Source organism: Populus euphratica, unplaced genomic scaffold, assembly GCF_000495115.2.
Source record: "Populus euphratica unplaced genomic scaffold, PopEup_1.0 scaffold825.1, whole genome shotgun sequence".
NCBI classification, from domain to species: Eukaryota; Viridiplantae; Streptophyta; class Magnoliopsida; order Malpighiales; family Salicaceae; genus Populus; species Populus euphratica.
This window is the reverse complement of record NW_011500688.1, coordinates 12,383-77,239: the sequence shown is the minus strand read 5'-3', so window position 1 is coordinate 77,239 and position 64,857 is coordinate 12,383. Positions and strand designations below refer to the sequence as shown.

The window sequence follows — 64,857 nt, the reverse complement described above, 5'->3', positions numbered from 1 at the left end:
ACGATCTTGTCATGTTATTTATTACTTTGACACTCTTACACTTAGGAGAAAACATCAATTTTTTGATCATGTCAACCTTCATTAGAGGTATTTCTTAGTGTTTGCTCAAGTAAGCTACTAAAGCGAGCCATGCTTGTTTCAGAGACTTTAACTCTTCTTGAAAATAGACATCACGCTAAGCACACTCTTCACCTTTCATATTTCTTGCTCAAAGTCGTGTGTTGTAGACTCTTTAGGGACTTATACTTTAACATGGTATATATACATGTTATTTACAATAAAATAAGGTATGCATTTTAATCTATATGATGAACTCACTCTTCAAGGGGTGACATATGATCGTACGTCCTGCATGATAAAACAAGAATCTTGATTCTTACCCAAACTTTACAATGAAAGTCTTCTAAGTGACGAGCATTATGTCACCCACAAGTCTTAAATTCAAGATGCTTCAAAAATGGTTTGCCCTAATGTAAATAAAGATAGCACATACAACTTAAGGACAAGTTTTATTCATTATGTGAACATGAGTAGGTTTTCTACCTGGTCTCAAATGGGTATCATATCTGCCTAGTGATGATCTTTATAAAGACAGTATAAGGGCATTGCAAGAAATGGTTAAGGCATGTTTATCTACCATTACTAAGCAGGCACTCAGATATGAGTTGGATGTTTCACGCATATAAACCTTGATAAATGATCATAGGGCAGATCGCTAGTTATCCACCTAACTTAAAAGTTTGTGTGCTTTTCACAAATCAAAACATGTGATGCATAAGGCAATTCTATACAATGAAAAAATATGTATATAAATTAAAGCACGTAAGAAATAAATAAAGGAAATGCATATTAAAAATACATACCAACCACAACAATAACATAAAAGTCAAACAAAACAAAGCTCAGTCCAAAAGGTTCCTAGTGGAGTCGCTATTATGTCGCACCTGTGTGGTGTCACAGCGATCGTCCACTCTCAAGGAAATAATATGGAGTGTATGGTGTAACTGGAAAAATATGGAGAGATAATGAATTTTTTTCTCTTATTAGTAGAAAATTAAAATGGAAGTCGTCATCTAGTATTCTAGTTACTTAGAACCCTAACTAGTCTCAGAGATCAGGTACGAAAACTAGTTACGTAAAAGGAATGTATTAACAACCCAAATACACCCTACCTAAGATAGGATATATTGTTTTAATGTCTGATAAAATCTCAGTTTTGGTTGTGATTTCTAATTGTTGGTCTGTCTAAGGTTCAAGAAAAGCCCTCATTGATAAGCAGGTTCTTGTCTTAACGAGGTAGAACCTAACCGTTCTAGCGCCCAAAAAAATTAATATCTAGAATACGTATTATGTGTAATATCGTATCCTGGATACTAAAAAACAAATAAAATAAATTTTTTGTGGTTTTTGCAATTTTGACCAATGTTCTCTTGACTTTAATGAACTGATTATTAAAGCCAAAATACATGTTAAAACATTATTTTTTAATGTATGAAAAAACATAATATGATTTTTTTCACTTTGAGACACTTGGATGTATACACAAAAATATTTTTTTTTCAATTTTTTTTGTTTTTTTTTGGAAACTGAGTGTTTTAATATCAGATTTTATATTTTTATGACATAAAAATATTGCACGATACTAATCAAAATGACATAAAAATTACGCTGGAAAATTGTAAAATCCTGAAAAAATATTTATGAATTTTTCTTTAAAAAAACTAGGTCGGACCTGGCCCACCCTTTTTGGGTTGGGCTAGATCCAGCCCATCTACTATAGGTTGGGCTGCTGTCCTAGCCTAGGCCTAAATGGCTGGTTACTGTGCATCAGCACAGTAACCAGCCCATGCTACATTTTGCAGCAAAACGTGAATTATTCATGTTTTGCATGCTGATGCAGGCGGGGCTAAGTAAAAAGGAAGTAAACGGGACAACAGGGAGTTACCTGATGTGGCGTCAAGGTGGTGCTGCTCATGATAATGATGCTGGATGTGGCTGGGGGCATGGTGGCCAACGATGCTTCTTTTCTCTTCTGTTCTTTTTTTTTTTTGTCTTTTTTCTGCCTCTGTTTTTCTCTTCTTTTTTCATTCGGTCAGACCATTCTCCTCCTCCTTCTTTTTTTTTTTTTTCAATTCTCTCCCTTCTTCCCTCCTTTTTTTTTGTTCAACCCTCTCTTCCCTTGTTTTTATAGGTAAAAAAAAAGGGGAGAGAGACCAGGGCAGTGTATTGTATTGTCACCCCTCCAACATGTGTAAAGTGTTTTCTGGGCAGGTGGGGTTGGTCGGTGTTTTTTTAAGAAAGAGTCAGCATCTTTTTAAAGAGAGAGATGGCGGTGACATAGGAAAAAAAATCTTCTTCTTCCCCTACTTCGCATATCTTGAGGAAAAAGAAGACCTATAGTGTCGTTCAAAACAACACCGTTTGGGTCTTTTTTTAACAGTGCAAAAACGGTGCTATTTTGGGCAAAACGCACCGTTTCATTTAAATGAAAATGGAACCAAACTTATATCAAAGTACAAATCAGTCCTCAATTTATGATTTGTTCAATCGAGTTCTCAAATTATAAATTTTAATTTTAAAAATCAATTCAATTGCATCCTCGTCAAATTCAATCATTAGCCCTGAAGTTGGCTGTATTTTTCAAAATTGGTCCTTGGTCTCAATTGCACCTCAATTGAGCAATAAACTTTTAATTTTTTCAATTAAGCCCCTGATTTAGTTTTAATTACAACCCCTATATTTACACGCCTTTTGTTAGTTTGGTCCTTGGTTTTGGATTTCTTCAATTAAGCCCCTAATTGACCATCAAAATTCAATATTTATGCAAGTAAGCCCCTGATTTGACCAAATTAAATCTTAGAAATTATAATTTAACCCTAGAACTTTAATTTCTTCCTATTAAAGCATAAATTGACTTCAAAATCATTTTTTCTTGCAATCAAACCCTTTATAAATTCAATTAAACCTTCAATAAAATTTAAATGAATCCATAAACATCTGACTTTGGACTTTTCTTCCTCAAATTGAATTTTCTTTGTCAACAAGGCTCTCATTAGTCAACAAAATACTATCAAATTTTAATCTTTGTATTTTTGAACCTCCTCAACTAATTTTTAACCATTTTTTAGCTTTTTGGTATTCTTTTTTCACTATTATATTTTCTGATAACATTTATTTATTTTTTGGATTTATTTATTTATTTTCTTTTTAATTTTTTTCTTTTTGTGCGGTGACCCAAAAATAGGTTATGACAATAGCAGTAACAGTCTTCATCAAGGTTTAAACCCATGCTTTATTTGGAATAAATATTGTGGTTCATGTTTAATATTTCATTTTAAACCTTCTGAGATGCTTTTGCTTCAAGTTATGCCTAGCTTTTGATATACATCACAATACCATGGTTTTAAATATTTTGTGTCTAGGTGAAACCTAATATATTTTCTCCATGTAGTTTGTGTTTTTGTTTTTCTTCCTTAGTATTCTTTGTTTAAACTTTCTAAATATTCAAGTCAATAAGTTTCTTATTTATAGAGATCAATTTAGACCTAACAAATGGTTTCTAACCCTAAAAAGAGTTCAAAATGCATTAATAAGCTTTCATCAAGTTGGTTACATTTTGATTAAACTTGATTTTTAAGGGTAAATATGATTAGTCTCCTAGTTTTAAGGATTAACATATACCTAACACATTATTTTCAACCTTAAAATGAGTTTGAAAATGCTTTGACAAGTTTCCAACAAGTTTCTATCAAGTATTCATCAAGTTGGTGATTTTTTAGTTCAATTTGTCTTTAATGATTAAGTCAAAAAGTACCCTAGTTTTAGAAATTGATACGGATCTAACACATGGTTTGTAACCCTAAAATGAATATCAAAATGCATTGATGAGTTTTCATCAAGTTTTTGTCTAATCAGTGATGTTTTGATTTAGTTTTAGCAACTAGGTCAATAAATTTACTTGTTTTAAGGATCAACTTGAGCTTGGCACAATGTTTTATTTTATTGAAAACTAAAAACAAATTAAAAAGGAAAAAAGTTGAGTTGTGAAACTATTGATTAAGGGTATAACATGAACTTAATGAACATCGACCAATGAAAAAAGACTTACCAATAATCTTTGAAATAATTTAGATAATTAATAGCAAGCATAAAACAAATTTATAAGAAAGGTAATCTTTTCTCCAAAAAAAATAATAATAATAAGGGTAATGTATATCTTCTCTTAAGCATAACCTACAACTATTATTAACAGCAGGACAAAACTAAAATAATGTATTCTCTTTCTAGTTTCCTTTTATAACATAATCTACAAATATTATTACTTTACTGTAATGATTTTTCTTTTGTTTAGATTTCTTAGAACTGACTTGCACTTAAATGAAGACAAGATTTTGCATTGCAGAAGCCTATTACACTCTCATAATTTCAAGGAATAAACGTTTTTATTTTTTTATTTTACAGATCATGAAAGTACAGGTTGGCTTGTCAAAACTTATGACAGTAAAGTAATGAACGCAGACAATATACTAAGAAACCCCATAAACTGTAGCCACTGACAATTATTAACCACATGATGAACTCTCTCGGTTTCTTAATTGGGTTATCTTTCTATTTCTTATCACAAGATAAGCTGGACTGACAAGCCTAAGCATTTAAAAGGGGAAAAAAATAAAAAACTGGGTTGCAAAAAAAGGGTTAGAATTGGATCAGCATGTTACTTAAAAGGAAGAAACTAGCAGCCTACATTCTCTACTTTCTGCAGATTATGAAAACTGGGTTTAGAAACGATTCTTTTAGAAGGAAAGCAACTATCTACTGACCATGCATGCATGTATATTGACTTGCCAACGTTCATAACTGGAACAGCAAAATCAGGTGGCTGTTCATGTAAATTCCTTGGAATTCCGGTGAAGAAACACATTAGCCCAAAAGCACATGCTCCTGTATTTCTGTTCTTACTTCTATTCCATGCAAAACCTAAGTGATAAACTTTAAGATTCTAACAAAACAAGCTGACTCATTACTCATTACTCAATGTTCACACAATTCATACATGTAGACTCATGAGTAATGACGTGTAGTGTAGTTTATTATGTGTTTAAAAATAAAAAATTATTTAAGAAAAGCCTAGAGTGCATTTAATTTTAAATCTACAAACATACAAAAATAAAATTCAATTCATGTCATATTAGTTCAATATGTTATGTAACCAATCAGTTGGTTATACGTGATATTATTATATTATTATAAATACGTATTTATTATTAATAAATATTTAATTTATTTTTAATATTCATATCATATTATATTAATTAATCTAATATTTGGCTTATAAATCTAGAGTAAAAATTAAATTTTATAGAACAAAAAAAAAGATTTTGCAAAGAAAATCATAAAGTTTATAGTTGATATTTTCTTAAATACTGAATATTTATTAAAGCCCTAGAGACTGATATATATTATGTTTTTTTATTTGTAAAATGATGTATTTGTTTTTATAAACTAAAATATAAGAAATATTTAAAACTAATATGTAGGTACTTGTCATAAAACATGTATACTGAATTGGCCTATATGAAAATTCCATATTGTAAGATCATTTATATCTATGAAAAAGCTCACTTGACAATTATGTAAGTGATTCTTAAACTTGAGATCACTAAGTTATCTTATATAAAGAATGTTATACTTGATTCTATTACATGTTATCTTAATCAAAGTAATGAAGGGACAGATATTTGATATAATATTGCATGCTTTAATTATAGTTATTGGCTTTATATGTTACTGTAAAATAATATTTTTAACACTTAGAAATATTGAATCAAATCTAATTTGATTATTTTCCAAACCAAAAAAAATTATTTAACATAAATTCCATGATTTTTTTTCAAAATTTAATAAAAAAATTAATCACATTAAAATTCTTATTAATATCCTAAGCTATTTATTAAACAAAGGTATAAGATAATGAATTTATTAAAAATAGATTTTAAAAATATTGAACATAAGTTCAATAAGAATTAAATATGTCTTTGATTTTCTCATAAAAAAATATATGCAAGTGATTGTTATTCATAAATAATAGAGGTAAGCTCTTATATAAATAACATTTCTAGTAGCCTGAAAATACTGTTTAAGAAAAAATTTAGATTAAGATTGACAGTGTATATAATGTCAAAGTAATTTAAAAAAGCTATCAACTAATCAATATCTTCTCTCTCCCACTCATAGTTATAAAATTTATTCTAAAAATCAACTTATGATAAAGTTAATTAATTTAAATTAATTTAATTTATTTTTTTTAATAAATATTATTTTTATGTTTGAATCCTAAATTAAAGTTCAATTTAAACCCAACCTCATTTTTAGGTAAAAAATTTTGTTATCCTTTATCAACCCATGTTCTAGTAGTAACCACCCTTCACTCCTTTTTCTCTTTCTTTTAGCTTGACTTGTTATTTCAAGTGGCAATGGATATAATTTCTAACAGATCTACTTCTTGTGCTCTTTAATTAGAACAATTATAAAATTATAAAATCTCAGCCCATATAATCTTGACTTTTTCTTCTTCGTTTCTCATGGTGACAATTGATTTTCACTATTAAATTTTTGTGCAACTTCTCCATACGACACCACCAAAGATTAGAGCCCTCCCACAAATTAAAATTTATGTTACCTAGCCTTGGTTTTCTTTCTCTCTCTTTATGTTTTTTTTTTTTAAGAATATATTTGTTATACAAGACGGGGAGGAGAAGGAGGAGGTAAAGCGATGCAACAAGAATTAGTTTTGTAGAGTTAATGGATAGCTAAAAATAAAAAATTAATATTTTAATTTTTCTTTGCTTGTTTTACACACTCCAAAGGGGAAGCCAAATAAAATGTTAAAATGCATTTTCTCTTCCACAAATGCTATTTCTACATATCTCTTTAAAGAGCCAAAACCAATAAAGTGGGACCACTAAAAAAATAAACCAATTAAATGTAGACATGTGGAAAAAAATAACATTAAATATATTAAGAAATAATAAAACACTTATTTTTTTCACTCCAATATAAATGGCTCTTCAAATGACTTTTTTCCATTGGAATAGATATGGTAAGATAAGCTATATTTATACTATTTAAAATGTTATTTTATTAATTTAGTTTTTCAAAATAGCATTTTGGATTGGAGATGTTTATGAAGTGAAAAAAAGATCAAATTGATAGTGATTTGATACTAAGGTATTTAGAAAAGGTACAAAAAATTATGAATACGAAAGCTTGGAGTTAATTTATAAGTTTAGAGATATCCAAATCAAGTTGAGAATCAGGTTTATTTTATTTTAAGTTGATTATGTCATGGTCAATCTGGATTTTATTTGGACCAATATAAATTATTATTTTTAACTCGAAATAATTTAAATTTCAAGAATTTACTAAATCTCGAGTTTATCCATCAAGTACATATAATCTAACTTGAAGATTTCTTTAAATTTTGAATATATATATATATATATATATATATATAACGTTCTTGAGAAACTTTGTTGCCTTGAATATAATCTAATGTTTATTTATGGTCATCTTGAATATAATCTAATGTTCATTTATGGTCATTTACTACCCACACTATGAATATATATTTTCAAAATTTAGAGTTATCTTAGAATTAGCCAATAACTCTAAATTATCATGACATAAGGAGATGATCAGGGGTAAGCAAAATAACGAAGAAATCAAATTAACAAAAAGAAAAAGTGATTAGAAAATATATATAAAAAAATGATTTTAAGAAGCTTAGGCCAATTACATTAAAGCCTAAAAAAAAGTTAAAAAATTCATGAATAAATTTGGATTTTTAAATAGGTAATCGAACTACTGAACTAATTATTTTAATAAAAAAATAAAAGTTTAGGCTCATTACATCAAAGCCTCAATTAAAAGTTTCATAGATAAATTTAATTTTTTAAAATAGAAAACCAAACTATACCAAATTATTATATAAGTTGTTTTTAAATAATTTAGTTGAATTTCTTATATAAATTGAAAGATACTCACATCTTAAAATATCAACAACTTAAGTAAACTAAACTTTCATTGGAGATTTTCAATTGATCAATTTTTCAGAATCACAAGTTTTTCCAAAATCATATATTTAAACAAAAATCAGATTTGCCTTCTATTATCATCCATACGTTTTCTTTTACCCTAATTATATCTCAATTTTCTGTCTTTTCTCGAATTCAATTAACAGCCACTAGTCTCTTGCACTTACTTACAAGATGACCAACTTACCCGCTCCCCATCTCTCAATGAAATGACCAACTGGGAGGTTAATTCTGTCATTCAAAATCGAGAAATAATATAGATATTATTTTTTTTTTAATTTCTGGTGTGTCTGTCTCCAGCCTCTATTTTCTTGCCCGAAACGGACATAAACACCCCCAAGATATTGTCTTAAGGAATCCCAAAATCATATTTCCGTCAATCTCCCTCCCATCTTTCTTCCGCAACTCATAGAAGTTCCCACCACCGGCAGCAGTCCACAAGCTATTATTAGATCACTTGCATACAGTCGCACAGCACAGAGTCATTTGCTGATCACAATGGCTTCGATCCAGTTCACACTGTCTCCTACTTCCTCCATCCGCTCCTCACCATCATTTGCCGGTTCTCCTGCAAACCCCATCACGCCCCAATACTCCTCTACCCCCACAAAGGATCTCTCCTCCTACTGCAAGCTATCGTCAAGGCAAAAGAACGTGATCAAGAGGAATGGCAGCAGAAACCTGGTTTCTACAGTGAGGTCGAGCTTGGACACGGCGGGTCCCACTTCCTCTGTTGGACAGGTCACTGAGGTCACCAAGGACACCTTCTGGCCCATCGTTAACTCAGCCGGGGATAAGACTGTCGTCCTCGACATGTACACCCAATGGTAATACGTATGTTATGTTGTTTTTCTTATCTTTTCTGTTCTTCGACTCTTCAATGGATTGGATAATAGTAGTATGTACTCCTACTGGTTGCCCATCTAGATGTTCATACAGATTATACTACTTCAAGAATTCAACTCTTTAGAGCTTGATTCTGAGAGTCAAGAACAGCTCGCCGTTTGACTGGTATGAAAATGAATCGAGTTTTAATTGGATATAGCATGTGTTTCAATGCAATTAAACATCGGAGTTTTACCCTCACCGTGCTCATTCATCCTTTCCCCGTTGACCTAGCTACATCTCATGGGACGTGGTGCTAGTCAAGCAATTCCACTAGCTATAAGAAAAACTATCGCGTGTTTCATACCATGATGGCATATTGATTGCATAATCTGATCGCATCTCTGGATTGATAATTGCTTAGGTGTGGCCCTTGCAAGTTAATAGCTCCAAAGTACAAGGAGTTATCCCAGAAGTATGATGATGTTGTGTTCTTAAAACTTGATTGCAACCAAGAAAACAAGGTAAGTAGTTGCCATACCTTATTGATCGAAGCTTAATCACATGCACACACGAGAAACACCACCTGGGAGACCACCCTCTGAATTTGAATTTGATAATTGTTGGCAGCCGTTGGCAAAAGAGCTTGGCATAAAGGTAGTACCGACCTTCAAGATTCTCAAGCAAGGCAAGATCGTAAAGGAAGTCACCGGGGCCAAATTCGATAATTTAGTTATTGCCATTGAGGGTGTCAGATCCGCCAGCTCTCTTTAATCTCTTTTCTATTATTCCCTCTCGTGTAAACCATTCTGCTTCGAAATAATTACTCTTCCTCTGTGTTTACTTACTTAATGGTTGTACGGGTGGACATGAAATGGTGTAAACCTACAGTGGAAAGAAACTGCCCGCGATGGATTTTCTTTTCTTTTCTTTACCTCTAACGGAGCCCATGCATCCAAGTACCAAGGGTATATTACATTTAACATGATTTGTTCGTTTCATATATTAAGTAGTGCAAACATTAGGTGGCGTGTTGTGCTGTAAGGATTTGAGGTGCGAAACGCGTTACCACACTCATTGTTGTGAATCGCATGGCATTAACTTGTGTTACGCTTGCCCTGCCTTTGCTGGGATGTAAATCCAGAGTATAGTTTTCTGATGGGCACGCCAACTGTCGTTCAAAGAGAAAAATAGCCTCAGCTTTATAGGTGAATAAAATGACTAGGGAGGTTGCAGAAACACTCTTCCATAAGAACAAGTTATCCGTATACTTTCTTTGTTTTTCGGAATATGTCATGTAGATTGCTTCGTGTGCATCTTCAAGAACAAGTAAACACCTATGGGATCTCATATTAGAAACCTCTTTATGGCCACTTCAATCTTTTGACATTATGGATTACAGAAGCACCAATATTCCCTCGTATTCTTCTTTCTTTTTACGACAACAAAAAGAATAAAGCCCTAAAACACACTAACTATGCATACAGACAAAAACAGCTCAATTTGGTGGCACAAGGAAATGATGGATAGAGAGGGGACTGATTATGGCGGAGGAACCCCTTTACCGGGCAGTGCTACTAGCTTGGAAAAAACATGTAACTCACTAATCATGTCCATTCGTGTCCACCAGCAATCATGAAGGAAAAGGTTCTCCCTTTTTACCAATTATAGCAGCTAGAAGCAAACATAGACTACCATTATAACAGCAGCACTTGTCATTCTTCGTGCATATCGGATGCATCACCAAACATAGAAGGGATAGGAAGCAAGAAAATCTACCTCAAAATTTATTTTTACACTTGGTTTAGGAGAGAATTGGCAAGTTGCACTGTACTCCATAGCTCACACTTTTACAATAGCATACAAAAAGGGCATAAATCTAACTTGCCAATTAAGAACAGGAACTGGCAAAAATCTTGAACTGTGGTAGAATTAAATGGATAAAAGAATTAAGAACAGGAATTCACACAATCAAGCACATCCATTCCCGGTCACGCTATGGCCCATCCAGAAAATACATCTCAAGCTATGGCCCATCCACTACTTGCGGTGCCTCCGCTTTTGTTCAGCCCTCTGCCTCTTGTCCTCATCCCATTCCCGGTCATACATTCTAAAAGCTGATTAAGGACTTGCAATATAAAACAACGATCTTCAAAGAAATAGTAAAGCATGCATTGTATTCGCATCACAAGCTAGCTTGACAGCAAAACTACAACATTGTAATACTGTATGCCTAATGCACATCATGCCCGCAAGCCAGTACACAACTAAACGCAAAATGCAAGGTGTACAGCATATTGTTGAAAAATTACCCCATCACAAATTACAATTTGTGGCGGACAGGCAACAGGGATTTAAACAATTTTACTGACTTCCAGATCCCTCAATTGAATATGCACATGCTGGCATGCATTATTAATTACTAAACAATGGATTTTAAGGATACGGATCAGCATCACGACGAGCCATCTTGCCAGCTACGTCTTTACCATGAATCCTCATGGAAGGTTCCTCCAAGTAACTTGATCGCTGAATCGTGCCCCCCTTCCGATCTCCCCTATCCCTACCATCATATGATTGTGACATGCCAATACCAAGGGGAGGAGGTGGTGGGGCAACAGGAGAATATTCACCAGCTTCCCCAGTTGGCAGATGATCTCTTTTAATTTTCCGTCTCTTAGCAGCTGCACCAGCATCCATTTCCTCCTTCAAGAGATGGGTTTTCTCCCTCTCTCTTTCTCTTTCCCTCTCTTCCACCTGCAAATTAGCAACTCAGAGATATAAGCAAAAACCTTTCTTCTTCTAAACACACAGAGACCAATAAGAGAATAACGGCATCTAGTTGTTCTAAAAAAATAAAAATAGACCATCATCTATTTCTCTTTAATAGTTTGAATAATATTCAAGGCTTATTTTTCTTGGATGATTTCATCTTTAAATGGTACAATATCCAAATTGACAATCGTAGTCCGTACAGTGTAAATCATTCCAGACTCAGACTCGCAAATTTATGATGTCAAAGCATTTGCACATAATGCATCAGTACAGCTGTATAAATACCCAGGGGGAGGGATGAATCAGAGTACAGCTGTATAAATACCCAGGGGGAGAATCCCTTGCTTGTCTAAGTCGGTAAGAGTTCCAATTCAAACCAACAAGCACCAAAATGCAAAACATGATCCATGCCAAGAAGCGATCAGATGAACTTGTAATTTATATGGTCTCTACTCAAACAAGGTAGAACATGTTAAGCAGAGTGTTGCCCTCTGCAAAAAGTGCTAAATATCCAGGACAAAGACATTATTCATGACAAAGATGACTGAAGCCATTGGGCTACAAAGAGAGTCAAACACCAAAAGCTACGGAGTCCAACAACGGGTATGTTATCAAGACCACAAGAAAGATCATACATCAACATGGCCCCAATGATAGAAATTCGCTTGACAAGCAAACTAAAACAATTATGAATTACAAGTGAAACCATGACATTAAAACAGCTCACTTTTATGCACTCATGCTCAGAGTCCATATGACCATAAAAGATAGCATTCTATCAATATGCCAAAACATGGAGGAACAAATACCATATGACAGCAACAGTTAAATTATGCAGGTGGCAAATAATCCAACCTCCCATCACAAAGGAAAGCAAGCGAATATAAGAAACTAAAGAAAACAGAAGCACAAATATCAGTTATACAGGTATATGTTGTCCTCTATTAAATGTCATTGCAATTCCTAGAAATGATAAATTAGATTCAACTGTTTCATACTCAGTCCAATCTTGCATGTATTAAGTGTTGAATGGTCACTTAATTAAGAATCAAAATGGAATCAACGAGTTAGAAGCTAATTCATACCTTAATTGACAACCCCTCTCGCTCTTCTCGCTTTCTCTCACGAACATCATCCTCTTTTCTTCGTTTTCCATCATCCTGTGAAACCAAGGAATTTTCTTCTGATCGTCTTCGTTCTTTCTCGTCATGCCTAGGAGAAAGCCTTTGGGAATGTCTGGTAGTTCCAAACCTTCGGTCAGCATCTTCATCTCGTCTACCAGAAGTAACTGACTGGGGAACCATGTGAGGAGGTAAAGGTGGTGGTGGAGGCAAGTTCTGCCCATGAAAACGATCATCACCCTGAGATTTTTCAGCAGATGTATCATTGTATCGTAACTTGCTTCTGTCATCTTTGGCTTTGTCAGCTAGTCTATCGAAACTCCTATCAGTACCCCTATCCATCCCTCTCTCATCCGAACGCTCTCTTCCATATCTTTCCATTGATTTGTCTCTGGATCTGTCAGCTAAACTATCATCCCCATGGGATTTATCAGGACGCTCTGATCTTTCCCGATGATCCCTATCATATCTATCATTACCTTTATCTTTTGACCTATCCAAAGGTTTATCCGTACTCCTATGCTTATTCTGTTCATCATTTCCCACTTTATCAAGTTCCGCAGATCGAGTATCTGTGGACCTCTCTCTCTCAGAGAATTTAACTTCACCCTCTAAATCTCTCAATTCACCATCCCCTTTTCGCCGTTTACTTGATCTGTCAGGTTCTTCAGCAGGACTCGTTCTTTTTTGCAACTTATCACTGGACTTTGAAGCAGCAATAGAGTTATCATGCCTAGGAGAATGAACAAGTTGAGGTGGCTTCTGCACATCAGCAACTTCAGTTGCTTCAGCTTTTGGAATAGATTTGTTAAGTCCACTATCTGATTTTGATTCAGCACCATAAGAATCAGATGCTCTTGTAGACAGAGTAGAGATTTTTCCAGATGTTGAAACTGCATTACCATTCAATGTGAGTGCAGAAGAAACATTAGCCGCAGCCCCTTGCCTGCCCTCTGATAAATGAACCTGGATGTCTTTGTCACTTGTGGATGAGGATGGAGTTCGGCCAACAGCTTTTCCAGATTTATGATCATCTTTTACATCATCTTGCTTTATTGTTTTGGAAACCAGCCGCTTTGTGGAAATTTTCATCTGTCAATAAAGATAAGGAAAAGGAAAATCAGCCAAAGGTAAATATAATATATCCTTTTAAGAATTCAACAAAATAATAAATATCTTGTGGGTCCCAAATTGTACAATCACTACCTCGTGTCTATTTCAACAGAAAAAAGGTATTGTTTCTTTCCCTTGACAAGAAAAAAAAAAAATCTCACTACTGCTGTTCAATAAGAATGTTTAACATTGCCTTCATTGACGCACTATATAAAATTGTCTACGTACCATATTGAACACAATCTAGACAATACCTCAGACTCCGCTAAGTGCTTTGGAGCAGTTCTGACAGTGCCATCCTCCAATGTTCTATTTGATGAATCATCCACCCCCTTTCGATTTTCTGCTGATCTTGATGCTCCTACATGAACAGTACCTGCAGAACCAGCTGACTGAGCATTTGACCCATTGGTTGATGAACCACCTTTGGATTTTGGATGCCCTTGATCAAATTTCGAATGGGAGGCATTGTCTGTTCTATCTGACCTCCCATCAGCATGTTTTGCTCTGGATATCTGCTCTCTGGTTGAATTCCCAGGATCTCCATGTTGGCTTCCAGTGAGAGGCGTTCTTCCCTCAGCAGGTTCACCTTGAGAAACATTAAGGGCAGAACTATTTTGTGCTGCAGCTACATTTCCAGATAAAGATTTTGATGCAGCAGATGGAGGCTTTATTTCAAGATATCCCATGCCAAATTCTTCATCTGTAATCCAAGAAGGCTGCAAACAACAAGAAATTTTTTAAATATGTAGGAAGGGAAGCTAAATGCACTAGTGAGTCCCACCAACCTTTCTAGCAGCCAAAGCTGCAGCGACACCTGTTGCCAAAACTTTGAGATCCTCCCTTTCATCACTTTTGATTCTAGTTACCTGTATAGAATGGGAGACAAAGGAAAAGAATTGAAGTTATGGTTCTGAAACCATAAAATTAAGATAAATAAAGGTCTCCTTTCCTGACGTCTCTTACTCGTTTTTCAAGGTTAATACCACTCCTTTTAGTTACTGGAAAAACACCGGAAATTTTTGTCAACAAAATAAGAGCATTTCGAATTTCCATGTACTCAGATGATTCCAGACACTGAATCAATAGCCGAGACATTCTCTGACTCCATTTCCAGTGTACCTATACCAAAAGAGCAGATAAAATGAATAAACAATTACCACTAATATAACCAATACCCAATTATGGTATAAAAGTAAACACATAATATCCAGTTTTAACAGATGATTCAATAAATCACAAATCTCTGTGCCTTAAATATCAGTAGTGACTGACCAAAAGGTTGAACTTGGCCAAAGGAAAATGATCAAGAAAAGACAAGAGAGTAAGAAAAGGCCAGCAAAGAAGGGAAAAGTAAGAGGCAACAATGGGTCAAGTGGAATAAAAACAAAAATGATCTTCAATGTAATATTATCAATGAAGAAAATATAAAAACTATAGTGACCATTCATAAAAAAAAATCTCAAAAAAATTAATTTATAGCTTAAACTTTTTCTGGTTCCCAAGAGGATTTGCAACCAGAATCGATATCATTTAGAAGACCTTAAGACTTCTAGATTTCAACTAATGCCCACATATTAGCACTAGTGGATACTTAAAGATGACTTCAGGATTTCCTGAGCATGACTAGTTTCAATATAGGGATCCTACATAAAAATTAGTCCCCAATTTAACACACGTCCAGATATGAACTTAAGAAAAGTAAGACCAGTAAGCTCAGTTTGAAAAGTACATTAAAGGCTGAATAATGCATTATGTAGATGAATAGAATTGAATGCAGAAAGGTAGATAAAGAATCAACACTTGAATGCAAAGTCATCCAGACAACAAAATATTCAGACAGAGATTTCAGTTTGTGAAAATGACAACCAGTAGAAAAAAATAAATATGACTTCCATCTCAAGAACTAACCTTGATGAATTGACCATATGTAACCCGTTGGCTGTTTGGAAATCTATAATACACAGCAAATCCAGGCATATTTCCACACTCATGTTCATATATAGATTCGTCACTCTGGTAGCAAAACATTCAATAAAAGAAAAGAAGAGCATTGAGCTAGGGTGCAGGCAAAAAGAAAAGCAAACAAATGGTTATTTCAATCAAACACAAGTGCTAAATTCAAACAAGCACACTCCCGTGTGCACTTGCATAAAATTTAATTTAGGAAAAGAATAATTTCCTTTACTTTATGAAACAAACTCCAATTAGTAAAAGCAAAAATAAATCTGAATAACAGAAAGGACCATGAAGTTGTCAATACCTTCCAGTAGTAAGCAATCTTTAACGTCTCGTACAAAAACCTTCCAAGTCTACCTGCTTCATATTCAGTACAGCAGCATATCATAGGTTGCAATGTTTTACATATCAGAACATCAACATGGTTTACTGTGTTGAAAAACGGAGTGCCAAGTGAATGAAGAGTATGTACAAACATGGCACAATAAACAGCATCTGGCATGCTGAAAGTACAACGGGGAAAAATACAACGCTGAAGGAACTCCATATTGATTTTCAAAGTATCAGGACAGGAAGTCAGCCATTTGTCCTTTTCACAAGAGAGTCGTCTACGAACAGACGAAACATTATCTTCATGTTTACGGAGCTCACTAGTCAAACGATCAAGAGATTCTTGAATCCTTTCCTTCTCTTTCTTCCTTTTAGTAATTGCTGAACTAGAATTATCAGAAAGCTCTTCCAGAGCTTTAAGAGCAGCATGCTGCTTGGCAATTTCAGACTCGTAACGGTTTCTAGGAACATAGAGATCATAAAGTGTGAGTCCCCAAAAAGTTGCATAGAGATCAGGTGAGAGACTATTCCAGGCTTTTGAAGGCAACATGGTTTTCACAGTCTCAAGAAGATCCGACCACCTACATACCATTGATATATGATTATTCTTTACTATAAAAGAAACTTTCTTCATAAAATCGTTGTTTCTTATCAGGTATTCCACACACAAGTTAGTGTATAAGAAAAAGAATCACAGGCCAAGAAATGCTACAGAATAAAACAAAGTAAAAGACAAGATTATTACGTTACAGACTTATGGGAAGAGCCAAGATCCAGAATCACTCTGCCAGAATATTCTATGGCTTCAGGCTCCAGGATTGCACTTGTATTAGTTATTGTTTTATTGTTTTCCAAGGGCCAGAAAACATCTAAACTGCCAGCGCACTTAAAAAGCCTCATGACTGGGCGATATATTAAAAATGCAACCTAAAATGCACAGAGAAATGAAGATTAAAGTTATGTACAAGCATAAGGATACCTGTTGTAAAAACTATAATACTGCACAGTAAACAACACTCTAAATGTAATTTATAAATGATCAAGCAGACATAATAGGATAAATCAATGACCAAAATACAGAAAAATTTGAGGCTTGAACAATACACACACACACACAGAGAAAGGAAGGAAAGACCTCAGGATCAAGGTGGTACAGGTGGACAAGATCATCAAGAGAGGGAATCAACTGAGCATATGCTGAGGGTGGTGTCACAGCACTACAGAGGAATTCCACATATTGAAGAAGGGTTCCATGACACCTATCGAACTGCTCACTGACCATTTTAATGTAGGGTGCATCCGCATTTATGACAACCCTGGAGGAAAAAAATATATGAACAGTCAACACTCCAACCAACATCAAGCACATCCCATGGAAAAGAGCATGTAAAAAGCTAAGACAGACAGCAAAAATTACTCAAGAATTTTAACATTACAACAGAAAAAGATTTAAATAAGAAAGAGGACCAAATCACGTAAACATTCATGAATAGATGCCAAAAGAAATAATTAGGGACATATACCATTTCAAATAGGCACACAAGAATATTCAGATGCATGTTGCACTTGGTGGAAAAGGATTTGTATAAAGAGGATAAAGTAAAAAATCATCCATTTTTAAAAAATAAACACCCTTCACAACCTACACCATTTCCATGTTTTCTTCCCATAAAATATCCTTGAGAAAAAAAAATCCATTATTTTAAGCAAATATATATATGAAATAAAGTTGTACTGCTTACACAGAACGATGTTGAGCAATAAGTAACAAAAGGGGGATCGCTGGCTTCGGTTCATCCTTAGGAAGCAACGAGTCTCGTAGCCTGTTAGCAGATTTGAACAGTGCCTGCACAGAGAATAAATTAGATATAGCTTGTAAGTTGCCCTGATGTGTTGGAAATTCAGTCTGGGAATATCTGGTGTAAAGTGAAAAGGAATATTGCAGAGTCAAAACTTCCATACTTAGCAATAACAATCTCACGCTCATGTTCAGCAACAATAGGAAATGTAAACTAAATCATAACCACAGTACACTACCTACAGGAATATGTAGCACGCTCATGTTCAGCAACAATAGGAAATGTAAACTAAATCATAACCACAGTACACTACCTACAGGAATATGTAGCAAGCAAGGGCAAACGAGGGAACCTTAGGATGCCTGGCTTAATCTAATAGCATATATTTGCTCTTTAAGCAAGTTTAGGCAACTGAAGAATCTGTCATGATTTTCAAGCATCAACAAATGGAATCCCCAAAGCCCAAATAAGAAAATCCTACATTTCCAAATGGAACTTGTATTTCAATAAGCTAGTTTCCGCAACGGCGTTGATGAAATCACCAAGTCATAAGAAACACTTTTAGCCCAACATCAGGGTATTTTGACATCACACAACCTTGAATGTGTAACATTAGAAGAAGCTTCAGAATCCTCAATCCCAAACTAGAGGGTTTGACTACAGGGATCAATATCATTCACTTTTGTTTGTCTATCACATAAATGTTTCCAGATAATATATAAGAATATAGAGGTAGTATCTAATGAAATACCATTTACTAAAGTATGATTTCCTTAGTTGATTTTAGTGCACAGAGAGAAGCTAGATCAGTGTCTTAATTAAAAAATAAATCTCAGTGAAAAGGAAAAAGCAAATGATTTTTCCACAATGAAATCCAAATTCAGGAAGAAACTAGACCATTATTTTACTAGGGCATGTGCCTCCATTGAAATAATCAACTTATTGAAACATAACTTGCTACAGTTGCTTGGAACACTTGAAGGGAGCATTGAGACCTTGTTATTTCGGGTTACACCAAAAGAAGTAGCTTGATACCGAAGAGTCTCACTCCCTGCCATTGCATCCAACTGTTCCTCTGTTAGGTTCTCTGTGTATTGAACATTTGCCATTTGTTGAAGAAGCTCCTGACATAATCATAAGACTCCACTATTAATAGACAACTGGAAGTCTAATTATAAGTTATAAATTTTGTAACTTCTAGATCTGAATGATACCTGCAGAAGAACAAGCTCAATCCCCTGGCCCTTTTTCAACTGATTTCCTAGATACTGGAAAAGGCCTCTCAATTCCATAGATGGATACTTCTTGCACCTGGGAATAAACAAACTCTCTTCATGCAATTTCAAGTTATCAAAAAAAAAGAGAAGAAGAAGAGGTAGTTCTTTACATGAAGTTCCAAGTCCATCAACAATATTATTTGTATAACGTAAAAGAAATTAAAAAAAAAAAAAAGTATATCATCATCATGATCCATGGAGAGGGAGGGATAGCATTTCATCAAATCACTACAAGAACACCAGAACTTCATAACACGTTATGAACAAGCATGGAAATTAACGCATCATACAAGAGATTGAGCATCTCTTAAATGCATAACAGCTAATATATAGGAGACCAAATTAGTAGAAGCAGCCACAAGTGATCTCAACAAGAGAAAGCCCAGATAAAATAATTCCACCAATGAAACTTGATGAATTTTAAAGTGCTAATAAAATAAGTGGACTAGGAAATTAGCAAAAGCTATCATCTTAAGAAATTATGAAAGGCTTTGATGATTTTACATTGCACATAGCTGAGGTGGGAAATAGTCAAATTGATCCTTAATTTATTAATGAAACTATTTTAAATAAGTGTAGTATCATAGCAGTTCAAATAAATTCAAAAGCTACTGAAATGGGAAATCGACTGTCACATAACTTCAGCAGGTGTTGAACTTGGTGTTTTTGAAGCTTGAAGAGATGGCACGTTCAGCATACATAAGCGTAATAAACTAAGACAATCATCAAAGCCGTTTATCCATATCAATGCTACAAGCTCCAGATAGTCAACCAACAATCTCATCTTTACCAGTGACGATGTAACTGTGCAGCTTGTCTTGTATCTTATTACATCTCTACTCTTTGCTTTATTAATATAAATTATCCAAGGTAGTTACCAAACTATTATTATGCAGCACTGCTATCATTAAGATATGTTCTGACAAACAACATTCAGACACTCTAACATGTGATACACGCCTAACTGATATGAGCATTGTAGATCAACAAGATTCTTGTAATTAGCTCCCATCACTATCTAGTAAAGGCCAAAGTCGCCAATTAACTTTGATACTGCAACAATATTTCATTACAATAGAAGTCAATATTGAGGATGCCTAGGCACGCACAGGAATGAAGAATGGGAACAAAATAAAACAACAATAGAATCATGAGTTAATTAAGGAAACATCAGCTGTGAATAAATACATATACACTAAATATCATATAACCTTGCTAAAAGGTAGATTACCAAATCAACATGGCCAAAATCAAACCTCCTATTGATCCACGGACACAATATACATAACTTTAAAGAAAATCCTTATGTACCACAAACATATCCCGCAGACCAGTCACCTGATTCAAACTCTGATTCTATGACCAAAATCTCTGTGGACTTCACCTCAAGATCCTAGAGATTATTCTCATGGACAACCAAATCATTTGCATCCTACCTCCCCCAGTTCCTCTATCTGCTACAGATAACTAAGCTTGCCAACTGCCAGACTATAGTGAAATTTCTGTTCATAAGGAATTGGAACCGAACCCAAAAGGCCACACCAATTACTTCACTCAGACCTTATCTAAACTCATAAAATGCTACTCGGTAAAAGAATCAGCCTTCTGGATTGCATAGGATATATGCAAGAATAAGAATAGAGGTGATGGATGCAGTTTATACGCACCTTGGAAGAGGGCTTGTCTATTAAAACAGGATTCCAAAAGGATGGAAATAAACATGAAGTGTACATTTAACAACAAATTGAGGGCACTCTAAAAAATACAAATTTGGAACATGTGGATTTGGATGCTTGTGTTTTGGTATATACATGTATGAACGAAAGCATGCAACTAGAATGAATGATATTGACCATGACCACACAGGAGGAAAAAAAATTTAGTATCCCTGAACAGATTTGTGCTTATAAGATTATTTAAGCCATGTAATGGCCACAATAACATCAAGAAGAGCTTTGAGAACAAAATGCTCGGACAGGATAAGGAGGCAAACCATGAAAAGAGGGAGAGGAATAAAAGGGGAGAAAAGGTCAACGTGAAAAAATGAACAGAACCACTTAAATCCCTTGAAAGGTTTGTTAACTTGGCACAGTAAAGACGACTGAAGAGGATAAGGATCACAATCACAGACCAGAACCACCAATCATTAGAGAAGTACAGAAAAGCAATTGATCAGTTTGATATAAACAGATGAATTGTCCCCACTGCTCAAGAGGTTTGATTTTTTCTTAGCAAACTATGCTCCATTAGCATAAGATGTCCAGAGGTAGCAATGACACTTCATTAGCATTCAACACATCCTTTATAGCAGCTCTCAGGAAAAAAAAAAAAAAAATTGATCTCCCTTAGTTGAAACCTAGACAAGAAGTCTATCAAAAAACAGCCTAAGCAGCATTACCTTCCCTGCTCCCATCTCTCTCTCTGAAATAGGTTTAGCACAGTATTAAGAAATGGGAGTCAAGACAGTTATGCAACCCCAAAAATTACCAGCCTAATATTTCTGAACATGCATGTGTTGATATGACACTCTTTTTCCAGAATTATAAAGTGTTTAACATGTTACAGATATCCAGCAGCCTATGCACATGCACTATAATCAGCAAAAAGAAAAGCAAAGTTTTGTGGACTAAAGTGAACTACCCCCATTCAATGTCTTACTGAACAGCCAGGCAACATTGAGAGCTCTGACAAATTTCTGAGTGTCACCTCCACAAAGTTTGACTTTACTTCAAAAGCCTTCACACCGCGCATGGCATTCCAAATTAGCTATGCACACCTTCCATAATCATGAAGAAAATGTGGAGCCCTGGAGAACATTAATGTCATCACCAATACAAGCTAATGCAGCCACAATCAAAACTGAGTGCTCTCTCCCCTTGTTCAGAACACTCGTCTCATAAAACAACAATACACTTCTGCAGGACTCACATTGATAGGATGTAGTGAACATCAGTTCTGACCAAAACATATACTGCTTCCACGTTACATTATTGGAAACACTCACTGAAAGAAGCATCAAGGAGAAAGACAAGTCTGACAAGAATCTGAAATACCGGGAACCAAACTGCCTTCAAATTTCAGACCACACCTAAACACAGGAGGACAGTAAATGAAACACCAATTCCTAGCCATTTACATGTTCACTGAGAAAACCCCACCAAATAGCACACTTATGCATGCAAGAGACTTTCCATACATTCCACCATCAATCAAAATCTGCAACTTAAAAAGTATTTCAACATCAAGTACCTTTCAACAATGAACCGTATATCTCCGTCCCTTTTCTTACTTCAGAGTACTAGCTTGCTACCATTTTCCAATAATGTCTTCATTACAGTCACGAATATTCCAAGTTGCATTAGAAACTCTAACAGCAAGTTTTACTGAAAAATCCACCTCTGACACAGAAACAGCCCTTCTTTGAACAGGTTAAGTCATCAATCTTATCCGAATATTTATCTTGAAGAGACATAGAAGAAATAGAACCAAATGGAAGTTTGAATAATGCAATCCCAATGAACCAGGCGACCAACCCCCGAGCACAAAGCCAGCTTTATTGTAAATTTCAAGGTCACTCATAAATCTCAATGATCAAAGTAAGAATAGTCCTTTTCACCTCCAATCTCAAGTACGTCAAACTTGAAAAGTTGTCAAAGAAATAACATTATTGTCAAGTTTGAATAACGTAATCCCAACTACCCTTCACTTTTCTTCTTTTTTTTTGTTTTTTGTCTGCCAACTAACTCTCTTACTCGGATATCATTTCCCATTCCATCAACCTTCGACTGTTTTCATCTCCAAATCCCATAGATTTCTCCGATTAGTGCCTATTCAATGCCAAGTCATGTTGGAATTGTGATAACCTCCTAAATCAGGGACTCAGAAAATCTGCAATGTCCACAACAACCTCAGCTCCAGTTATCCTGCTTTTGCTGAGTTAAATCTGAAACCTGGAAACTGATGAAAAGCTTCCCAACATACACCTAAAACTCTTAATAGAATAGTTGAACACACAGATAGACTCCAAGGACAGACTCCAATATAACTCATGCAAAATATAATAAAACAAAGTTGACAACCAGATACAAAAACCAGAAACCAAAAGGGCAAACACCAAACACATACTTATGATTGTGCATATCAAAGTTCAGCAAGACATCCAACCTCTACAATAGATTAAAAGACTCTCAACATTGAATTCTCATCTGCTAAGCAACCATATTTGTTAAAGGCTCTAGTTTTGATACAGAGGAGCAATATAAATTCTACAAGTAGAAAAACACAAAAAAAAAAAAAGCAATGCTTTGGAAAAGAGGAAATGTAAACATACAGGTGACCCCAGAATGAAGCCAGTGATTGAAGCCAGTCTGACAAATTAAGGCCATCATCTTTCAGCTTATCACGGCCACCTTGCGCTAACCGCTCAATAACAACATATTCCAAAATATCATACTCGAGCTGCACGGATAAAGAGATATATTGAAATGACTGTCAATAAGCATCCCTAAATAATTGTATACACAAGGATATGCAAATTGTTCATTAATTTTGCAATCATTGTTGGAAGGGTCTACAGATCAGGACTCAGGCTTTTTTGTCAGTGTTCTTGCTGTTCAGATTAATGACCAGGAACACAATTGTTCTATGTGAAGTTGTGGATGTACAAATTGGGTGGTGGTCCCATGGATGCCAAATCCAAACACATCCATAGCTGATTTTAGTTTAGGCAAGTTAGCATTGTGCCTGCATTTTTTATACATACAAATATTCCTAGTCTCTTATTTTGTAAACAATTTTAATCAAGGCTAAATATATAATTTTCATCAAACACTTTGCATACACTCTGTGCAGTCACAAGAAAACATCTGCAAATCTTTCCCTCCTATTTAAATGGATGCTACATCTCTCTGTCTCTTCAGAAAGAAGCGAATCTTTTCCTCCTCAAAACAAAATACCATCACTGTTGTCTTCAAAACCAAACCAATCAACTTCAGAAACCTCTTTTTTTTAATATATCAAAGACCTCCTTTTCTTTTATCAATACCTCTTTCTTTCTTTTCTTTTTTATTACTTTGATGGCATCATAACTCATGCCATTTTTGTCAATTACAGTATTACCAATCTTCTACTTCTAATTTAACATTAAAATAGAGAAAGCTACTGGTCAGTTTTAAGAGCACAATTTCAATCAGCTATGTCTGTTTCCTATCTGAAAGAAAGTAAATAACTTCAATTCCAATTGCCTTAGCAACTACTCTGATATAGCTTTGATGAAACAATGAAATTCCAATCCTGAATTACATGACAAATGGAAATGAAGGTCCGTCTTTCACATGGACTGTTTTCAAGAAATACAGATGATAAATTGCGGTGGAAAAAATAGAGAATGAAAACTAGAAACATGAATATCAATAGAAGAGAGAGGAAGCATTATTTTGGACAATGAAATGACAAGGCCATAAAAGATTCTCAACTTCAAAAGGCTGCAAGTACAGATACATTCACACACCAACTACAGCTAGGAAGACATGCTAAACCAGTGATAGATTATTCCAACATTTCTAGTTCTTAATTGATTAACAGATTCAAAAATTAGATTTGAAATGTCTATAATTAAAAGAAATCATGTTATTAGAACATAAATTAAATATTTCTTTTCCAGCTAAAATCACATGAAACTGTAAGATTACAGTGAAAAAGTTTGTGGACAAGTAAAAGTAGAGAAGATCATTAGGTCCAATGCAAGAAGCTTTTATGGCTAAGTATGACTTCAGATTTCAAATGCTCAAGGAGAATTCATTGTAAATTAAGTGAGAATTCAAACCTGAGTCAAATACTTGAAAGCATCTACAACAGGAGAGATCATATCCCTGTACGACTCAATCTGCATGCCAAAAATCCAGCAAATAACTTTACCTTAGATTTGATTTATGAAATACAGATCAATGACAAGAAATGCAGCATTTTCTTTTAAAAAAAAAAGCACCTGGTGAATAATTGTTCTAAGGACAGTCATCGGGTTAGCATGAGCTAATTTTGCAACCATCCTACCCAGCTGCTTCAAATTTTCCTTCGCAAGCCTTTTCAATATCCTTCTAGTATCCAACTGCATGATAACAAAGAGAAACATACAACAAACACCAGTAAATAACAATGAATAGAGTATGATTATCTTAAAACACCAAGCTTGCAACAGTAAATTAAGATATGCATATGGTACCTTGGCTGTTTGTCTTGCAGCCAAAACCACTGGATTCCGCTCATCATCTTTTTCCCATTCACCATATAAACGATATCGCACCTGGTAAAAACAGAAGTAACTTAGCCATATTATCTGTCAAACTTACGCAACATCAAAACTGGAAGTATCAAAAGACAGTTATAAAGAAAGGCCAACCTCGTAAGGAAGGAGATTCATTACTTCCCAGATCTCCTGCCCAACAGCTGGATTTGCAGGTACCAACTGTAAAGAAGGAAGTAAACATGCTCCAAGGGCTTCCTCAACCCTTGACCTAGCTTCCCTTAGGTGCAAACGAGGAACTCGATTTCCAGGAATAAGAAGTTCACCATTTAGAGCTCCATCACCACTATCTACAAGCTCAAGTGCAGACATATAGTAACCTCTTAACACTCTACACACCTATCCATAAAGAAAACAAAAAAAATTAAAATAAAACGAATACAATGTAGATGAAAAAATTCACCAAATATTAAAAATTAAACCATGCACCTTGTGCAGCAATAATGTATCACGGTAAAGATAAGGTCCAACAGTGACAAGCATCTGAAAAAACTCTTTGGGAAGATCAATGAAAGAGACATGGCCTGAAGAACTTGTCACGCCCATAGCATCAATACCAGCAATTCTTGGTGACCCACAACTTTGAATATGTGTTTGACGAATAATATTATATGCTGATGAGACCAACTTTTCAATGAGCCTGAAAATATATCAAATCAAATACAAACAATAAAATTTCATTAATTTTCCACGCTGATGGGTAGCAGAAATAATTGGAACAGAGAAAGAGAGTTCTTTGTTTAGATTCTAAAAATTTACATAGTAACCTCAGTGCACATTCACAAAGACTATAAGGTGTGTGTCTGTGCCTGTTTTACAATGAACGCAGATATAAAAATAAATTCAAAACTTTACCTAAATAAGCCATTACATATTGGAGTATGTGCAACTGGATTGAGAGGAGAGAGACGTTCAAAAAGTATATGGGCATGATACCTGACAAAACAGAAGCCACATGAGTATGATACCTTGGGAAAATAGCAATGCATTACAATTAAACTAGTGTTCTACCAGTACATTTCTGTGGATAACAAAAATATCCATATGTTTGAGCTGGAAGAAATCATCTATTTATGGAGTATAAAAATGACACTCATTTGATGCAATAATTATTGCAAAATAAGAAGAAAAGGAAAAAAAATGAAATGCATTCTACTAGTGAGACCATTTTTTGAACACCAAATATCTCTGTTGAAAAACAAAAAAGGTGAAATGCATCAAAAGCTGGAAACAGTTTACCAAAATGAAAACTCCAAAAACTACACATACAGTTTCACACCAAACAATATAATCTCATCTCATAACCCTAGAGTCAAAACGCAGCCTCAGCAGCTAAGATAACTCCTAGAAGAAAAAACATAGAAACAATGGGTGAAAATATATTATCTCATGTTCTTTTCCTTCTTTTCATCCATTCCCCCAAACTCAATTATATAAAAGAAAATTCTTAGATAGTTAAACAATGAACAAAAAGGAGGGATCAAATCATGGATGAAAATAATTATTTTCAAAACTAAAGGAAAGAAACCAAAGAACATCACTTGACATTTCATTTTACCATAAGTTTTAAACAGCAAAGTAGGTTACAGGAACAAACATCGGCAAAAAATAACCAACATGGTATATTTGAAATCAAGAACATCTACCAAATATCTAAAAGTAGAGTCCAAAATTTATTCAATCAATAAGAATCATGGTGCAAAAGGGGAGAAGGCCAAACAAAAAGAAAGAAGGAAGGAAAACAAAGCTAACATTACAATCTGCAGACCATATTAAATCAAAGGTTTAGTATATTCTCAGATGAGAACGACAATTCAAGAGAAAAGGCAGTGGAAAAGTCTTCTAGGTAATTACAAAACGAAGACTAAATCAATAGAATGGAGACCAAGAGACATCATAAGCAGAGAATAGCAAAGCCACCACAAGCAGAAGTTATTTCCATAAATAATAGCAAAACAGAATGTTAATAAAAGAAAATATGATAGACATTCAGAGAGCCATCTCTTCATCATACTACATCGATTCGATGAGAAGAGAGTGAGAAACAGGAGCAACTCTAGAAATCACTCAGAGAAAAACAAAAGTCATGAACATGAAAAAGTTCCTCAGCAATGCAATGTCATTTGTGGAAAACATTGAAGCAGTTGCCAACTGACAATGATGACAATGGTATCCAGAGAAACAGTGGCAGATCAGTGGTAGACATGGATGGACACGCATGAAGAGAAGAAACCAGGTGGACAAGACCTATCCATTTGGACCTTTAAAGCTTTACTTTTCACTTTGTTAAATATGTTTCATGACATTTTCTTGGAGGGATAGGTGACAGTCCAGTGAACTGCATCATCCAATTTCAAGTTCAAATGTAATCTTGCAACATCACTGGAAAACTTTCATGTTCATGTACCGTTGTTTTTCTCATTGAGCTATGATATCTAGAATTCCTCTTGTTACATGTCCAATTAGGTGTGATGCAATCAATTCAAAGCAAAAACTTTTTATGAATGGGAATTAGCTAAGTAATTCAGGATATTTATAGTGCAACTGTTTTGCTGAAAACATTTTCCTGGATCTTGGAGAAAGAGCTGTTTTTTATTGTTTGACTATATTAGGGAAAACAATTTCTTGAATAATATATTATTTTCATTGGTAGTTGTGAAGTAATGGTGATAGTGAGGTGATCATAGTAGTCTAGGCATGGTTGCATTGGTGATGAAGGTATAGGTGTTAAAGAAGTGGTTGTCGTGGTAGTTATGATTGTAACAGGGTGGTGCTGCTGGTGGTGGCAAGGGAGAGGTCATTGTTGTGTGGTGGTGGTTGTGTGGTGACGGTGGTGGTTAAATTGGTATGCTGATTGTGATAAACATTTTCAGAATTGGCAGTCCTATGGAAAATATTTTGTCCTCCTCCACGAGGCTAAAATGTTCTCCCCAAGAAAAAAAAAAGGCACCATTTATGGTTGACTCGGGTTATATTTTCCTTAGAGCAGAATGTCAAGATTAAACCTACCAGTCATCCACAGAAAGGAAACCAGTTAGCAAGCCTAGAGTTTGATTGTTTTCAAGCTCAGAGAATCGTTCAGCTACTGCCTCAGCTTCCATGTCTAAGGCAGCAAAAAGATCTACAGTCACATCTCCTTGTTTCTCATCATCCATGAGGTCTTTTCCAGTAGCAGCCAGATTTATTTTCCCAATTTTGTTAGCCTGCAAAAATTTGCATAGAAAATCAAATCAAGAATGCACAGATGACAGGATTAAGACTAAGCATACTCTGAATAAAACAAAGCACATAAGCACTTCAAAACAAACAGAAAAGGGACATGTAAAGCCTTCACTACAAACCATTGATATACACAATACATTGAACATGATGGTAAAAAATATTAAAAACGAAAAACAAAACTGAAAGCAGAAAGATATAGTGGAATACTGTAATAAGGAACTATATGAACATGGCAGAATACCTCATCCAGCCGTTTAGAAGAAAACGTATTATAATGCTCAAAAGCCTCATCATCCTTGGGAAGTAAATGTGCACATCTGAAATGATGATCGAATTAAATTAGTTAAAAAGATAAAAAGAACAATCAAATAACCAATTGATACAACAAAGCAAAATAAAAGAATGATCAAATTGCAAAATATAAAACATAAAAAAAATGCTTCAGCACAAAATAGAGGTGTGAACTAAGGCATAGTGGAGCATAAACTTCAGAACGCTGAATAAAGAAGAAACAGGTAACATATTACAAACACAACAATATTTTCTCACACCAAAAATCTGATGGGCATTGCCAAAGTTAGCAGCTAAAATCAGCTGTTTGATCAGTGAAGGGTTTTTTTCATCATAATAGGAACAAATCATTAAGTACATGTCTTAATATAGGTAAATGAATGTGATCCTGTTCAGGTTGATTTATCAATTAGGATAAGCCTGATTAGTTACTACTTGAACATTTTGGCTCTTATTTTGTCAGGCACAACACCATAACCAACCTCAATGGACCATCACATGACTCACAACTGCCTCCCAGAAACAGCCTAGAAAATCTAATGAATGAAGAAATCCCAGGTGAACACATGTCCATTCAATTTACGAATCTTTTCTTAGTAGTAGGGATCCTTGAGTGATCTACAAGTAATATCTAATGAAAGGTTGGCTAAGCAATGCGGATTAAAATGCCTTGTTGATAGGGATGGCAATTCGATGGGCATCCATCCAATCCAATCCAATCCAAATGGATAGGTTTTTAAGGTAAAAAATGGTTTTGGTTTGGATTTGGATAAAATCTGAAAAAATATGTGGTTATGGTTTTCATGCTATTAAAACCAAAACCCGAACCATATCCAATCTGAAACACACACACACACACACACACACATTAAGTACAAATACAATTATAACTGGAAAATATTTGCAGTTATGAGAACCATATCCGATCTAAAACACAGACAAACAAACACACACAAGCTCCCATGTTCATGCATGCGTGCATGTGTTGTAATACATTTTTTTTCATTACTTATAAATACTCACTAACACTGCTCACAAGCTCTAAATCTAAAACGATCTCTAGCTCTCTGCTTTCTGTTTTTTAACTTATTTATTAAATTATTATATGTTAATAATATTTTTGACCAATTTATTAAAATTATTGATTTAAAAAATAAAAAATCACGCACTCAATTAAGTCTTTTTGGAAAAATAAGTGTATGGATAATGGTTAACCAAATGGATATTTGAAATCCAATGGTTTGGATATTGTTATCCAAGTTCCTTAACTGATGGGTAATGGATAGGTTATGGTCATCCTGCTATCCAAAACCATGGGTACCCTTTGCAATCCTTATTTTTTGGTGTATTGCAAGACTATAAAGACCCTAGTCTAGTATCCTATAGATAAAAAAGATGCATGCTACACAGCAAGAAATAAATAATCCTCATAATTGAAAATAAAATACCCTTCAAGATAAAACACACTCATTTTCTTGTTGATTATCCACTCATTAGACTAGAAGGAACACTATCCTATGCCACACCAAAAAAAAAAAAAAACACAGCTAAGCATAAGGAACCATGAAATTACAATCAACTGGTAACCATGAAAGCACTTGAAATAAAATTTAAAATGATTAAAATAGCATCAATGCTATCTGCAAATTAATTCCAATCTTACACCCAATGAATTCTAATCGTTAAATGGATACATTATTTCCATTTAATCAATTCACATAAAAATAACAGGTTAAGTTTCTCTGTTTGGCAACTACCAAAATAAGTATATTGATGGAATTTAGATGATCAGCTAAAGAACTTCTGACAACTAACAGTTCTTGAAACATTACAAGCTATTAAGCATTGAAGTAAATCGCTGATCACAGAACTTTAAGGAATCACTGAGCTATTGAATAAAAGCTTGGGTAAGCCACTTACATGCTATCAAGATCAATGAACTCTTCCTTCACCAGCAAAGCCGTAAGCTTATAGAGCCCAAATGGGACATGGCTACTTAATTCAATTCTCTGATAATATTGAAACTTAAAACCAAGAATTTGCGATGCATGCGACTGAAGAAAAAAAAATCAATGGTATGAGCAACCAGAACTTGTGTGTTAATTAATCATAAATTTTGAACATTTATGCCAACCTTAACAGCAATGATTCATACCTTAGGAAAGATGGGTATCAATTCCAAAAAGACATTGCTATCAGGCTGAAGTTCAAAACACTCTAAAACCTGAAGATCATGAAATAATTGCAATCCAACAATTAACCTCTGATTATCAATTTCTGCATCAGTACAACAAAGTGAACTGTATGAAAGCAACAAATAGGAACAACTTACAATGTCAAAAACACGATTTGGGTCCAAATCAAAATGACCAATCAATGACTGCAGAGATTGCATTAATAAGATGTGAGAAAAATGAGGGTCAGTCCAAGCTAAATTATAAGTCAAAAAATGCAAGCCCAAGTCAAAACCTTAATGATGCCTATTGTCGCTGCTGATGTATTTTCAGTTGTATCTTCAGAACCTTGATAGAGAAGAGTAACCTGCACATCCACTTGAACAATAAATATCATAATGAAACCTACTGTACATGCTAGACCACTGATGCAGTATAGGCACAAGAAAGCTCACTCATTCGTTGCTAGTTTAGTACATTTAAAATTTTATTATTATTTGATAGCTTTCTAGAATTTATTTTTTGTTAAAAGGTAGTATTTCATAAGGACGATTCATAATCTGAGTATCATTTCTACTATTTATTTGAACCCTCTCCTACTGGACATGCTAGACCTTTTTTTATGTTATTCTTATTAGTTTAGGTTGCTAGGGTTTCTTGGTGTCTATATAAGCACCATATCCTTTGTGGGGGGGAAGAGAGAACATGTTAATGATGATTCAGAATCTAAGTATCGTTTCTTCTATTTTTTTGAACCCTCTCCTACAGCTTTTCCTTCACACTCTTTAGCCCTCTCCTATAGAGAACTGCCCTCACCTATAGGGCATTGTTTCTTCTTGCTTGATCTTTCCATTTCCTGTAGGGAATTGTGCTTTTTCTATCTTTGCTATTACATGTCTACATGGACCAATAAAGTTATCTGACCATTCCATACCTAAATAGATTGAGTAAAAAAGAATTCAAGTGAAAACAGCTAGCCAAAAGCTTAGTGATGCAGGAAAGCCTACTGTGCTCTTCTGAATCTGACTTTTTTGAGGTTGTTTAGGGCTGTTATGTTGTGAATTTAAGCTCAAATATGAGGAAGGAAGTGGATGGATTCTAGGATTAACACCTAGAGGATAGAAACACAAGGGGAGATTAAGTCACACAATCAAAAGCAAATTGCTGGAATTTTATTCATCAACTGTCAGTAAAATATTAAAATACTAGATAACCTTTATACTCCTAGTCCAACAAGCACTTGTTTTCCTATATAAGAAATCTATTTAGAATAAGAAAAAACTAACAAAGCTAATTACTTTAGAACTACTATAATACTAAACAGAAAATAGCCTAGACCTAGAGAATTTTCCAAGTCTTTCCAGAAAAATCTAAAAATTACAGAAATACCCTTCTATACAAAAAGATATTAATCTTCCTTCTTTTGCAGTCAGTGTCCTTGCTTGGCAAAAACAAAACCTCGAGTTTTGAAGTGTCGATATAGCAAAACCCACATAATGTGCAGTGACCTCCATTAAATATGAACCACTTTGTAGGAGACAGTAATGATAATATGAATTTTGGGCTATAAATTTCAAAATCAAAATCATGAACAATGACTCCATTTGCATTGCCAGTTGCACTTTGTCCTTGCTATCCTTGCTTTCATTAACATTCTGCTCATCAACATTTTTCTTTTGTTTGGCTACATCAAGTGTAACACATATTTCTTTAAGCTTTGTAATAAACTGATTAGAGAATGCCTTTTCCCGTTCACTCTCCAAGTCATTGTCATTCTGAAATACATTTGTTTCTTGTAGAATCTACCCTTCGGAAAATAATTTCAATTTTGTCTTATCAACAAAAGCAGGTTGCTCTATCTCTTTTGCATGCCATTTTTTAGTTTCAGCTTGCTGATTTTGCTTCTCAAGTTGCTGATTAAGATTTTCAGTACCTTCTTCCATGATTCAGCATGCCATTGGGATCTGTTGCTTGATCATTAGCCAACCCTTGCAAACCTCGATGTCCAAGTTCAGTGCTAGGTTTAGGGGTTGTTTCAATAGGATACTTGCTTAGAACAGACTTTGTCAAACTATCTAATGCTACTTGCACCCTACCAAACCTAGCATTGTGAGATGTTTCCATTGTATCAATCCTATCATTTGTAGACTTAACTCTTGCCCAACTGCTTGCATAATGCTCTCAAACTTAGAATTCAATTTGTTGACAGACAGTCACCATAATTGAAGAACACATCCTAGGATCTTAAAGCTCTGATAGCAACTAATGTAGGGCAGCCTAGGAGGCTGTTCTGAATCTGACTTTTTAGAGGTTGTTTAGGGCTGTAGCGTTGTGAATTTATGCTGGAATATAAGAAGGATGTAGATTGATTATAGGAGTAACACCTAGAGGATAGAAAAACCTATGCTTTTCACCTAGGTTCTTAGGAGTCACACCTAAGGGGAGGTTGAGTCACACAATCAAAAGCATATTTCTGGAATTTTATTCATCAACTGTCATTGAAATATTAAAAGGCTTATTTTAGACTACATAAACCTTATATAGAGATGCCTACTCCTGGTCCAACAAGAACTTATTTTCCTATATAAGAAATCTATTTAGAAAAGGAAAAAACTAATAAAGCTAATAATTTAGAACTAATAAAATACTAAATAGAAAATAGCCTAGGCCTAGACATTTTCTCCAGATTTTCCAGCAAATCTGGAAATTACAGAAATACCCTTTTATACAAAAAGACATCAATCATGATTTTTTTTGTTGTCTGCATCGCTTAAGGACCATACTTGGCATGTAGAGAATAACTCGACAAGTGCATGTGCTTTATAATGGAAGATAGAAAGACAAACTTCAACAAACCAAACCAAAACTAAAGATACACCATCCCAGCTTCTATCAATCATATAGGTTGTAAAAAATAATCTAATCTTAAAATTCAGCTCTGACCCAATAAGATTTGCCCCTTGCAGACTTCCACTTGATATAAGACTCCAATTCTAAGCATGACCGAGCAAAGCATTATAACTAAGCAGCAAATCATGCAAACCTGACCAAAAACAGCAAGAATATGATGCATAAAAAATGTTTCTATTGCATAGAGCAGTCTCATCAGGGATGCAGCATTACAGCCTCATCTACTTTCATAATATTTTTCATTTACTTGATAAGGAAAAAAAAAAAAGGACACCCCTATTTGATCATGTCAAGATACAATTTTACAAAAGTAATTTAACTTTTGATGTAATATATATACAAACATTGCTCAAAAGAAAATAACAAATAAAAAGCTACATTCCAAGCAAAACAAAATATCCATACAGCTCAAGAAAATGCTCCAATCATTTATTACATAAGAGATAAAGGCCAAGAAAATAAGCCCCCCAAAAATAGCTAGTACAAAAAAAGTCCACAACAGAGCCCACTTGTTAAACAGAAATAAACAGAGGGAAAAACAGGTAGAAGAGACTAAGAAAAAATTAAGATCTTGTTACCATAAATATAGCTAAAGGGTAGCTGACTGGCTGCAACTAATTGTCAGTAACATGATAAGGCGCATTAACTAAAGCTAGGACTGACTGAATAAACAGATGCTAAGAAATACTTCCTTTGCACCTAGGTTTTATAGACACAAACACAACCTCAAGTTTCAACATTAACCACATGGAACTGTTTGCTATAACTCCAAAATATATACATGCAAACATAGGCTACACTTTTAATTCAGATATCTATTAATATTTTTTGGACGTAGACACAAACACATCTTGAGAAATGACCCAAAGCAAAATAAACATAAACAGTGAAGCACAAGTAAAATAATGAAATGTTATTTTTTTAATTCTTTGTTTTCAAACAGCAGTCCTTTATCAAGAAAAAAAATGGAGCCTGCGCATTTTTCATTCATCTAATAAAACAGCCATAATTTGACCATTCTTCACTTGGACAACTTTCACACAAACATGATTTTTCACTGTGTTCAATGCACAATCTAGAATGTCCAAATTGCCAAGTTGCAATTGCTTTCACTCCAATTCCAAGGTGGAATACAGGATTAAATTAAAGAAACTTTATGGGATACACTATCAGCAGTAAGAACATGATTTGTTATCATGCAAGGAAACCATTTGGTTATTAGAAACATAAAACACAGTTCTGATGATGAACTATTGCACTATTAAAAATATAGTTATCAAAGAACACAAGAGCAAACAGTTTTAGAGCCAAATGTTCCTTGCGTAGAAAAATCTATTGGGTTGAAGCAATAATGTACTCCCAGTATGCGAATACAGATTAAAATTAAAGAAAGCAAACCTCTACTTGAAAGCCTCCAATATTTTATATGATGAGAGAAGAATCAAACAAAAAATCATGTAGTGACATGACTAATTGCAACAAATGTTCCCTCCATTGGCATACATTTATAAAAGGGTGATCAACAAATTAGAAAACTTTACCAAAGAAAGAATCAAAAATTTAGCATACCAGTTTGGCATAGCCCTCACTCTCTTCACGGAGAAGGTTAAATTTTGTTTGCTGATAAAGAAGACGAGTGTTTACCCTGACCTGAAAGCAATAGAAAAATATATCAATTGCATGCAGGATTAAGTAGTCTCATAGAACTCTAATGCAAACTGCTTCAAGTGATTATCATGGTCGCAAAAAATTAAATGATTAACTCATCAGCTGCAATAAAAGATCTTCCATGTCTTCCTCAAATTTCATTTGAAAGAGTGCAAGATCAATTAACTCATCCAAACATTGGCATAATTTCTTGTTATTTATGAAAAGCAAAAAGCTATATGCTAATCAACATTCAATGATCAGATCAAGTGTTCGGAAACAAAGTCCAGAGGATGTGCAGGGAATTAAGTTTACTGAAGAACCCGGGATGGATATACCCAAAGTTGATGAAAGTAATAGCTCCAAATTCAAAACAATAGTTTTGTGTTTGTGAACATTTTAATTAATTCACCTCTTTGCCCTTCAAGTCTTGAGCCTTTATCTTTATCATTTCAGCTTCCCACAGAAATTCCTCCTGCAAACAGAAAACATGTACCTAAAAATCTTCTTTTTTTACTAAGGTCTAATAAGAGACCAAATAAGTGTTATGAAATGATGAGCAGCAAAAACATTTTAAATGAACAAAAGATCCACCTCACAACGCTCTTGGAAAAACCTCAATGGTACCAATGCAGATTCGACCAGCCATTTTGCCTGAAAAGAAGGAAAGGACTTTATATTAAATAATGACTGCATAGTAACACTCAGATGGGGGAGAAGCATGGAAAGCCAAATATCAAAAAATGAAGAAGATATAGGTTATCCCACACATTAATAAATAATTCAGTACTGTGCAAGGTATATTGCATGTTTATGTTAACAAATAAATGGCATACAGACACTGAACAAACAGAAGGGACTAGACAAACAAAGCATTAGACTCACAAGTTAAACTAAATGGAAAAGGCACCACCCTACAAGCCCCATGGCATCATACTGAAAAAGGAGAATCCAAGCAATACTTATGTTTCCTTAAGGATTCTCATATATGTTCCATCTAAACCAAAAAATGATGCATGGACAAGAACAGGTAACCAAATACGCATCATAGCATGGCACTGTCAGTATATAGCAGATGATGCTTTAGAATAAGAGGGAAACATTTAGTAGTGAAATTCACATATGTTGTAAGAAAAAATTTGGAGGGTTTCCAAACACGAATGCTATGGTTGAAATGATAAAATGAACACAAAATTAAAGGCATGTTCTGCACTAAGCAATGTGAGATTCACATGTATAAGCAGATAACTGGAAACATCAAAATAAATAGCATAGATCAGTTATTTCCACGCAACCAAAAAAAACCAGAAATTTGAGCATCAAACATACAAATAAAGCCCTTAAAAATTATCAATACTAACCAACTTTATGAGACGAGAACGGTACTCTCCAGACATTGTTAGCTGCAAAATAAGTCAAGCATATGAGTTTATAATAAAAATCATTGATTACCACAGATAATACGAGATCAAAAACTTAGGTTCCAAAGCCACTGTGTGGATTAAGCAATACAAAATAGCATATCAAACAATAATGATGATAGTTATAACTATGTGAAGACAAATAAGTCAAATTCACGTTAACTCTGATATACACGATCATAAAAGGAGAGGGACCAAAAAAACCAACATCTTGAGCCATTTGAGTAATAATATCAGCGAAATTCGAACCCAGCCCTACGGCAGACACTTTATCAACAAACTCCACAGAATCCAGAGCCGCTTTACACTTTTGAAACGGCAGTTCTCCTCGAACCTAAAACAATCAATCGAGACATATTCAAGTAAAAATAAACTCAAATTCGAAAGCAAGTATAAATAATAGTAGTACCAAGTTCCAGGAGAGCTCGTAGAGAAATCGAAGAATAGGCACGGGGTGAGGGAGACGGAAGCTATGGTTTCCGCCCTTCAATTCACGGAGAAATTCTTCGGTTACATACAAACACTCCATTGGAGGGAGAGTTGTTGACATGTTTTTTTTTTCAGTCTTTATTTTATATTTTAAAAAGAGTTATGATTTCTTTTAGGGTTTGGAGAATTCAATTCAATTCAATTCATTGGGATCATGACATAGCTTTGTGGAGGAATAGAGGGGGGAGGGGGAGTGAAGTAAACCCTAAGTGAGACGATGAAATGATGAACTAGAGGGTCTTGTCCGGTCCTCGTGTATGATTCAGCTGTGAGCGTTAAAGTTAAAACGCTGCGTTCGAAACTTGGATGAGCATTATGTTTCAACTTTTTTTTTTTTTTGTTAACATTTGAATTTTATTTTTAAATTAATTTATTTTCATATTTTTTGATATTTTAATATAATTTAAAAATATTATAAAAAATAAAAAATATTATTTTAATATATTTTCAAACAAATATTATTTTGAAAAGTATTATCAACCATATTCCCAAATAACTACTTATATAATATATGTATTTAAGAATATTGTTAAAATTGCATTTCTAAAAATTTAAAAATTTTGTTTTGTTTATAATTAATTTTATAAATATGTTTGTGTTATATTGTTATATTTATATCAAAAATAATTTTTAAAAATAATATTTTAATATATTTTTAAATTAAAAAAACTTTAAAAAATAATTTATACTATATTTTTAAATGATCTATATTAACCATCATTTAACCCTCCCTATAGCATGGATAGCATTCCAAGTTAAGTGAATTTCTAATACAAGAAAAGAAAAGAAGACATTAATATAAACGTATTTTAGATTATGGGGAAATTCTTTTAATTAAAAAAAACTAAAAGAGGGCTTTTTATTATTATTGTTCACCTCCTTAAATGATGTTATGGATTGGAGCAATTTTTTTTATTTTTTGTATTTGACTTTCAAAATTTTATTTGATGCAATTTAACTTTTTAAACTCAAATTAGCACACAATTGTATATTTTAATATAAAAAATGGCCGAATTAAAAGATAGAGAATTGTAGTGAAAAAGACACGTAGAATAGGTGGCGTATTTGAAATTTATTTTAAAAATTTATTTTAGTCTCTCATCTTTTTGAGCTATTAAGTAACTAGTCCATGTAATTTATAAAAATTTAATTTTAATATTAAATTTAATTTTTCTTATTTTTCAAATTTTTTTTATAGGAGTAGTGAGAAAGAGTCATTGGATTCTAACGTTGAAAGAAAAAATAGTAGTTGGTGATGATTTAAACAGTCGGATTTTGTGTAAATAGTTTTATATGACAAGAAGAGTTTAGATTGTTATTTTTTTACCTTCAAAGTATCTTAAAAAACATATTTGAATTCGGGAATATTTTAGGTTTTAGGTAGATGTTAGGTTTTTTTGGGTTTCATACCCTGACAATTTCTTGTTTTTTTTAAATGAAATAGTTGGGATAAATGTTGTTCATCCCCGTTAACTTTAAAAAGAAAACAAAGACATGTGGGATGTTGCTTGATAAGTCATGTGCTAAGCTTAGCTTAACAACGTGTTAGACCTAGTTATGTGTATTTTTTTAAATAAACTTTTGAGTTTGATTTAATTAATACTTTTTCTCTATAATTTTTTTTCCTTTTATTTGGCTATTTTTAATTTTTTTTAATGATATTGTGTATATTTAATTTTTAAAAGGTTGATATGATTCATTTATAATTTTTCTAAAATTTTATATATATATATATTAAATTTGTTTTTTAATAAATATTGATTATTTTTTAAGATTTTTAATACATTCAATTTTGCATAATATTTTTTTTATTCATTAAATTTTATATGCGTGTTAGTTTCTTATATAAATTTAGTTTGATAAATAAATTCATTAAACACAACTAAGTAAATTACCTGTGTTGCAATATTAGTTATCTTGATATATATTTATCTTTTAGTTTTTTCAATTTTGTTTTTATTTATTGTTAATAAGTCTCTTTTTTTTTCATTTCTTTATGCAATGTTTATTGATTTGGTTTGTTAGATGTGTGCATAACTTTTTTGAATTACATATAAGAATTGTTTTATATAAAAAAAATGTACTTGATTTCCATGTTTGCCCCTTTAAAATTTCAAATAAACCCTTCAATATGTTATTCCTTCAGATTTGATATATATTCTTTTGATTACTATTTATTTTATTTAAAATAATTTATAAAATTAGAATAATTTTTTAATTTTACCTCTTTAATTTAGTCTCCGTTGTTTTGATTATTATTTGTTTTGTTTGATGTATATTTTTAAAATGATTTTTTTATAATTCCATCATTTTAGTTTTTCTCCCTATCAAACGCCCTATGATTTATTTTTATTTTTATTTTTTTAATTTTGTCCTATGATTTATTTTTATTTTAATTTTTTTAATTTTAATCTTTTTACTTTTGTTTTTTATTTTGGATTAACCTTTTTACTTTTGTTTTTTATTTTGGATTTTTGTGTAATTCTAACCCTCACAATAAAGGTTGTCAATTCCGTTTCAGTAGGTATTTAATTTTTCAATTGGAATAAAATGTTTCAGTTCTAGAGTGTTTAGGTGTGTCATTTTGGGGTTACACTAGACACACACACACACACACACAATACAAGTACAATGTCAAACAAATATAATTTAAAAATTTTAAAAATTTATAAATAGTCAAGATTAAATAAATATTTAAGTTAAAGTAATTCAACTTAAACAAAATATCAAAATATTATGAAAGTAAAATGTTTTAACAAAAATATTTTAAATATAAAGTTAGGTCAATGTTATCAAGGCCAATGAGATATAAAATATATTTTGTTCCTACAAAGTATAAACATTAAAAAAACAAGATGAATATAAATGATTAGTATTTAAAAGTGTATTTTTATCAAGGTTTTATATCAGCATTTTATACTTGAAGTACCAATAACTCCTTAACTAAAACATGTTTTATAATAACAAGTCTGATACCACAAAACACCTTTAATTTATAGTAAATATTTTTTTTAAATATAGGCCTATTACATAAATTAAATGATTGATTTATGAGTTCAATTACTGAAATTGAGAAGACAAAGAAAGGGTGAAGTTTAGAAAAGAGATACTGATTCAGTTCAAACTAGAACACTATTCAGTTATTGGGTCATATCTAGAGCTGTGAAACTTAGATTTATGTTTGATCTATATGGACGGAAAGCTAAGACACGGGTCTAAAACATTCATGTGGAATGCAAGACTCAATTCTGTTATTTGGAAGTCCAAATTTTAGCAATAACAAAAAAGTCTAAATCTATCTTACAGCCCAGATAATATTCAGTGTTCACCCCATATTTTAAGTTGTAGAAATTAAAATGACCTCAATTTTTTTAGTTGGAAAGCTTAGATAATTTTATAGAACTTCCGTGAATTAAGTCTGTTCAAATTCTGATGTTGGCAATAATGTTTTGTTCAGATAAGATAATAAGAATTGTTACCAAGTCAAGATGTGGTAACTCACTTAACAATTAGTCAATAAATTAATAATTCTTAATTTTGTCTTATAAAAGGAGGTATTTGTCATATATTTAGGTATCTTGGTTAGCAGATCAAGATCATGTTCTTGCTCTCTTTTTATTGTAATGCTTAAGTTTTGTTTTTATTAATCTCTTATTTATGCTTACCATTTCCTTTCCTTTCCTTAGTTAACTTTTATCTTATTTATATTCTTATATTGTTTATTCATGTTTCTCCTTTTTATTATATTTAGTTAAGTTTATTATGTTAAGGTAAAAAGGTTACACTAATAGTGTAAGAATAAGGATAGTGTAAACTCAACATGAATTTTAATGTTTGATACTAACATGTTTTGTATTTGTTATCTTATTCACTCTTAATACTTTGCTTGTTAAATGGTTAATCTGGATTTATGTTGTATAACCTTTAGTACAACCAATACTTGACACTTTTATAGCTCAAACCGTATAGTATAACCAACACATATGCTATGAAAGGAACTTGATTTGTTGTTAACATAAGTTATAATTATGAATGTCTGACAACATTTACAAGTATTAACATTATTCGAATAAGATAACTAATGTAATCAAGTTAATAATTTGTGTATGGTTTCTAGTTGAATAATAAGATTTATACTATACTTATTTGAAATACCATTAGTGGATCCTCTAATCTTGATATTTGCTTTTATTATTATTTGACCATCACATTGATCTTCCATCTCAAAGTTCTCATCAACTTCTTCTTCTTCTTCTTCATTATTACTTTTACTATTACTGTTGTTGTTGTTGTTGTATTATTAATCTCTTTATGATTCGACTCCGATCTTGCCAGGTTATTTATTATTTCGACACTTCTACACTTGAGTGAAGACATTAATTTTTTAGTCATGTCAGCAACACCTTCATCATATTCATTAATAATTTTAGTGTTATATTCCTTTATTGACTCATTATCCTCTATAAAGAATATTTTAAAATCAACAATCATGATTCATTTAGGAATTAAATGGAGCTGATCAAACCATTTTAAACATGGCTGATGGTATATATACATTATTGTATACCTAACATCTATCAATATCTCTCATTTATATTGGATTAGTTACATCATATAAAAACATCTTCTTAGTTGCTAGTTAATAATAGGTCTTTAAGGTGCATAAATATTCACATTACCTTACTAGAATACAATTTATAAGGCATTGTATTGCCCAAATACAAGTTGGGTTATCAGTAAGTAATGTTGTTAGGCTATGTAATTAGACTAAAATTGTTTATGAACTTGTGGAGTATGTGACACTTCATATATAATCATACTTTAGTGCTATGGGTTGATGTTGTATTTGCAATATAGGCATGTGATTCCTAGGATATGATTAGGAACTTTAATACACCATTTTAAAGATTAGGCACAAAAGAATAATTTAACATGATCTTAAAGCAAGCGAACAACTAAACTAAAGCATTTAACTAAGACAATAATAAGGGTAAAAAAGATAGACAATGATCAATCCCTGCATAAAAAAGTCATTTATATTATTTACTAGCGGTTTAAAGATTCAAACAATATAGAGTAAGCTAGGATAATTCTATATATGACTTTAATAAAAAACTTGATTTATCAAACATTTGATTTAAAAATATGTAGCAAACTAATTACTTGTGCTTCAAGGGTAAGAAAATTAAAGAAAATGACACGATATCATATAACAAGTTAAGCTTTGAAAATAGGTGATCTATATTTCTTACCTAAACGATATCTTTAAAAAGATTAGGAGAACTATTATATAAATAAAAAATGAACTAGTTATTAGGTGATATATTAAAAACCAAATGGTATATGAAAAAATACACCAATCTTATTTAATCATAGTGGTCATATTATTTCAATATTCCAGGTGGTCACCTTGTGAGATAACCAAAATCTCAAAGTTTTATATGATTATCCTATTAAGATAACCAAATATGTCTTAAAGTTTCAAGTATGATCACTCTATTAAGATAACTAAATATGTCTTGAAATTTCAAGTATGATCACCCTATTAATATAACCAAATCTTATTCCATTAGAATTACATGACTAAGTTATGATCACCCTATTAATATAACCAAATCTTATTCCATTAGGATTACATGACTAAGCCATATCCATCAAGATCACATGATTAAGCTTTATTCAATAAAGATGGTCCAAGCCATGTTCATTTGGTTCATATAATCATGCCTTGTCATATTAGGATAACTAAGTTATATGAAATCAATATAGTGCTAAACAAGCAAGTAAGGTTCTAGCCCAGCGGTGGGAGGGGCTTGTCCTCTTTCTCCGCACCTGGGTTCGAGCCTTACTGATTAGTACTTAAAAGTGCATTTTTATCATGGTTTTATATCATCATTTTGCACTTGAAGTATCAATAACTCCTTAACTAAAATATGTTTTATAAGAATGTATCTAATAATATAAGATACCTATAAATTGTGGTAAATGTCTATTTTTAATGCAGGCCTATCACATAAATGAAAGGATTGATTGATGACTTGAAGAACTTAAATTGCAAGGATAAAGAGATGGCCAAACTTAGAAAAGAGATGTCGGTGCAATCCAAACCGGAACACTGTTCGGTAAATGGGTCATATCTGGAGCTATATATCTCAGATTTAGGTCCAATTTATATGGATAGAAAGGTAAGACATAGGCCTACAACTTTCATATGGAGCCCAAGATCTAAAAAGGCCATTATCAAGTCCAAATTGTAGCAACAACAAAGAAGCCCGAATCTGTCTTCCAGCCCGAGCACTGTTCGGTATTTTGGCCATATCTGGAGTTCTAGAAGTCCAAATGAGCTGAAATTTTTACACAAGAAAGCTGAGACAATTGCCTACAACTTTCATGTTTGCAACTGGCTCCAGTTTTGACGTTATCAATGACGTTTTGGGCAGACAAGAGAAGATAAGGATTGTCACCAAGTCAAAAGTTGGTCACCCACTTATCAATTAGTCATCAAATCAATAGTTCCCATTTTTGGCCTATAAAAGGAGGCATTTGCCATGCATTTAGGCATCTTGATTTCCAGATCAAGATCATGCTCTTCCTTTCTCTCTTTGTATTTTTTATGCTTTGTTTTCATTAATATTAAGTTTATGCCTTTCATTTCCTTTCCTTTACTTAGTTAACTTTTATGTTCTTATTTTGTTTATCTATTTTGCTTTCTTTCATTATGTCTAGCTAAGTTAATTATGTCAAGGTGAAAAGGTTACACTAATGGTGTAAGAATAAGTATAATGTAAACTTAATATGGACTTTAATGTTTGATACTAACATGTTTTATATTTGCTATCTTGTTCACTCTTTAATACTTTGCTTGTTAAATGACTAATCTTGATTTATGTTATATAACACTTGGTACAACAAATGCTTGGCACTTTCATAGCCCATAATGTATGGTATAACCGACACCTGAGCTATGAAAGGAACTTGATTTGTTGTTAACATAAGTTATAATCATGAATGCTTGACGAGATTTACAAGTATTAGCATTAATTGAATAAGATGACTAATGTAATCATGTTAACAATATATAATCTGATTGGAACCTCCTTTGTGTGTGGTTTCCAATTCAATAATAAGAGTTTATACTATACTTGTTTGATATACCATTAGTGGAACCTCTAACCTTGACATTTGTTATTATCATTGTTTAATCGTTACATTAATATTCCATCTCAAAGTTCTCATCATCTTCTTCTTCTTCTCTTTCTTTATTATTATTATTATTATTATTATTGTTGTTGTTGTTGTTGTTGTTGTTGTTGTTGTTGTTGTTGTTGTTGTTGTTGTTGTTGTTGTTGTTGTTGTTGTTGTTGTTGTTGTTGTTGTTGTTGTTGTTGTTGTTGTTGTTGTTGTTGTTGTTGTTGTTGTTGTTGTTGTCATCTATAATTTATACACTTAACCTCCTTGTGGTTCGACCCCGGTCTTGCCGGGTTATTTATTACTTCGACACTCCTGCACTTGGGAGAAGACATCAATCTTTTAGTCGTGTCACTTACCATGCACGCCTGTCACCCCCGCGATGCCTTACCTGTTCACTGGGCTTGCAGGATGTTCAGTGGGCCGTGGAAATTAGTCGTGGTGTGCGTAAGCTGACCCGGACACCCCACGTAAATTAAAAATAAAATAAAATATAGTGCTAAACTAAACACTAAAGGTGATCACTTTATGAAGATAATTAACATATAGTTATTATATCAAAATGATTAATCATTATTGATCCTAAATGATCACCTTGGTAAAATGATTGATACGAGGTCAACATGTTAAGATGACTAATCTTTAATAGTTACAAATGATCATGCTGTCAAAATGCTCAACATGTAATAATCAGATAAAAAATGACCACCGTTACAAAAATAGTAAAAAAATAGGTACATACGATCATCATGCTAGATGACCATACTTTTAGTTGTAGTTAGAAGTAGGCATATCATATTCAGATGACCACCATTTAAGGTTACGTGTTTTCTTTACAAGTATGCTAAACCAATATGAGCATCATTCAAAGTAACACTGTTTTTTTTTTAATAAGTTTTTCTTCTTACAATGGTCATGTAAGTATTACAAAAAAAAGAAAGCAGTTATCATAAACAAATAATTTCTCATATAAAAAAATTAATTAAAAAAAACCCTAAACAACAGGCTTAGGATAAAAAAACCCCAAACAATAAGCCTAGGCCACCCAAACACGCTTAGTTAGGCCATACAACCTAGGTTTGATATGAAAAAAAAATGAAAAAGAAACCCAAGAATGATTGACTTACACACCGCTATATATATATATATATTCATATTCTAGTTTTGACACATATAGAGAGAGAGAAGGGGAGGAAAAACACTAGCCAAAAAAATCAATCCCCTTTTCTTTTCCTTCATCCAGTCTAAAACAAGTGTAGTGTTATTAATCTTTTATTGTATTTTATTCTCAAACACGAGCTAGCTCGTCCAACATTGTTTGATCACGAGTTTTTAGACACTGTTAGAGTGATGTAAATTGAATCCTCCAAGATATTCTATGAGCCATGAGTAGCTTTCAGATGGGCTACCTAACATGCCACTCGTGCTTATCGATCTATATTAGTTTTGTATTTTATATAATTGAGTCCTTAGTTCTATCAATTTTAATAGTTATTTGTTTTTCAAATTTTTAATTTCTTTGATTTAAACTTCATTGGCTAATAAGTAATTTTTTGAATCGATGTGCATTAGTGAACATTTTTTGTATAGTTAAAAAATATTATAGCACTTGATTTTGATTTTATTTGTTTTTGTAATTGAGAAATACTTTTACAAAAATTTAATTTAGATGTTTTTAAATCGTTTTAATATATTAATATTAAAAATAAATTTTTAAAAAGTAAAAAATATTATTTAAGTATATTTTCAAATAAAATTAAAAATATCTCTATTTTTAATGTATGAAAGCTACTAAAAAAAATCTTTGGTCAATGATGATGCTGACAAGAGCTTTTTTATTTTATTTATTTATTTATTTTTTGTTTTTTATTTTATTTATTTATTTTTTCTTTTTGTAAACGTGAAATTGCTTATCCGTTCACTAAGATATGCCATTTTTGCACGTTTAATGTACTTATAATTTGCGTTGTCTCATGGTTGCTTAAATTGAATCTATCTAAAGTTTGATTGAGTCGAGTCTAGATCCAGTTTATGAGACCGACACGAAGCCGACGAAGAGGCTTCTATTTATAACTAATATTGTCTTCTTTCGAGTCCTCAGTTATGTTAATATTATTAAAAAAAAAATCATATTTTCCTACGGTTGGCTGATTGACTGGGCTTTGCAATGGTGATTAAGGATTTCAACAAATTGAGAGAGGAGGAAAACACCGAGATGGATCTAAACGAGGAAAACAAAGAGAAAAGTCAAAAGTCAAGTCTTTCTATATAAACTTTAACCAGGAAAACAAAAAGAGAAAGGAAAGGATGTGTGGGATATTTGCGTATTTGAATTACAACGTCAATAGGGAGAGGAGATTTATTCTCCAAACTCTCTTCAACGGATTGAGGCGTCTTGAATATAGAGGATATGATTCCGCCGGGGTTTCCATTGATCACAACCAACCTCTTGTTTTCCGTCAGGAAGGAAACATCGAATCCCTTGTCAAATCTGTCTATCAAGGTAACCAATTCTCCCCCTCTCTCTCTTCTTTTGATTGATTTACGAGAGACCCGAGCATCTTTAATTCTTTTCTTGCTCGATCTAATTTGATCATGGAATGGATTTAGAAAGAGACGTGCACTTTATTTATGATTATTGCGGAAAACCCAGTTCGGAGGTTGTCCCCACCCACCCGTATTGAGTCAACTGGGTCGGGTGAAGTCGAGAAAGAAGGAAGTCATATTATGTTTTATTTCCTAAAAACGGGTTTAACCAGCTTGCCAACTGCATACGCATGCACATGATGGACTGCTCTATTTTACTAGCCAAAATTCCCAATGCAACTCATTGTTTTAATCTTTTGTATTTCCAGAGGCTGATGCCATGGGTTTAGATCTGGAAGAATCCTTTTGTGTCCATGCTGGAATAGCACACACCCGCTGGGCTACTCATGGAGAGCCTGCTCCAAGGAATAGCCATCCACAAACATCTGGTGATGGAAATGAATTCCTTGTTGTTCACAATGGCGTCATAACTAATTATCAGGTTTGCTTAAGCCTTCGCTACCAGATATTGTTTCTTTCCTCACCATCACCCACAATGGTGATGTGCCTCTCTAGATTACAGTATGATATCTTTGTAATGATATTGATGTAATTTGAAGTTACATAAACGCTTATATTTCCTTTTACGTGGAGATATTTGTAGGAAGCCTCCTCGGTAAGGGTACGAGTTGTTATGTGATCAGGCTGATAAAGCTGTGTCATGTTTTCGGCTTGCACGTTATGTTCACTTTTCTCTGTTTCTCTATGCTTACGTAAGAAATACATGTATAATGTTATGCATTTAGCTCTGATAAATTTGATGCCCGTGTCAAAAGCTTTCATTTATACACCCTCTTAAACTGGCATCGGTTTTGTGTATTTCAGTCTAGTAATTAACTTTTGTGGTCGGTATCCTTGGTGAGAAACTATAGACTTGTTTCAGATAGTCTAGGATTTATTAGTCTCGAGTTTCATTTACTTTCTCCTAAAGCATTATTTGCTCAAATGACCAGTCTCAGTCTTCTAGCAGACTTTCTTCGTAGTATTTGCACATATGGTCCTATTTTTTAACTTATAATTAATGTTGAGGCTGCTTTGGGACTAGCTTGGAAGAGTGGAGACCCTTTTCTATTACTAACCCACTTTCTTTCAGATGTATACGATTGTTCTGATATGTCTGTTCCTCCCCCTAGTTTCTTGTTCTTTTTGTGTTTTTCATGATAGCTTGCCTGTAAATTGTGTCAAAACATGCAGACAATGTGGATGAAGTAATGAGGAGGTAAATTGTTACTGACAAAACTGGTGGTGGTGTTGTTGTTGATTGAGATCATTAGGTAGCGGGTGTCCAGTCATTGTGTTAGTCTTAGCATTGCTTGTGTGCAATGTATACATTGTTGGAGGCATAGGCGAGACTGAGTGATTGTTGACTAGTTATGAACCTCACAATTGTTGGTTGATGGTGGTGGAGTATGGTGCCATGCAAAGAAATAACTGTAGTGTTGCCAGTGGTTTTGCAGTGGTATCAAAGGCAAAGAAATAACTGTAGCGTTGCCAGTGGTTTTGCAGTGGTATCAATTCCCCCCCCCCCCCCTGCTCCCTTTTATTTGGTGACTGGAATGTGAGGTTGGCTGGACAAGACGTAGTTGTATTAGTGTTAACAATGGCACAGTTGATAGGACTGTTGGTGGTGATGGCAATGGTGATGTGAATTAAATGGAGGAAATCACAAAAGTTCTTACTTTGTTAACTCTCTCTCTCTCTCTCACCTGAAAACTGCCAATACATCTTTCTCAAACATTCTGTTATGTTTTTTTTCTTTTCTTTTCATTTCCTGTTGCCAATTATTGCTAGTGCTTAATAAATGATGCTAGCAATTATATTTGAATATTTTGAGGAAAGAATCGCTGTTTAGAAACTTAGCTGAGCTCTGCAGTATAAGAACAAGAAAGTTTACTAGTTTGTTTGTAATTCAGTATGTTTAGAATTTTATTATGAACTTTATTTCATATTTAGTTTAAAATACTAGGTTTTCTTGGTGTCTAAATAAAGACCATATACTTTGAAGGAGGGAATGATGATGATGCATTAAAACTCAGAATTGAGTCCTTTTTCTTGTTTTTATTTGAAAACTCTCCTACGAGGTATTCTTTCAAATCCTTCAGCCCTTAAGATAGGGATTTACCCTCTTCTATGGGATTTTCTTCTGTTGGGATTTAGCCTTTCTTTAGGGTCTTCTTTTTACTTGCTCTACCTTTCCCTCTCTTATAGGGAATTTGGCTTCTTTTATCTTTGTTCTTACCCTGTCCTCCTTCACTAAGTCAAGAGCTCAATGACTACTGGATTTTTCAGGTTGTATCTTGTAGATTGTACCAAAAAAAAATACCGGTGCTTCCTTATAACATTTTAGATGAAATTAGCCATTCTAATTACTGCTTTCTGGCTCTCTGTTTTGCTACTCCATCCTTTCCTGTACTATGAAATTTCATAGCTCATTTCATTTTTTTACCATATAAATGTGCTACATGATTACTTATATGCTTTGAAGTAGGCATTATTTTTAATACCAGTAAAATTATACTGAATTCTTACTTCACTATTAAAATCTTCAGGTGTTAAGGGAAACACTTATTCGACATGGGTTCACCTTTGAATCTGAAACCGACACAGAAGTAATACCAAAGCTTGCAAAATTTGTCTTCGACAAAGCAAATGAAGGAGAAGGTAGTTTTCATTTTGTGAATATTTATCAAACAAGGCTAATACTTTGTTAATGTAATCTACTTAAAGGAAGTGAGGTACCGGAATCCTTTTCATACAAACTGCTCAGAGGATGTGGAAGTCCTATTAGTATAGTTGCTATAACCTATAGTAACCTGAAACAAGATCTCTGTTGTAGTGGAGCATAACTGTATAGAATTATGATTCTTCATAGTTGTGTGAAAGGTATTACCCGCCAGAGCATCGTAGTGATAGCTTGTAATTTCTACTAATTCAAATGATATAATATCAAAACAGAAGAATTTTTAATCCTTCCACTGAATACAGCATGTCTGAAAAAACTATTATTTGTTGCCAACAATTTTCATGGACATGAAAATGATTTTACATTGTAGTTGGTGATGGGGCTATTCTATATTGTTTGTTGTGCTTTATGTATTCATTAAGGCCTATCATCTCCCAAGGCATTGTAGTATTGCTGCATGCCATCCAGAGTACACAACAATTAGATGAAAGTCAAACTTTCTCTGAAAGTTTTTGTAGAATTGATTTGATTGCATCTTGTTACTTATGACAGTGATTTTTAGGAAATTGATTTCATGTTTCTCTGAAAAAGCTTTGCGACATTTGTAGTTCTTCAGAAGTGAAATTTAAGGTGACATTAAATTACTCATTTCCATTTTGTGTTGCAGGTTCTCATACTGTCACATTTAGTGAAGTTGTGCTTGAAGTCATGAGGCATCTTGAAGGAGCCTATGCCCTCATTTTTAAGAGCCTACATTATCCAAATGAGTTAATTGCATGCAAACGTGGAAGTCCATTGCTCTTGGGTGTTAAAGTAAGTTTGTTGATGAAGTATACAAGCTTCTAACAGCACTAGTTTCTCCCTAGAAATTTGAATCTATAAGTTCTTGGGTACAATTTTTTTTACCGGTTCTGGTTAGTACTCTGAAAAATTTGGGTTAAACCCATGATTTAAAAAAATATGTAACCATTCCATTAGAGAATTGTTTTCTCCATTTTTCTTCCCAATATACATATTGATTGGTTGTCCATAGCCATTCTTTTGGTTGGATAATATGTGAAACATGCGCATTTGGGAGTTAGTTCATGTGCTCTTGCTTTAAGACAACTCTTAGGGGCTCAATTCTGGTATCAAAATTTGTTCATGTAATGAAAAACTGAGGATGTACGTTGTCTTGAAGTTGGAATTTGACTAGCCTTTGTTTTATAGATTTTGCATTCAGATAACTGCATTCATGGTTTTCCATTTATTTTTTATTTTTTTTATCTGACCTTTAGGATTGCTATTCTGCTTCACAAATTTGGCTAATTAGAAATACAAATGTAAAGCTGGAAAATTATGTTTGTTAATTTTGTGAAAACATAAATTTGCGTCCACTATACTTTAAGGTTTCCTATATCCTGTATTGTATATACTCAGGTGATGACGACATAAATTAGATGATATCAAGGACTGTGCTGGAAGATATATGCCTGCACTGCAAGCTGTAATTAAGATTGTTTGCTTGTCTTGCTTCTCATGGTATTGAGCGTAAGAATAGCAAGTTAACACTGTTACAGATATCTTTTTTCCCCTTTATTCTTAATGCAGCCACTAGTCTTTTAGGAAGTGATGCCTGTGCTTTTACTTCAAAGTATTACTAAGCATGATAAAATAACAACTTATAATTGAAAGCTTTTGCTAGCTAATTAGTTGATGGTTTACTCTTCATGATGGATCAGAAAGTCTGGATTATTGGCATTACTATATCCTGTCCCATGTTTGTATCAGCTTCATGCTTCCGTTAATAGTAGCTTACGGTTGGGCTTCTATCAGGAATTAAATGAAGAATTTAACAGCGGACCAACATTTCATGATTCTAAATTCCTCTCAAATATTGACCATCCAAAAGAGCTGTTTCTGTCCAGTGATGCTCATGCTATTGTTGAGCACACAAAAAAGGTCTTGGTGATTGAGGATGGTGAAGTAGTTCATCTTAAGGTACTCCTTTGTCTTTGTTAATTTTAATTCTCTTGTTATGTTAGGTTTTCCCAACATTTTCTCTCTTTTTTAGGTCGATATCTTTTGCCCTTCATAATACTGATCTCAAGATATTCTTCTTTGTAGCCTTCTTTTTTTGGGTTATCATATTCTTGCAGATGAATGCTTAATTGACTTTGCAAGATGAAAATCTTACTAGTTCAAGTTCAAGTAATTGATTATGTGCCTGACAAGAGAATTAGTACTTTCAATATCACCTCATTTCTTCGCATTTATACATAACAAATGTGCTTTACTGTTATGTTGTCAGCTCCTTTCATAATGATGTCTACCGAAGTTCCAACTTTGTCATTGATTTTATTAGATATATGATGTCTTATAGAGCTGTTTAACTCAGGTTAACAGTTAACTTGAGACTGTTATGGTTTTCAATACCTATATTAGATCACCTATATATTTTTGGAGCAGGTGGTTTCGATGAAGGAGTATTTATGATGACAATAGCAATGCCATTGATTACTTTTTTCTTACCCCTAACTGTTTGTCTTCTTAACTCCCCCCCCTCTTTCTCTTTCCTCCCTGACTTTGTGGTTACTTTATTGTATTAATACACCCTTGAAACTGAGAATTATGGATGGTAGTTGCAAATGGAAATTGTGCATGGAACCAACTTCAAATCCCACACTGGAAAGCTGAGTAATTGGCTTATGAAGGGAGGATTTAAGATCCATATTCTGTGGAGCTTTTTGATGATAGGCTCGATAGAAATGGGTCAAAGTGGATAAGACCTCATATTTTTTGTGCACACTTTCTGACCTAGTTTACACAAATTTGGTCAAGTCAGACAAGGCTTTAATATTGATCATAGTCTGGGTTGGGAAGAATACTAGAGAACAGTTTTTTTTTCAAAGATGGTTTTGTTTATCGTCGTAGATGTAAATTTCAGACACTCATTGCCTTTATTATTGCCCATACTTTTCATTCTTCATTTTATTATGGTCTGATTATCTCTGGGTAGCAAAGGAGCCTTGTAAGAAGGATGAGATCTTTTTGGTCATGTTTTACAGAGGTCATCTTTCATCTATTCAGAAGATTAGATATTGTGGCCTTATGGTTGAGTTTGTGGTATATACGGTACCTGCAATCATGGTCTCCTTTTTATTTCTCCTTTCGTGTTTGTTCCAGCACATCAAAGGATCTCGTCTGGTTTTCATATGATGGGGTTTTTTCTTAATAGGACAGGGTAGTTGTTTCCCCTCTTGTTGCTGCATGATATTCATCAACAAGGTCTACATCTTTGAAATCTTTTATACCATGATTTAATCATCATCTATCTATTTGAAAAGAATGAAAGACAAGGCCGTCTACACTTTTAGATGCAGGTCATCGAAACTTTGACCAATAACCAATTTAATTTTGTTGCTTTACCCTTTCTCTGCATTAGGTTGTCCTCTTTAAGTTGGAGTGCATTATTATTTTTATTCTTTCTGCTTTTAGCTCATCCACATAAAAACTTGATGTACATATATGAAGTGATAGATGCATGAGGCCCCAGTTAAGGATATGGGAGATGAAAGAGTCAGCTTCATGCGGTTATAGTTTGTAAAAGATGCTATCAACCTTTCAACCTCTTAATCAATGCATGCCCTTCTGCTTCGTTCATCATTTAATTAGGACAAATTTCAAAGCATTGAAACATCCTGTTGGTAAACAATTCTTTGTTCATTCACCAACACCCTTAAAACTCTGTTACTTCATTAAAGCCCTTTTTAGAACCAAGTTGATTTGAGGCAGAATGCTCCCTGTTTCCTCAAAAATCAATTCAGCTTTTATTCAAATATTCGTTTCTAGATAAGTATGCTTTGGTGATGTTGCGAATACATAATTTACTGGAATGTACTTGGCAATAATATGCATGTCTCTATGGAATGTTGAGTCATGACTTGGTACTTTCTTCTTTAAAAATGTCTCTACTTTTTCCTTGAGATACGCAATTACTTACTGTGTAAATAATAGGTCAAAACAACCAATATATGCTGGAAAATTGACTACTGGATTCATTACAATCTAATTAAGCAGTCCTGTTATAGTGCCAATTTCTTTTTGTAACCTGCAATGTCGATAATTGTCCCAGGATGGAAATGTGTCAATCCTGAAGTTTGACAATGACAAGGGAAGACATGGAGGTTCCCTTTCTAGACCTGCATCAGTGCAACGTGCATTATCTGTTCTTGAGATGGAAGTTGAACAAATAAACAAAGGAAACTATGAGCATTACATGCAGAAAGAAATCCATGAACAGCCTGAATCTCTGAAAACCACCATGAGGGGGAGGCTTATACGTGGAGGCTCCTGCAAAGCCAAGACTGTTCTTTTAGGTGGACTCAAGGATCACTTTAAAACAATTAGAAGGAGTCGACGTATTGTTTTCATTGGTTGTGGTACAAGCTATAATGCTGCTCTAGCTGCTAGACCCATCCTGGAAGAACTTTCTGGTGAGTCTTGTTTGGCACAGTAAATTTTGCAAAATCAAAATCTTGTTTGTACTGCTTATTTTTTTTTTCAATTTTCCTGGTTTGCTGCATATAAAAACATAGGTGTCCCTGTCACTATGGAAATTGCAAGTGATCTGTTGGATCGTCAAGGTCCTATATACAGAGAAGATACAGCAGTCTTTGTCAGCCAGTCTGGTGAAACTGCCGATACATTACATGCGTTGGAATATGCTTTAGAAAATGGTGCATTGTGTGTAGGCATAACAAACACTGTTGGCAGTGCAATAGCTAGGCATACACATTGTGGTGTTCATATAAATGCTGGCGCTGAAATAGGCGTGGCAAGCACCAAGGTGATGGCTTTGAATTTATTTGTTTTTGTTCATCTCATTTACTATCAGTGCCTAACCATGTTATCACTGTTATCAACAGGCATACACAAGTCAGATAGTAGTGATGGCCATGTTAGCCCTAGCAATCGGAGGTGATTCAATTACTAGTCAAACAAGAAGAGAGGCTATAATAGATGGTCTATTTGACTTGCCAAGTAAGTTTCTGATCTTTATGTTCATTTTTTTTTCCATATATTGTCATAGTCTACCCTTTTGTGTCCCAAACTATATATTGAAGTCTGGATTTTTTGCAGACAAGGTCAGGGAGGTCCTGAAGCTTGACCAGGAAATGAAGGATCTTGCAAAACTTTTGATTGCAGAGCAGTCTCTTCTTGTGTTTGGGAGAGGATACAACTATGCAACGGCTTTGGAGGGTGCCTTAAAGGTTAAGGAAGTAGCGCTTATGCACAGTGAAGGAATGCTTGCTGGTGAAATGAAACATGGTCCTTTGGCATTAGTTGATGAGAATCTTACTATTATTGTCATTGCTACTCGCGATTCCTGCTTCAGGTTTGTTGTTTTGTACGTATTGAATGCGTCCTCATTCAATATTTTTCATGTGTTTGATATTGACTACTTTTAGTGGTCTGACAGCAAGCAACAGTCAGTCATTCAGCAACTTCATGCCCGCAAAGGTCGCTTAATAGTCATGTGTTCAAAAGGTGATGCTGTGTCGGCTTGCCCTGGAGGATTTGGTAGAGTAATTGAAGTTCCACAGGTTGAGGATTGTCTTCAACCTGTAATTAATATAGTTCCATTGCAGGTATTCCTACTACCGTTGGCATTTGTTCATAAATGAATGTATACATGTGCATGCATGTTTGAGTGTTTGATTAGGAATAATCAGTCCACTTTAATTCGGAATAATCAGTAGCTAAATTCACTGACTTGTCATTTAGTAAACTGTGCAAGGGCATCTCATGTCAAGTAGTATTCATATCCTAGCCATTCAATCTGTGGCTCCAAGGGTGGGCTGTATCACCTTTGCACGTAGATGGGCTGACAGAAACAGGATGATGCCTGTGCTTCTATCCTCGCTATTCAGCCATGGCTTGCTTAGGTTGATTTATGTGCCAATTGCCAGATACCTTCTTTCAGCGGTCTATCTTAACTCAGAACTTCCTTTAGAAAATCAGTATCATCAAATGATGGTATGAATGCATGTTTTTGTGATGTATGAAAGTATATATGATGCAAGAACTAAATATTTTCTTTTTTTCCTTTCATTCATTACAATCCCTATGCTCTCCTTTACAAATCTTTTTCGGGCATAAGAAACAATAGTTGACAGAGAAAGATTGTGTATTTGCATTAAGCATTACCAGATGCGTCAGCAACCTGACCTCCCTTTCTTGGTGCAGTTACTGGCATATCATCTGACTGTTCTAAGGGGTTACAATGTTGACCAGCCACGCAATCTGGCGAAGAGCGTGACGACACAGTAAAGGTAGGGGCTGAAAACCTTCTCGTTTGGTCATTGTTCTCTTGTAAAAATGTGATGCTGACAATGGCTGACAAATCAAAGATTCAACTCATCGTAAAACCCCTTTCTGGTATTCCGTGGATGGGAGATGTGTAACAAATGAAAATTACATTTTAAAAGATAATTATCATACTAGCTAGATATTACTAAAATATTGGAGAAATGATCATTTATTAAACAAAATGTCTACCAAGAGCTGTATTTAAACTTGACAGGGCGTGTTTTCCTTTTTGTAGGAGCGTTTCAGGGACATCTCCTTCAAGTCGGGAAAGGAGGAGAGCTCTCAACCTGTTGTGAAAAGGAAAAAGAAAAAAAAAGAGAGAAAAAGCCACAGGACGGCTTGGACATAAAAGCCACAGGACGGCTTAGACATAAAACTTAAAGACATGATTAAAAGAGTGGAAAGAGATTTGATTGATTTGCCTCGTCCCCTATGCTGTCCATCTGCACTCACAATTCCTTTCCAAAGGTCCATCGAACACCTTATTTTGGAAGCATGTTCTAACACACCTATTTCTTCAACATTATCTTATATTGTAATTTAATTTTAATGAAAATGGAGTAGATCTCGGTCAGGGTGCAGTCAACTTGACAAAAATCGGACAAAAATCGGGCAGTTTATGCAAGGAGAGGCATAAAAGACTTGGTCGTAGAATGTGAAGATTGTCTCTATTGGTTTTTGACCCCCGACAGTAAGAGGAGGCAATTTGTGTGTTTTTTTTTTTAAAATAATTTTTGAAAAAATTAAAATTTTTAATATTTTTTTTCTTTATTTTAAATTAATTTTTATGGTGTTTTTATATTATTTTGATGTAATGATATTAAAGATAATTTTATAAAAATAAAAAATATTATTTTAATATATTTTTAAATAAAAAAAATATTTTAAAAACAAATTACAACGTGGTTGTTCAATATCACATTGAAAAAGTGAAAATAGAACGCAAAAGGAATGGAGGAGACAAAAGGGTAGATCAGATAAAATTCATGTAAATTTGATTTTAAATTATAAAATTAACAATTTAGCATGTTCAAGTTTCTTTTCTAGATTAAAAAATGAACTAAAATTTTTTTTCTGGGTCAATTAACAGTAAATTTGGCTTTGTTTTTTCTATCATTTTATGATTTTATTAATTAAATATTATAAAACTGTTTTACTGAACTTTAGCTTATGTTTTTGTTCTTTTGATCAAAATTCATTTATTATATTACCGGTGCTCCGTTTTCAAGTGAATTTTCTTACAAATAAGATTTTATATGTAATCTTTAAAATGAGTAATGTTAATTTTTTTTAGAGTTAATTGAAATATCAAAGGAGGTGTTCGACATTGAGTTTCAACCTGCTTTTATTAAAATAAAATTTTTTTGTTTCAAATTAAATTTTTTAGTGATTTTAAATTATTTTAATATGTTGATGTTAAAAATAAAATTTAAAAAATAAAAAAATATTATTTTAATATATTTTTAAACAAAAAATATTTTAAAAATAACAACTATTATACTCCAGACATTTCTTAGTTTTGCTATTGGATATAGATATAAAGGCTTTATTGATAAATGAGTGAAACATTAAGGACTAATTGATAGAGAATAAAATTCTGAAAAGAAATTGATATGCTTTATTGAAAAAAAGGGGACCCAGTAAGACGCTTTTTGTTAAAAGCAGGAGGAGCCCTCTTTTGTTTCGAAACCAAAGAATTGATTTCAAAGCAGAACAAGTCTTACCAAACATTATTTTAAAATCTAAAATAGTTGGACTTTAAAAGCAATATCAAATTTATGAGTTGATTTGTAATATAAATTATAAATAATATTATTAAATTTATGAGTTGATTTATAAAATTATATATAAAATTATTAAATTTATAAATTGATTTGTAAAATTATACAATATTACAAATTAATTTATACATAAAATACAAAATTAGTTAAAAACTTAAAAATTAATAAACTGGATTAAACTCGATTAAACTCGGATTAAGTTTATTAACTACTCTCCTAGAATCCCTCCCAAGTCCCACTCCCCTTTCTCTTTTGCCCTAGCAACACCATAACTTCCATCTTCAACATTTTGTTAATCTCTCTCTCTCAAGAGCAACGCCCAGGTGGTCTTTCCAAGCTTGGCTTTACCAGGCAGGCATTTCTCGTTGTACCATTCGTCTTATGTGAGGAGTCAATTTTTTTTTTTTAGATTAACATGGGTGTCCAGGTCAGCTTGCGTACACCACGATTAATCCTACGGGCCCTGAAGTTAACGATCATGTAAGTCTCCAGTGGCCATCATATGAGCAATCAATGACTCGAACCTGAGATCACAAAGAAAACAAACCCCTTAATCCCAAATTTTTATCACTTGACTACCACCTAAATGATTGTAAGGAGCCAATTCTTATTATTTGGATTTCGATAGAGAGAGAGAGAGGGGTTAGAGAAAGGAAATGAAGAGAAGGATATTTTGGCGAGAAAAAGGTTGAAAAAGCTGAGGCTTACGTTTTGCTTTCCTTTTATAAATCATCCAAAGCCACTTGGGTCTTCAATTTGTATAGTTTTATTTTTATTTTTTAAAATAATTATTAATTATAATGATTTAATTTAATTCTTTAAATGTCATTTCAACATTCGGTGTCCTAATTTTTTTCCGGCTAATATATAGCACTACAGAAAGGCCCCTATGTTTTTTTTTTTTTTTTTTTTTTTTATCAAGGTAATTATGATCGGTGTTTAGTGAAAATCTTACAAAAACATATTCTTATTGAGTTAGATGTAGTTATAAATCTAGGTTTAATTTATGATTACATTTAAAGTTTATGATTTTGAGATGAATTTAAATTAATATTATTTTAATTTTTTTTTAAAATTTTTTTTTGATTATAATTAGTTCAATTAACTCTCACTTAATTTAATATAAAACTTGATATTAATTATAATCTAGATAAATAAGTTATTGGATTAACCGGTGAATTTAAGTTAAATTTAAATATAAATAGATGTTTTACAAAAAATAAAAGGGGAGATGGATCATTATTGGTTTCTATATTAATTATTGTCTTTAAAATTGTTTTCCTACATAACTAGATCATAAAAATAGTGAATATTTGTATTATTTATTTTATTTTTATTTTAATTATATTATATTATTATTTATTATTTAACTGAAATTATTAATATATAATTAATTAAAATATTTTACTTATAATTTTATAATTTAAATTTATAATTCAAATTTATATTAAATATTTTGTACCATATTAAAAAGATATTTTTGATAACTTTGTTTAAAAAAACACAACAATACATAGCAAATAGACATTTAATTCCTGAAACTAAAATTATATGCAGAGTGATGTGCGGTATCAATCATGTTAGAAAGTTATTAAAATCACGGGAAATTAATCATGTTAGAAAGTTATTAAAATCACGGGAAATTAATCATGTTAGAAAGTTATTAAAATCACGGGAAATTAATAAAATCTAAAAATTTAAAGGGTGTGGAGAAAGTCATGTAATATAAGATTGGGTGCCCTGTGGGTTCTAATAGTTCATTAATGATTTTACCCTTCTTCAAAAAAATCATATTAGTTTTGGTTGTTTGGATTTTTAATAAAATAATAAAATAAAATTATTTGAGAGTTTCTAACATTTTATTAGACAGATTTAGAATTATTTAGAAATTAATTATATGAAAATCTGATTTTTTTCAACTTTAAATAATTTTTTTAACATTGGGTTGTTCTTACCCACAAATCGTCTAATTATCTAATTTCTAACAGTAATTAACATAAATTACCGGTGATAAATCTCTTAAATCCCTATTTTAAAGAGAAAAAAATTGCTATGTTTAGAGTGTTTTAACTCTTTATTATGTGAATTATATAGTTTTTTCTATTTAACAAACAACTACTAAAAAATAAAAGGCACAACCTAATACTCATTGAAAAATTTAAAAATCTCTATAAATAGATAAAATATCAATTTGTCCCTTGAATAATATTCATATATTAATTTGACATAATTTTAGCAATTAACTTAATCAAGTCCTTATTTATTTCTTTAAAATTCGTACTGACCATGTAAAATTTCAGAGTTGACTCCTTATTTATTGAGACTTTAATTTTGATTTTTATTCTTTTAATTTTTAATTTTATCATTCAATTCTAATTTGTAATATATTATTTTTTTCAATTGTTTTCTAGATACTCTTGTCAAATTGATTTTTATTTTTAATTTCACCGTTCAATCAAAAAACTTGTAGTTCTCCACTAATTTACTTTTGTTTCAATTTGATCCATATTCTTTTAGTTGCTATTGTTTTTTTACCTTGAAAATCTTTGTATAGTTATTTTTGTTCCAATTCTACCCTTCAATATTTGATTGGCTTGGAATTGAACCTTGTAGTTTTTCCAAGTGGGGTGCTTATGGTCTAATGACTTGAGTTACGAGTTTAGAAAGTTAAAGCCGTTTGACATAATTTTTTTACTTATTTTATTTTCTGATTTCATCATTTAAATTGTTTTTTTTAAATTAAGCTTTGTAGTTTTTTTCATTTTCTTTTGTTTTTGAATTATTCCAATCTCATGACATGAATTACAAGTTTGACGGGTTACCTCAGATTGATTCTGTATTTTTTATGGGATTTGTTTTTTTAAAGGAATTTTGGTTTTTTTAACATCATTTTTTATGAAAAAAATAATAGTTTCACCTTGCAACAATGTAGCGTAAATCCACATCTATCTTGTCTATTTAGAGTGTGTTTGATATTGCGGTAGCTTTTGTAGTTGTAGTTTGAAAAAAAGTTGTTTTTAAAAAATCACTTTTAGTTGAGGTTGATTTCATTTAATGGCTGTTTGGTTAAAACTGTGGTTGAAATTGAGATTAAGGCAGTGTTTGGGAACGCGGTTGAACCTGCGTTCCCAAAAAATTCAAAAAAAAATTATTTTTTATTTTTATTAAAATTTAATATGGTTTGTACGTTTTGGATCGTTTTGATGTGCTGATATTAAAAATGATTTTTAAAAAATAAAAAAATATCATTGACATGCATTTCGGCACAAAAAGTTATTTGAAAAGCAACTGCTACCACACTGCCAAACACACTCTAAATAAAAAGCAGTTTCGTATGTTTGGGAACGCAGTGCAAACCGCGTTCCAAAAAATAATGAAATTTGTTTTTTCTATTTTTTCTAAAAATAATTTCTTTAATTGTTTTTGGATTGTTTTCTTGTATTGATATCAAACATAATTTTTTTTTAAAAAAAATCTCAGAAAATATATCTCAAAGCGAAAAACATTGTGATTCGCCATTGCCATTATAAACTTAAACAATCAAGCTTTTCAGATTCAGGGTATAAAATAACTAAAATATACATATATTAATATTGATGATTTTTTTATTGAAATATTATAGATTTAATTACTGGTATTACATCATCAAATAAAAATACTTTATATAATGTATGTTTCATTGTTCCATTAAACTATTTGTAATTCCATCATGTACAAAATTCTTGCCTTGACTACAGTTTTCCTGGCTTCATGCGCGTGCTATAATATTAGGTAAAATATCATCAGGAATAAATTAGGATTGCGGTCAAATTTCACAAATACAACATTGTCATATGATCTCCTTCTAATGTAATTATGTATCTCCTTCTAATGTAATTATGTAGTGCCATTGATACAACTACAATTTCAACTTGCGTTTTGTATTGATAAGCAGACATGTTTTGTAGAATCCTCCACCTATGTTTCCATACTCCAAAATAACGTTCTATCACATTATGTAGTGATGAATGTGCACAATTAAAAACTTCTTGCCAATTTATTGGTTGTCCACGACGCCAAAATTCTTGAAAATGATATCTCTAACCTTTATATGGACCTAAATACCCATACTCATTAGGATATCTAGAATCAATTGACACGATCAAAGAGTTGATGTCTTATCTTATGTGTAGAAGTGTCAAAGTAATAAATAATCCGGTAAGACCGGGGTCGAACCACAGAGAGGTTAACTATATAAATTATAAAGAAAAACAACAACAATAATAATAAATAAAAACAACAACAACAACAACAACAATGATGATGGTGGTTGTGAAGATGAGTTAAAGAGGACTTTGAGATGTAAAATTAATGTCAAGGTTAGAGAATACACTAATAGTATTAGAGATAAGTAAGGTATAAACTCTTTATTAATTATCAACATGATCATATTAATCATCTTATTTACATAACACCATACTTATAAATTTTATCAAGTATTCATGATGCTAACTTATGTTGACAACAAATCAAGTTCCTCTCATAATAACGATGTCGACCGAATACTACGAAGGATCAAATATTTGATGTACCAATTGTTACACAACACAATTCTAGATTAACCATTTAACAAGTAAGGTATTAAGAATTAATAAGATAAAAATGATAAGACATGTTAATAACAAGTTGTTTAGGATATAAGCATTGAAGTCCATATTGAGTTTATATTTACTTATCTTAACACCATTAGTGAAACCTTTTCACTTTAACATAATTAACTTAGCTAGACATTATGAAGGAGAAAAACTTAAAGAAACAATATAAGAACATAAACATGATGTAAGTTAACTAAGTATAGTAAAGAAAATGAAAAGCATGAACAAGAGATTAATGAAAGCAAAACTTAAGCATTACAACAATATAAAGAGAAAGAGCAAGAACATGATCTTGATATGGAAAATAAGATGCCCAAATGAATGGCAAATGCCTCCTTTTATAGGATAAAATTCAAAACTATTCATGTGGTAATTGATAATTGATGTAGTGGCCAACTATTGATTAGTGGACTTGGTGGATAGCATCACTCAAGCACTTTGGATGGCTGAATTGACATTGATGCAATCATAATTTGGTAAAATATTCTTCATGAAAGTTGTTTTAAATTGTCTTTTCTTTCCACCCACCAAATTTCAAATCATTTGGATCACTACAGCTTAAGATATGTTTAACATACTGAGTAGTGCTGCTGGTGGACGTGGTGGATAGCCCTCATACTCTTGTATGGATGAAATCTCATTTTTACCATCCGAATTTGAGCTAGTTCTCTTCATAAAAGTTGTTAGAAATTGTCTTTTCCTTTTACCCACTAAATTTCAGATCATTTGGACTTCTAGAACTCCAGTTATGGGTAAAACTTTGAGTAGTGTTTGGGTTGGATTACAAGACAGATTTGGACTTCTCTTTTATGGCCAAACTTTGAATTTAAAAATGGAAAATTTAGGTCTTTCCATACCCATGAAAGTTGTAGGCCTATTTGTTATCTTTCCATCCATATAAAGTAATATGAAATCTAAGATCTATAGCTCTAGATATGATCCGATGATTGAATAGTGTTCGAATTTGAAATGAATCGGCATCTCCTTCGTAAGTTTAGCCTTTTCTTTGTCCTTTCACTTCCAATAGTTAATCACAACAATCAATCCTTTGAATTATAAGAATACCTGCATTTAAAATGAGCATTTACTATGAATTAAAGGTATCTTATATTATTAGACTTGTTATTACAAAACATGTTCTAGTTAAGGAGTTATTGATACTTCAAGTGCAAAATGATGATATAAAGCCTTGATAAAAATGCACTTTTAAGTATTAATCACACCCCCAACTAGCTTATTACTAGTCCCTAGTAATCAAAGCGTTAAAATAGAAAAATAATTTGCAAGTTCCCCAAAGCAAGGTATTCATCATTTAACTTCCATTACTCTATCATAGTAAACAAACTCTTATTAAATTTATATATATCTGCTTCATATTGTTGAAACAAGATATTAATAAACCTTCTTTTTTTGATGTGCTCAATGTAAGAAAACATAGATGATGGGGCTTTTATTAGAAGAAAACAATATTATGTTCTAATGTTTAAGGTTAATGTCCTTGGGTTGAGATTATTATTTTTTTCTCCTTTTTTTTTATATACATTTAACTTAAAACACAATGCATCTGTAACCCATATAATGAGCTTCCGGCTAATGACTCCCAGACCAGTTGGTCTTAGGGCATTAAGTGTTGAGACACCCCTTCGAGCTTAATAACTCGGGTTGCAGAAACTGATACGTAGATAATGCAATGTTTGATTCCCTTAAGCTTTTCTCCTCAACCCATGTAACAAGTATTAGGCCAATAGTTCCCAAGTTAGTTGACTTTAGGGTATTAGGTATTAAAACACCTCTTCGAGCTTAATAACTCAGGTTAGGTAGGCTACGAAACCAAACGTATCTATATTTTTATTTATTTATTTATAATCATTATTTTTCTTTTTTTTT

General features: G+C 32.8%; 3 protein-coding genes and 1 long non-coding RNA gene across 6 annotated transcripts; 3 read left to right on the top strand and 1 right to left on the bottom strand.

Moving 5' to 3' along the window:
* The first annotated feature begins 8,415 nt into the window (after positions 1 to 8,415).
* LOC105115998 (thioredoxin F-type, chloroplastic-like) lies at positions 8,416 to 9,833 on the top strand. The gene is made up of 3 exons (XM_011013123.1): positions 8,416 to 8,920; positions 9,343 to 9,442; positions 9,549 to 9,833. The coding sequence occupies exons 1-3, from the start codon at positions 8,592 to 8,594 to the stop codon at positions 9,690 to 9,692; spliced, it is 573 nt and encodes a 190-aa protein (XP_011011425.1). The 5' UTR covers positions 8,416 to 8,591; the 3' UTR covers positions 9,693 to 9,833.
* Positions 9,834 to 10,663: 830 nt separating this feature from the next.
* Positions 10,664 to 38,011, bottom strand: LOC105115996 (THO complex subunit 2-like). Of its 3 annotated transcripts, none has more exons than XM_011013121.1 (33): positions 37,668 to 38,011; positions 37,467 to 37,592; positions 37,199 to 37,240; positions 36,432 to 36,491; positions 36,250 to 36,312; positions 35,760 to 35,840; positions 31,576 to 31,647; positions 31,439 to 31,486; positions 31,262 to 31,330; positions 31,027 to 31,160; positions 29,057 to 29,132; positions 28,603 to 28,796; positions 26,449 to 26,529; positions 26,023 to 26,233; positions 25,690 to 25,932; positions 25,513 to 25,593; positions 25,279 to 25,398; positions 25,117 to 25,176; positions 23,623 to 23,750; positions 19,230 to 19,326; positions 19,011 to 19,139; positions 17,959 to 18,062; positions 17,352 to 17,532; positions 16,962 to 17,143; positions 16,191 to 16,797; positions 15,839 to 15,943; positions 14,894 to 15,049; positions 14,716 to 14,796; positions 14,182 to 14,646; positions 12,779 to 13,906; positions 11,365 to 11,675; positions 10,940 to 11,028; positions 10,664 to 10,909 (listed from the first exon to the last, which is right to left on the bottom strand). In XM_011013121.1, exons 1-32 carry the CDS (start codon positions 37,806 to 37,808, stop codon positions 10,959 to 10,961), a joined length of 5,646 nt encoding a protein of 1,881 aa, XP_011011423.1. In that variant the 5' UTR covers positions 37,809 to 38,011; the 3' UTR covers positions 10,664 to 10,909; positions 10,940 to 10,958. The 3 variants fall into 3 exon arrangements, with proteins under 3 accessions (XP_011011423.1, XP_011011424.1, XP_011011422.1); XM_011013122.1 differs by having other exon boundaries at positions 10,664 to 10,912; positions 10,943 to 11,028; XM_011013120.1 differs by having other exon boundaries at positions 10,664 to 11,028.
* An 8,892-nt stretch (positions 38,012 to 46,903) lies between these two features.
* On the top strand, positions 46,904 to 56,855 carry GFAT (putative glucosamine-fructose-6-phosphate aminotransferase). The gene is made up of 12 exons (XM_011013119.1): positions 46,904 to 47,438; positions 47,791 to 47,963; positions 50,071 to 50,182; positions 50,872 to 51,017; positions 52,020 to 52,184; positions 54,319 to 54,679; positions 54,782 to 55,032; positions 55,112 to 55,226; positions 55,326 to 55,581; positions 55,666 to 55,834; positions 56,433 to 56,518; positions 56,791 to 56,855. Exons 1-11 carry the CDS (start codon positions 47,243 to 47,245, stop codon positions 56,514 to 56,516), a joined length of 2,028 nt encoding a protein of 675 aa, XP_011011421.1. The 5' UTR covers positions 46,904 to 47,242; the 3' UTR covers positions 56,517 to 56,518; positions 56,791 to 56,855.
* A 48-nt stretch (positions 56,856 to 56,903) lies between these two features.
* LOC105115994 (uncharacterized) lies at positions 56,904 to 57,115 on the top strand. The gene is made up of 2 exons (XR_840456.1): positions 56,904 to 56,992; positions 57,024 to 57,115. It is a non-coding gene; the product is annotated as an uncharacterized LOC105115994 (long non-coding RNA).
* The last annotated feature ends 7,742 nt before the right edge of the window (positions 57,116 to 64,857 follow it).

Bases quoted from the DNA above. Each gene is read 5' to 3' on its own strand.
- LOC105115998 (XM_011013123.1), top strand. From the start codon at position 8,592: ATGGCTTCGATCCAGTTCACACTGTCTCCTACTTCCTCCATCCGCTCC. The intron at 8,921-9,342 runs GTAATACGTATG...ATAATTGCTTAG, and splicing joins CTCGACATGTACACCCAATG to GTGTGGCCCTTGCAAGTTAA. The intron at 9,443-9,548 runs GTAAGTAGTTGC...AATTGTTGGCAG, and splicing joins ATTGCAACCAAGAAAACAAG to CCGTTGGCAAAAGAGCTTGG.
- GFAT (XM_011013119.1), top strand. From the start codon at position 47,243: ATGTGTGGGATATTTGCGTATTTGAATTACAACGTCAATAGGGAGAGG. The intron at 47,439-47,790 runs GTAACCAATTCT...TTGTATTTCCAG, and splicing joins TGTCAAATCTGTCTATCAAG to AGGCTGATGCCATGGGTTTA. The intron at 55,033-55,111 runs GTGATGGCTTTG...TGTTATCAACAG, and splicing joins TAGGCGTGGCAAGCACCAAG to GCATACACAAGTCAGATAGT.
- LOC105115996 (XM_011013120.1), bottom strand. From the start codon at position 37,808: ATGTCAACAACTCTCCCTCCAATGGAGTGTTTGTATGTAACCGAAGAA. The intron at 35,841-36,249 runs GTGAATTAATTA...TATTGCTTTCAG, and splicing joins AAGACTTGAAGGGCAAAGAG to GTCAGGGTAAACACTCGTCT. The intron at 15,050-15,838 runs GTTAGTTCTTGA...CTTTTGGTATAG, and splicing joins CATATGGTCAATTCATCAAG to GTACACTGGAAATGGAGTCA.